The sequence below is a fragment of the Zosterops lateralis genome (genome assembly GCF_965231275.1).
Source record: "Zosterops lateralis genome assembly, chromosome: 1".
In the NCBI taxonomy this organism is placed as follows: Eukaryota; Metazoa; Chordata; class Aves; order Passeriformes; family Zosteropidae; genus Zosterops; species Zosterops lateralis.
The window spans coordinates 17,346,420-17,418,508 of NC_139762.1; the positions used below are offsets into that span (position 1 = coordinate 17,346,420).

Sequence of the window (72,089 nt, forward strand, 5' to 3'; positions counted from 1 at the left end):
CCTGACATTTCCAAATGTTAAAAGGTCAAGAAAAACAGTACGTATGGAAACAATCTCTTGTCATTACATTCTATGGCATGAATTAAATAAACATTTCCTCTTTTTTCTCCCTTCTCCTGTCATTCAGTGTAAAAATCTAAACTGTGCTACACCATCAAAACAGCATGAAGGCAGTAAGAGCTTTAATTAAAGAAGAATTCAATAAAAGCAATCTATTCAGTTTCAGTCAGATCCACTTTTTGTTCACTTACTATGAGGTAACGAAATTACAGCAGTAACCACTGACTTAAATATGAATCTGTCCAGAGAAACTCTTCCTCAAAAGGAAACTTTTAGTAGCAAGAGCCACCTATCCCTAACCAGTACACAGACTGTTAACACACTACGTTAACTGCCTTTGCTTTACACATTGTGCAAGAGCACAGGTCCCAGTAAAGCATTAAAGTTCAGGCACTGCTTTGTGCACACTGACAAGCCCATCAACAATAACTTTTTAACTGCTTTTGCAATCAGAGTTGGATCCAGATGCTCCTAACGTCAGCCTTAATCTCAAAAGGTCACACTTTAACAGACAGCTCAGCATTGGGATGGTCAGCATAGATGGGCAATGCCCATAAAATCCTAGAATCATTTGCTTGGAAAAGACCTCCAGGATCATCAAATCCAACCTGTGACTGAACACCATGTCAACCAAACCAAAGCACTGAGTGCTATGCCCATATTTCTTGAATACCTCCAAGAATAGTTACTCCACCACTCCTCTGGGTGGCCCGTTCCAATGCCTAACCACACTTTCAGTGAAGAAATTCTTCCTGATGTTTTGCTTGAACTTTCCCTGGCACAACATGAGGCCATGTTCTCTTGTCCTGTCACTGGTTGCCTGGGGGAAGAGGCTGACCTCCACTTGGCTACACCCTCCTTTCAGGCAGTTGTAGAGAATAACAAAGTCTTTCCTGAGCCTCCTTTTCTCCAGGCTAAACAACCCCAGCTCCCTCAGCTGCTCCTCAAATTATTCACTCTCCAGACCCTTCACCAGCTCTGTTGCCCACCTCTGGACTTGCTCCAGCATCCCAGTGCCTTTCTTGCAGTGAGAGGCCCAGAAATGGACACCAGACTCAAGCTGAGACCTCACAAGTGCTGAACTTGGAGGGAGCAATGTCACAGTCTGTCTGGTCCAGGAGAGAAATGCAGCTATTTTTGCAGCATGGATCTGGGACAGCAGCTCTGCACAGAAAGCAGAGGTTGCCCTTTCTTAATAGCTTCTTGTATGGCCAGACAGCATGGAAAATGTTTTCAGTGTGTTAAGCTGTAAATACTCTTTCATGTAAAATCTTGGAGGACACGATGACAATCTTCCAGAGCATGACTGGGCTAAAACAGCAACACTGTGTCTTATCTGACCTGATATTGAAGTCCTCAGTCATCTGGTAGGCTGGAACAAGAACAACATGAAATGTTCAATGAAGAGCTGTCAATAAACTTCGAACCAGACTGTTGGCAGCAATGCTTACTATAAAAGCAATAGCACTGTGAAATTCCCTTAAGCTGGGTATAAACAACCCTTTTGCATGATGAGACTGAAAGGCTCCGAAGAGAAGACAAGCACTGCAGTGCAAGAGCAGGAGAGATGTGTGTTGATTAGGGAGAATGAGAGACTGACCTGCTGTACACCCTGGAGACTCTGCTGTGTTTGGAAGCATGCAGTGTAATGTGCAGCAGGTGTGAAGAACTACGATAGCAAGAATGGGTGAGGTAGAACATACTTTCATCAAAGCCCCTCAGTTTGGGCCACTGATACCATTATTTCTTAGGTTTGCTGAAGTTCAGGTTGAAAGAGCCGGTCTTCCTCTGGATAAACTACAGAAGTCACTTAGCTCCTTTATGGATCTATGCAAAGAAACTCATGTCCACCTCTTCTCTATTGTTATGGACTTCCATCACCAACCATTTAATACCTTGCTTTGGTTGTCTCTATCCCAGTTTTCCATTTCTCACTCTTGAGTGACCTCACTTCGTCTGAAAATGGTGACAATATTCAGGCAAATACATCAGGAACACTGGCATTAAGTACAGATACTAAGTCTTCAGGACGAGGAATTCCAACCGATGATTTGTGCTGCCAACAGCGAGACAAGGCCCTGGGACCATCAATCCCATGTTACAATGGCACCTGATGATAACAACCACCCAGAGAAATGTGATTTCCTGATAGAGACAAAGAGCTAATAACAAACCAAAGTTCTGGTCAACGAATCAGTGCTATAAGAGCCCTGATGAAGCATATCTGAAGGAGCAGGCAGTTCTGTCAAAGTCAGTAAGTGAGACCTGGAAATGTCTTCTGTTGCCAATTTGTTTCATTGCTGCAAATGAGTGTCCTGTGCTTTCTCTGCATCTAAATACATTAAAAAAACCCAGATAAACAAGTTGGTCTGCACCAAGGATGTTTCTCACTTCATCACCTGTTTCTTTCTTCTGCAGAAAATAACCTCATAAAGCACAAGGAAGAAGGAAGATTTCTAAATTAGCACCACCACCTCTGTGCTGTCCAAAATGCACCCCCTCAGGCAGTACAACCACACCAAGTTCCATTTCCCCAGAAAATAAGCAGCTGTGTCTGTTGGGGAACACCATATGTTGTTGCTCAGCTTTGATTCTGTTGCAAGGCCAGTTTACTGTAGGCATACTCAATGTTTTTGGTACAGCTCACCAACAACATCTGGAGAACAGCCTGGCATGGTGAGATTCTACTTCGCTCTCATGTTTTGTCTGGGTGTGACAGTATTTTCTCTTGAAAGCCCTCTGCTTTCATAATCGGTGCTGCTTCTCTTGTCCCACATCTGAAACAGGGCCTGAAAACTGTATCTCTCCACAAGAAAAGCTATTTGCCACACTGGTTTTGGCACTTCTTGGCCTTCTAGACATCTGTTATCTTCAAATGATTTGCCACAGACAGAAAATGCACAAATTCATACAGTGGTTGCACTGTGCTTTGTTACTTTGGTCACCCTCTCTGTCCCAGGGTAAGTTTTTCTTCTGGAGGACAAATTACTGCTGCAAACATCTGGAATAAGGCATTCTTACCATTTAGACCCACTGCTTTCAGCTGCACAGTAGCACACACCTAATCTATGTGCAGAGGATGACACTTCACCTTTCACCAGACATGTAGCCTCACATACAAAATGGAAAAAGGAGAGGGTCTGGTAAAGTAACAGTTCAGATCATAAGCTGTGGTTAGATCTTCAAACACACCCCATACCCCTCAGTTTAGAGGAAGACGCATGAGGCTCTGAGGACAGATTAGAGTCAGCTTCAGGAAGTTCCATCCCAAGCTTTCTTTCCAGGACCTGGACCCAGAATGAATACAGTAGGAAAAGCCTTCCTAATAAGTCAAACTCTTTCTTCTTTCACTAAATAAACCAAACATTTTTCTAACCTGTATTGTTTCTGGCTCCGCTCACTGCTCAGCCCCTTATTACAGCTTACTCCAAAATTCCTTACTGGGTGTTTGGCAGAGTGAGTATGATCTATAGCGTGACCTTGCAATTCAGTGCACTGCTGTCATTTTGCATGATGCACTGTAAAGCATAGCTTTTATTGGAAATGAAGCTGCATAAATAAACACTCTTACATTAATGTGAAGTAAAACATTTTGCATTACAAATATGCAGATACATTTTGGGAGAAATTAGTTACTAGAGAGCCAAAAAAACCAAGCAGTGATGTATCTATATTATTTTGATCCTTTAAAAATGTATCCTGTGTCTAATAATTTTTTTTCAGTTTTGTAGTCTTTCATTAGGGGAAAGATTTGTTTGCATACTATAGAAAGCTGAAGGGGATTAAACCTATCTCTAGAGCCCTTTAGTCCATGTGAGCTTCAACCCTCTGCTCCACTACAATGTCTATAGATAGACACAAATTGCATGCAGATAGGAAAAAGCAAAGTGAATCCAGTTTTGCAAACCTGATCAAAGATGAGTTGTGCTTTAGTTATCTAAGTGCAACCTCTTTGTCTCTGCCATAGTAGCTTTACTTTACTTACATATGCTGTCTGACAGCTTGTTGAAAAACCATCTTGCTAATGTATGCACCCTAACATGCTTTAATTTTGTGCTTTTTCAGTCCATTATTAATTGACCCATCACTATTTGCTCAGAATTCAAGGTTGACTGCTTCCAGTGCACTTAAAAAATATATGGGCAAAATTCATAGGCATCAGCTCTGCATACCATACAGCATGAGAGGTGACAGTACCAATTATGTGTCTGGAAGGAGACGCTCCAGCCGGGCTACAGACAGTTAGCTAATATTATTCCAATGTGTCATTTTGAGAGGGAATAAACCTGTCGTGATCATCAGCTATGTAAAATGCTGGGATCATTAGGCTAACTCTGGCAGTATCATGCTGGTTGGGTTGGTTTTTCAGTAACAATGCTCACAGTCACTCAGTCAAATACTTGTGCCAGAACTTTCACCCTGAAAATGCTGCTCCTCCTTTATGAGCACCTTGGTGCTTTGCTTAACAGGTTGCAGTCTCACATCTGGCACCACTGAAGAGCCAGCAATAGGCATTCAACCCAGTCTCTGCAGCAGACCATGCCCCAGAAGGTTGTTTGCTCGAGAAAATATACCCCAAAACAAAAATAAGAGAGCACATAATGAAAAACACAGAGCCAGAGGACAGGAAATACAGCTGCTTTCTCCTGCCTTCATCACTTCAAGGCCATGCCTGCAATATGGGTTTCATTAATGGCTCAGAGACAACACTGCAGAATTACAAGTTCAAGATGCTATTGGAAAAGCCACCCCATGACATTTTATATGGTTCTCAGGGGCGAGGAAGAGGATTTTTTTGTTTCTTTTAAAAAATTATTATTATGTGCATTGTAACACTAGCAGCAATTGGGCTGCAAGTGAAAATATCCATGTACATTTAACCAATAGAAAAACTTTCTGTTCAGCTTTGCTCAAGATAGAAAAATAAAAGGCATAAATATGAGACATAAGCTGGATTTGAGTGGCTGAGTACAACTCTTGAATTTTCTCAGCTGAAAGGCCTTTGGATCCGGGTCAGTCACTTCATCTGTGCTTAGACACAGATTGATGCAGCTCCCACCCCTTATTCATAGTTTTCTACTAACTCACATGAACAGTTACTTCACAGTATCATCATATTTGAAAGCCAGATACTATAACAACAAAGCAACAGGCAGCATGATGTTAGTGAACTATTAAAACACAGTCTTTACATTGAGAAATATATGGATTTCACCTTCAAGTGGGCTTTCAACTTGGTCAGTTACTAAAGATTCAGATATATAAAACAATTATATAAAATCAGAGTGGAAATAAGACAGTACAATTCTGAAACTACTTCTAAGACACTAATTAGTATTTGAGGCTGCTGTACAGCCAGCCCCAGCACTGGCCTTGCAGCCCAAATAACCGCTACACCCATTGCAGCTGAGCCTGGCTGTGGTGGCAGCAGGGCACCAGTGCCAGGCTCAACCCCTTGATCATCCAGCCTCAGCTGTCACTGTGCCGCACCACACAGCCTGTGCTCTAGGACATGCAGATCTCCACCACTTAAACACATGTTTTATTCACGGCTGGCAAAATAGAATAATTTTACAAAGCCTGGATTTGCTAGCCAAGAAGAACCCTTCCCAGTGTGTAGCAGGATACCATGGCTTCAGCTGGGCACAGCCTGACAAAGGCCAGCCACTCTCAATCTTGCTGAGGTTATCACCAGGCATGCAGGAGAGCACAATGGAACTGCCTGCACCTAACAGCCCCCTAAAGAGCTGTTCATAAAGCAATCCTACTGGATACATCGCCTGAAATGGAAAACAACAAGAAATGTTTCAGCTGATGACTTGCTCTGCTGCCATCCAGGACAAAATGACAACTCATGTTCAACCTGCTGAGAGAGGAAAGGACCTGTCCAATGAATGCAGACTTGTCTAGCCTCTTGCATCACATCTACAAAGCTAAAGAAGTCAATTAAGAGGCATCTATTCTAGAGCAGATTTATGCATAAATATTCTAGGCTAGGCAGGCTCTATATGTACTCTATGTATATATGCCATAACAAGTTTCCTTGGGCGTTTGTGGTGAGCTGTCCTGGAAATACTTCTTAAAGAAAACTATGGATACTGAAAGTCTGCTTAGGTCTTCTCACACACTACTGGTGTAAGAATATTAAACTCATCCCTCCAGTCTTCTTTGCCTGATTATTTTTTAATTGTTTTTGTGTGTGTGCACAAATCCCAAGGCATATGTTCAAATTAGGATTCCTGTCCCACGCCAGTCCGGGCACATGATTTGTTTACATGCTCATTTAAAAATGCGAGTCTTGTCATTTCAATCTGCTACAGCAATTTAGCTCTAATGTGGAACTGGTGCCAGGGGTTTGAAGGGTTATTTTTCCTCTCTGTGGACCGTTATATTGTGGTTACATTCCTACTTAGTGGCATGAAGCCACTTAAAAGAGCTAACCTGCTTTATCCAAATGTTAACAATAACAATTTTCTGGTAATACCATTCTACTTAAAATAGAAAATCAACTACTGCTGTTACAGAAATATGCAGGTACTCTGACCCATGGCGTGATGGCAGACAGTACAGAGAATACTCCTCTGCTTGCATCTCTGTCACAGAAAAAAGCTTGACATGAGCTCTGAAACAACTAGATTGCTCTGCATATGTTTGCAAATAAAATGAGCATACTGTTAGCTCGATGTAATTGTCTCTCACAGCATTCCCCATTCTTTTCCTTTCTGAACTATGACAGAGAGCAACACAGGAATCCAGTACTATGCATCATGGTTAAAAGAGCATTAGCAGGAGCCTTGGAGACAGGTAGATGGCTCTGAGGCCAAATCAGAGGCCCAAAGCATACCAAAGGGTAAGACAAGTACTGGCAATTGGGTGCCACATCTGGAAGATGTATAATTTCATCTTGCAGATGCTGAGCTGAGTGGCCAGAGCAGTTGTCTTCAATTATGGTGAGAGCCAAAGGGTGGAGAGAAACAAAGAGGGCAATGAGAACTAGATGCTGTTCTGCCAGTTCCTGAAAGATTATATGTTTATTCATTTAGTTAGTTACCAAAACACCAAGAGTTTTCAAGAGAAATCTAAACTTTGTATATGTCTGGGTGCAATACAAGTGTACAAAGTAATCTTTGCATGCAAGACAGTAGTTAGCTACAGTGGATGGCAATGTTACTGATGTTTATTATTTATAACACTTTCTTGGTAAAAATCCAGGATTCTGGCATATGTACTGAGGCATTATGAAATCCCCCAAAATTATCATCACAAGTAACTCAAAGATTATTGTCTGCAGAACACCAAGAATGTGCTTTGTAGAACACACTGTCCTTGTCTTAAATGCTTATATTCCTGTTTGAAATGTCACTTGTCAGGAGGGAGGACATTTGTCCAGGGAAAATTTAAGGTCAGTAATGGCATGATTTATTGCAGAAACATCATGACTCTGCTCAGGAGACATTGGTAACTCTTCAAGAAATGTTGATTAGATAGCGAAAAGCTTAGCTTTCTTATTTGTGGAACAATACACTCTAACTGGGTTCTTTGTACTGAAATATACTGTATATGAGGTAAATGACATGCAGAGAACATTGGCTCAAATGGAGAAGAGACTTAACTCATGTCCTCATCACCTCCCACTTTCAGCATTGCCTTAAGCCATGCAAAACATCTCTTTGAGATACAGGCAATACAGCTACAAATAAAAAATCAGGCCATTTTTAGCTCTGGCCCTGTGAGTCTCCACAGCTGATGTCATTCACAGCTCCAGTTTCTGCCCTGCCTGAGGTTTAAGTGTAACTTACTCCCAACATTGTGCCTCTTCCCACTGTTAGATCTGCTGTCACAGGGCATCATCCCTCCCTGCCTGCAGTCCATCACTGGGTTTGGGTCTGGGCACCACTGTCCATCACCTTTCTCAGTGCAGCAGTTGCAGAAGGCCAGTTGCTGCTCAAGGCATCCCAAGGAGTCAGACCAAAACCAAGCTCTACCAGCCTGCATGATTTATCTTACCATGCAAGGGCAAGTTTCACTGTTGGCACACTGGCATCTTGTGATTGATGTTTTTCCCTTTGCTCTATCAGGTCTGGTTTGAGTTGTAGATGTTAATAGTTGACATTGCTCTTTTACTTAATCTAAGGCACCTTGAAAACTTTGGGTGGCATTAAATAACAAAGTATGTGCAATAAAATAAATGGATTGTATATACTAGTAGGATAACATTCTTTAAATGGTTGGAATCTCAAATGAAGCATGAATAAGAAGCAGTCTAACACCTTTGCAGTTAAACAAATTTGAACCAGTCAGACTATGGGTACTTGGCTTTTCAGATGTAAGAAATCAATAATTTTATTTGTCAGAACTTACAGTAGGCTTTGAATGTTTTTCTTATTCCTTGACTAAAATAATAAGTCAAAGAAATTAATGGTGTCATATGCAAATGGAGACACTACAAGTTCAAAACAGAAGGAATACAGCTTAAGGCCCAGCTCTCTGAAATCTTAACCTTTTAAATGTAGAAAAAAAATAAGAAAAAGGACTGATATGATTAATTTTGCTACCAGTTCCAGCAAAACGTGGACATAATAAATTACAGCAAAGACAGAACTATGATTCTTGTATCTGGATATCCACCCAACGCTGCAGGCAGCAGCACTATAAACTGTGCCCATAAAACTCATTTTTCTGGTGGATTGAGTGTCTTTTGTTAAGCCTTCAAAGTTTCACAACATGCTGTACTGAAGTCCACAGCCTTTTGAATTGTGGTTTGTGAAAATAATTGACAGCACACAATGGTTTGAGTACTATGGTATATAACACAGTGTACTGGCTGTATCAATCATAGCCTTAGTGTCGAGGACACTGTGTGTTTAATACAAATTGTTTGCCAAAGGAGAATATCACCTGGAAAGACAAAAGGTTACTTAAAGTTTTTCTTTCAGATCAATGAATGCCTTACTCTTGAAGGCTACTTGTACCACCAATTTGTTCACATGTGCAGGGCTATAAAAAATTCCAGCATTGGAGTTCAACAGATATTTAAAAAGTAACAGGCAGAATCCTAGCCAAGGAAGTATTTTATCATTGTAGACAGAACTTGGTAAACTAAGTTTCACATTTTCCTCAATCAATTTCTGCTCCTGATGGAATATGTAGATGATAAACACATCATGCTGTTCAAAAGATGGCTGTCAAAGATTCTTACTTCTGCAAATATAAATATAACCCCTGATTTAGCAAAATGAACACAATGTCTTATGCTTTTTGTGGTTGATTTTTTTAACTCCAACCATGATGAAAACCTTGAACAACCAATTCATAATTTATACCTGCACCATGTATGGGAAATTTGATAAAACTAGAACTGTTAACTAGAAAAAGTATTTATTTCTCCCTCTAGCTCCATCTTATCCTATTTACAATCTGATAATATGGTTTAAAATAGTTTATAGGAGTCATATGTGGTCAAACAAAGAACACACCCTTGAAAATATATATTTGAAGTATTGTCTCAAAATAAGAAACTCTGCTTATTTATCTAGAATCTGTCTCACACTTGCAAAGTGTCAAGAGTCATTTGAAACTTAAAGATCCATAATAAAATTCTGAACAAGGTAAATAAGGCTATGAACATATACTTACAACCACTCTATAATTATCAACAAGGCTTTCTTTATGAAACTCCTTTTTCTCTTAGTTGCTGCTTTAGTTAAATCCACATAGGACCACAGAAAGGGAAACACCTCAGTTCCTGTGTAAAATACAATCTTTTCCCTTGATGGCAAGAGGAAAATCATGCTGCATAAGAATTCTTTAATATATTTGCCTTTAGAGTTTATTGACTTTACTTCTACTGGTATTCTACAAGATAGGAATAACATTTAGTTACTAAAGCAGAATTCTTGCTGATTTAAAAACCTATTCATTCAACAACCGTTTTGAATGAGTTGTATTAATTTAAGCAGTATGAAGCTAGCTGGACAGAGAGTACTAGGTCAACTAACTATATTTTAAAGGTTTTCTTTCTTTAAAATGGGGGAAGAAATCAAGCCTAAAAATGTGCACCATAAATCAGGATTCAGTGACTGAAAGGTGGAGCAAACATCCCTCTGGGAAAATAAATCAAGCTAGTTACTTGAATTTGTATCATCTTAGAAAATCTTTCAACTTTATTTATTAGGTAGCTGAATGATTTTATCTTATCCATGTGTAGTCATCTAGTTCTGCCTGTATCAAGCTGTTCCAGACAGCATCTCTCAGAGCAGTAGTCTGTATTGTGTTGGAGAGAGGCTACCATTGATGAATATGGTTTTGATTTTGGAAAAGTGAGCTGTCTGTCTTTATCATGGATTAAGGTATCATTCGAAGACACACAGTACACTTGGCTCGGAGTGGGACAAGGTAGTCTCCATCCCCAGCAGCCCTCCAGCCAGGCTTCCCATCTGGATCTCATAAGGCTCCCCAGCTACATTTCATCCTGTAAGCTGAAGAGACGATGCTAGATTAAAAGCAGGCCTAGCAGTGATAGGTTTCAGCAGTTGGGGCAGGTATTGTAATTATGTAACACATGTAGTCATTTCTGGTACATAAATTGGCTTCTTACTGGTACTCATTTTATTGGTACCAGTTTTTCTGAGAACAGGCATGGTAAGATAAATGGCATCAACCTGCACCAACTCATCAGGTAAGGAAAATTTTTGTTTGTTTTGCCTCTTTAGTCCATTTTATCTATCTTTTAATCAAATACTATATGACTAGGAAATACAACCTGCTTAAACCCTTGCAGCCCCAAAGATGGCATTTCCCTGGGCAGGAGATGCTAAAAGAGGACTCATATTCTCTCAGCCCCATCTTGTCTCTCCATTTTCAACACTGCAGCCTCCACTTTGTTGCAAAGTTCACCGTGGCACAGATCCTCAAACTCACACAAAGCCCCCCAGAGCTCAGTGGGATTCAAGGGCTGCAGGCTTTCTAACTAGCAGATCCTATTGCAGCACTGGGGACAATTGTACCAGAAAAATGTGATTTAGAGCTGCCATAGGTACTTTTTCAAGAGCAGCATACAAAGCCATGTAGCAAGCATTACACTTGCTCAGCAATATCCTTCTGTGTATTGAGTGAAGTTATTTCCATTGTTTTTGAAGTAAGAATGATTTATTTAGGCCCATATTCAGGAATGCATTCAAGTATAATTTTAAATGCAAGCTATAAATAGAATAAAATAAATCATCTAAAGTACATTGAAATATCTGGCATGGAATTTTTCTGAAACCTTTTTAGTAGGTTTCTGACATAGTTAAAACAAAGCAGAATTAATGAACATCCTAATGCAAGGAATCACATGGTTTGTCTAGTAAATAAAAAGTAAATAGCCTCTCTCAGTTGAATACTGACACTTTTAAAACACAACCTCTCCAAAATCAAAACAAAGTCAGTTTGCTGGAAGTGGTACAAGCCAGAGGTGACTGTGTATGTTATTTCTCTACTTTAATGGAACAAGCATCAACCCTTTATGTGTTTCCCAGATAACTGGGCTTATCAAGCAAAACATTGAATTTCTATTGGTTTTTCTGTAACACAAACCAACACTTTGTGCTAGTGTCATGTCAGGATCTGGTCAGAGAAACAGGTATATTTGCACCAATGGTCAGCTCTGGTGTGTACCACTGAAGGCCAACCTATTTTAAACCTATTGATCAGCTCCATGACTCTTTTGGCCACCCAGCCCATGAACAGACAGTGAAGTAGCAAATTGCTTTGATATACAGCAGACTTGAAAACTGCCCAGAAGTTACCTCCATCTAGAAGAAAGATTTTAACAGATTTATTGGATTTCTCACTCTTACTTAAACTATTGTGCCATTAAACAGAATATCTTCATGCTTGATATCAATCTTACACTTCTCCTGAACTGCACTAGAATCCTGAACTTCCACCTGTCTCACATGAAAGGAGCATTTCACAAAATTTACTGTTTAGTAGTATTTACTCTACAGGATTCCCTTTTTTTCTCTTATTCCACAGGACGTTAAGCCTTCAAGACAGTTGAAAAAGTTCAGCAGGCGATAGCATTATACACACTCTGTGTGCATTGCCGCCCTATATTTAAGAACACATTTAGTTACAATTTATTTCCATGGCCTACTTTCTTTTTCAGCAGCCTGTGTGAATTCTTTTAGGATGACAGTAAATCAACAAGCTGCACCCATTGTGTTGGATTCAATATAGAGCAGACCAAAGAACACATAAGTCCAATGCCACTCTGCCTCTTAGGAATTACATGCTTGCTTAAAGTAAATTATGGTGTATTACAATACAAATACTGTCATGAGTTATTTGTGGCTAAACACCAAAACAAAGTAATATGTGACAACATCTGATACTCAATTGACTTCAAGATACTTGCTCCAAGGAATTAGTTACTAACCAAAATTATTGCCATTAACTGGTTCTGTAACAAAACTTTGCAGGAAAGAAAAGCAAAGGCAGTGTTCGTGGCCACAAAAAGCCCCATCCTTAAGCTAACACTCAGCTACACATTGGGCCAGCCCTCTCAGCCTCATTCACTCCACCTAAACTGAATAAACCAGACATTTTACTTCAAACTTGGTCGTCCCCATCCAGACTCCAGCTCTGTGTTGATCTGTTCCTGTGCTCAGTGCCACAAGCCAACTCTGCATACACTCCAAACTGCTCTCATTACTTTTCACTTCACCCGTTTCCCCAAGCCCTCTGGAGCCATTCTGACCAGAGTCTCTGGATGCTATCACAAGGCAAATAATCTGAGGTGCAAAAGACTCCATTCCAAAACTGGAAGAAAGTGGACTCTTGAAAAGAATGTGAACCTGTCTAGAATAAATACATTTCAAATATTATTCAAATAACTTGCTTTCATCTCTCTTTTATTTCTTTAAAGTTAATTGGAAAGAAAGAAGGAAAGAAGTCACCACGACACACATTCCAAGAGTCTCCTTGGTATAAATCAGGCAACACACACACTGCACACCCGTAACAATGAAATGACCCCTTAAAATACTGCATTTCTTGCCAAGCATAACTTCTTTGAAGACTTTAAACTTCACTGGCCAAAATTTGTGAGTTCAAAGTCCTTTTCCTAGTTCAATGTGGGGCATAATTCAGAGAAAGGAAGAAAGGGCTAAAGCAATTAATCTTCGTTGATGCTTTCAGTACAAAAGCAGGTCCAACAGTAAAGAGAGAGATGCTCTTGGCTTCTAAACACCCAAATTCTCCTTCAGGACTAAAACTATCAGACTCCTGTCATTAGTAATTTGGGCACATCCCTTTCCCAGCACATCTGTGGAAACTGCTCACGCTTGCTGTGCTTGGCCCACTCAGTTCCAGACAAGATCCAGCCCTGGAGTCCTCACCAAGCCACAGCATGAACTTGAGGACAGGGAAGCAATGTCAGAACTGCCTCGTGGTGGACCCCACTTGGGCTGTACTGCAACAGTATATCAACACCAGAAATCAGAATCACAGAACTTAAACAGTTTAATTTAATAATTAACAGAAGGTAAATACCAGAGTCTTGTTCCTTGAGTCTTCAAGTTTACAACTTTGCTACTGTGGCTCCTGCGCTCCTCCTTGATAGATTGGATACTAATGGACCACAGGAAACCAAAACAGATGACTAACATTAGCCAGTAAGTGTAAGCACCAGGGAAAGCAAAAACAGACTGGTTTTTGCTCCTCCCATGTTATCCAGCTACTCAGAATAAACACAAACACTGAGAGGATTGTTCATAATTTGTACTTAAATAAAATCTTCTATTAGTGGGTATTACAGCAGTTTATGACTGTTAAGTATTTGGTACTAACAGGATAAGCGTCTGACGCTCATCTGCAGAGAAAAAAATGCATGAAAGAACGGGAGACAGTCAAACTGCACAACTGTATTGCACACACCACTGAGGGTGTCACTGAAAATGTGGAAAACCTTTAGAAGGAAAAGTGAAATAGCTGAAATATAAAATCCTTTATGTCATAAGACTTCAGAAAATAGTTCTTCCCATATGTTTTTCCTTCCACTGTTTTCTGTTGAGGGGGAGGGGAAATCCCCTCTTTCCACAGTCTCTCTTTTCAAAAGAAAATTACTATCTCGATTCCACTGAAAACAGTTGTGTCACAAAACTGAACTCCAATTATTTGAGGAGAGGAAAATCCCAGCTGTTTTTCTACCTCTTCGATTCATAGAACACAAGTTGTTTTGGGCAATTATTAACAAAATAGTCACACAAAGTGGAAACACTTAGAAAATACCAAAACAGGACAAACGACTCTGTCACTATCCCCACATTTTGCACACTAAATGGTTACAAATGCAAAAGCATCTGGGCCTGAATTTAGAAAAAAAAAATTAAAATTCCCTCTGTGTGAAACAACAGAAAACTGTTTTGCACATAAAGGTTGACAACTGATGTATACCGGGACAGTTATAAGGGATGTGTATCAAGAAAATAGAATTAAAGCCTTAGACTTAATGCCTGTTATGTAGAGCTTTCAGCAAATCAGTCTCCCAAGTCCGGTTCACAAAATAAGTTGCTGCCATCTTATGGAAGAGAACTTGAAAAGCACTTGGTGCAAAACCCATTCTGCCCTTCCTTGGTCTACTCTGTAATAACTTTTTTTTTAAAAGAATTTCCTTGCCTTGCAAAAATCTACCTATTGTGATGAGGTATTCTTTGGGGAAGTTACTTTTTCACTTCTAATTTTACAGTAACTTTCACAGCATCCAGGAAGTCAAATGGAGTAGTTTTCCAAGAAAGGGAACAAACCAGCCAGGCTGTTAATCCTGACACTGCCTCAGACAGAGGTTTCTTGTAAGATAAAACAAAAGCCAGCTGGAGCCATTCAACCACTACAGGATAGAGTCATCAATTTTGCCCAGTTTTCAGGCAGTCATTTAGTGTGTTCCATCTGTGGACTTCTCTACATGGCCAGCTTGAACCAGTTTAACTAAAGGTGTGACTTTTAAAATGCTAAAATAAATGAAAATAAGCCAGTTTAAGCCTGAAGCCAGCACAAAGGTTCAATTTCTCCATCTGTAAATCACAGAGAGATGAATTTGCAGAACACCACAGAGATCTGCTGAGAGATTTTGGTTTTGTTCTGAAATTCCTTCCACAAATTTCCATGTTATGGTTCATAGGAAAGCAAGTTTTTGAGATAAGGAAAGGACTGCCTATGAAAGGAGAGTATTCAGCAAGGCCAAGATACTGCATTTGTATGAACACCAGGCTCATGCAAGTTCAGCTCTCTTGTCATGACCTAGGACACAATATTCAGCTTGAGCATCTAAATCATTAGATTCCAAAAATCATAAATATTTTTGAAAGGAGTATGACCAGTATGAGAGGAGCCAAGTGTCCTCCTTGGCCCTCCCAAAGCAGTTAACCCTGACACTCCACCAGCAAACCTAAGCTTCCCCAGCCTTTCTGGAGCTTGCACCTAGCCATAAAATACAGTCACTGGTAAAACACTTTATTTTATCTGACCTGAGCTCTTCTTTTTCCTCTTCCTTGTCATGAAAGGGTTTTCAACCCACTAGTAACCAGGGAAGACATTAAAAAATTCCTACTGAGAATGAACAGCTACAATCCAGTAACTCCACATTATTAAGTTATACTAGTTAGATTTGGGTAGTATGTAACCAAGACTCCTACAACATAATGGCCATAATCCCTATTTCCCCATATGCACCTAAATGAAGTTTATATAGAGCACCTGTGAACTATTACAGGAAAGCTGCAACTACTGAACTAGGGGGAAATAAGTGGTTGGCACCAAGGACACCAAGTGGGAAATCAGGTATGCTAGTTCAAGCTGCAGATTTCTGTGTCCTTGTAAGATTTTACACAAATAATTTGTGTCCAAATACTCAAAGAACCTAAATGCTTCTACAGCAATCAAGACCCATCTTGCACTGCCTTTGCAAGCCTCTCTCTATGCACTGCAGAGGACTAACAATTATGGAGAACTCAAGCTTTGGAGAGGGCCAACTGCAGGTGCCCAGGACAAATATCTTCTTTCTCTTGTATCAGTCTGGCACATCTCATTTAGCAGTATTTCTCAGTTATGCCTGAAAAGATCTTCTAATATTCACATTGGCCTTTAAATAAAAATTCCAGCACTTTCATGGCCCTTTATTAACTGAGAGACATAAAATTCCAATAAGGAAAGAGACTGTGGTTTCAAGGGTCCACTTAAGTCTCTCATCAGAGCATGAAAGGTCTTTTTAAACATATATATATATAAATACATTGCCTTTTTCTCTTTTCTTAAACTTTTTTACGTTCCTAACAGATTCCTCCAAATGCCTTCATTTAAAACAGTCTTTCCATAGTGCCCAGTGTTTTCTTTGGCAAATTTGGAGAGCTGTGTTTTGGGATAAAAGTAAATTGCACCATAAGATGAAAATGGATTAGGAGATTTGACAGGACTTGATAGAAATCCGTTGTGCACAGGGAAAGGGAAGGTTTTTCAATAGGTCATTTAAAAGATAAAAGCTCTGGAGGAAAGAGTTCTGCATGGTGGCAAACTCATCCAACCCTTGCAAAGCCTACAGTAGAGGCTGCAAGGGATGTGGAAGTTACAGAGCATGAGAACACACACAAACTTTCACATCTGAAAGTTATTTTATACATGATTAAGTACCATTTTTCATACAATGCACACGTGCACTTGAGCAATGGTATAGTCCAGAAAAGGGACCTTTATGTCCATCTGACTTGCACGCAGTTGGAGGTGGAGGAGGCAAAAAGGAGTGGATTCTCTCTTAAACACGTAACACAGGCCATCCCAGTCCATACAGCCCAGCCACCTTCCAAATCCAGCTCAGGATGAAACCTGGATCTCTACCCTCATCTTATAGGAGGGATCCTGGCAGGTAACCCAGAGTGCAGAGCAGGCAGGAGTTAAGGACCACCACTTTAGCTCCTCAGGGGGGCAGTTGGAGCAGTAAGACCCCAGTGTACCCTGTGGGACAGACCTGCCCCACAGCTTTGAGGCACACGGTGTAGTGCTTTACAATACAGCTTAAAATACCACAAGACAGGAAAGGAAAGGAGGAAGCTCACTGTCATACTCCCTGCTAGGAAAGACTATCTACTGCTGCTACTGCGAGCACATTTTTCTCCACCAAACAGTTCCTATCTCAAAAAGAAAGTTGCTTCAATCCCTTCCACGGTTTACATATCTTCCTATGCTTCTGCAGCTCAGTGACAGGAGACACCAGCAATGCTTCCAGCAGCACTCCAAAGCACAGCCCTGCAGAGATTAAGCTTCTTAACTTTCAAAAGCAATTCAACCCTTTTCAAGCCAACATTTTGCTGTATTTCATTCACCAAATGAACAACAAGAGTTCGAATACTAAAAACAGTTTCATTCTGACAGAAAACTAGACAAACAGGTACAGATTCACTAGCTGAGCAGAACTCAGCTCCTGTCATGTATCTCAGTAGTTCATATCCTTTTGTTTCCAGTAATATACAAGGGCACACAGAGCAGGAGGCTCCACCTTCTCCTGGCTGACAACTGACAGTAAAAAATACATATGCCCACTAGCATTGGTAACATCTTGTTTCTTTGCAGCATGAAGGTTAAAAATACAAGCTTTACCATGAAATCTTCCCTGTTCATTAAGACCTGCCCAACAGCTCTCACCTCTAATCCCCAGCTAATTCTCCCAGCTGAGAATTCTGCCGTAAGTTTTATGTCTCACAATCCATGTTCTGAAGCATTTGCATGTTTTGCTTTAATTGCATTAACATACAATTAACAAGCCACATAGGTTTTCAGACTTCTTATAGCTGTAAATTTCCAGAAACAGTGCTGTTAACTTGGAACCACTAGCAAATTGCCTGGCATGACAAGACCCCAAGACCTCCTCTCCCAAGAGGTAAGCAGTGAGGAACAGCTACTTCAAAAGAAAATCTCATTTTTCATTCCCCACAGGAGGTAACAGCATTTCTTCCCCCTGTATTCTGACACAATAGCACGTCAGGCTTGCTGCAGCAGTGTGCCTGCAGTACTGCTGTCATTGTTCAGCACATGCAGACACCACCAGCAGCACTTACTGAGCAGAGTCAAGTATTCAGCTCCTCTGGGAAGTTCAATACATCGGTCTCTGTGGCGCAATCGGTGAGCGCGTTCGGCTGTTAACTGAAAGGTTGGTGGTTCGAGCCCACCCAGGGACGGAGGAGAGATCCCTTTTAAGGGCCAAAAAAAATCTTGCAAAGCCTGGTAAGGGGAAGTGCCAAGTCCTACCCCAAGGAAGGAATACCCACAGGCACCAGTACATGCTGTGGCTGCCCCACTGGACAGCAGCTTCACAGAAATGGACCTGTCACAATGGCACTTTGCTGGCTTGTGTCCGCTCAGTGTCTCCCAGAACCCCCAGGTCCATTTCCAGGGAAAGCTCAATTCCAGCTCGACTGGGGAAAGCTCAACTCCCCAAAGAATATTCTGAGTTGGAAGGCACCCAAAAGGTTCAAAGTCCAACTCCTACTCTGCACAGGGCAGCCCCAAAAATCATACCATGTACCTGAGAGTATTGTCCAAACACCTTAACTCTGTCAGGCCTGGTGCTGAGACCACTGCCCTGGCAGAACCTGTTCCAGTGTCCAGCCACACGCTAGGGGAAGAACGTTTTTTCTAATATCCAACCTAAACATCTCCTGACAACTTTATACCAGTCCCTCAGGTTCCCTCCATCTTGCTTCCAATAAGCATTCTTACTCCTGTTCTGGATGACACCTGCCTACAGGCTTAGGATGCATCTATCTATCTATCTCATACTTAACCTGAACTAAAATAATTATGTCTAAAGCTGAATTTCAAGAGATGATAGATAATTCCTGATATAAAAAGCTTACACATTTATGTATTTTATTAAATTGTATTAATAAAGTACTGTTAGCTATAATAAATCTACTTACAATACCATGCATTATAATAGTTTCTCTTTTGTGTACACAATGTATTAGAAAGTAAAACTGTCTTCGCAGTTTGGGGGGCTGCTACTGCTCTTCCCTGAACCTCAGTTCACAGCTTTGCTCCTAATCCTAAGTAGCTACATCTGGACCTTCTCATTACTGTTAAAGAGCAAGTTTTGCACTGTCAACAACATCTGGATAGCTGCATTCCTCAGAAAGTCCAGCCTGACAAGCATTAAGAACTGGGAACCAAGTGCTCCTATCAAAAGGGTCCAAGCAGACTTATTACCAGATGGTAGTAAATCCAGAGCTGATGATACACAAATAACACTACAAGAGTTTCCTTCCAATTATGATTTGAGACTTCTGTATTAAAACTCTTCTGAGGTTGTTTTAACCTTCTAAAATAAAGAACCAGAGCCCAGAAATTTTAGAAGTTGACTGGGAATTTTGCTATCATTGTACATAAAATGTGCAGAGATGTTACAAAAACTGGGAGCACAAGAAAAAGGAGGTCACTCACTGTGACCATTTTCACTCTAAGAGAAAGGACCAGATGTTACTCAGACACAAGGATAAGGATAAAATTTCCATTGCATTAAATCAATCACAGAACATATGCATGCAGTAGTTTAAAAACACATCTTCACAGTTCTTTTCCCATATAACACTTCATAAATTTTTAATTAAGGTGCCACAAGTACTCCCAAACAAAGGGTGTAGAAACCAAAAAACTTGGAAGCTTTAATGGAGAGCTTCTCCCTTTTTTTCTCCCACTGCTGGACAGTAGCCAGGAAAAACACCTTATATTTTGCCCTTCTAGGCTCAATTAGGTCTGCAATGTATGTAGTGATTTGCCTGGCAACATGAAAAAGTCCTGCTCGTGTTAATATTGCTTATTGATGTTTTCATCAATAAGGCACTACTAAGGTATCAGTAAGGCATGCAGAAGGAGAGCAAGACACAAACCTGCCACAGGGGCTTTGGACATGATGGATGAAGAACCAGGACCACTTGCATCAATCCTCCAGTAGCTAAATAGCAGTAACTTGCATTGATCACAACACAGGCTGCCCAAGTTTTTAAGAGTTTGAAAAATTTTATCAGTTAGGCATCAAATCATAGAATTACTGCACCAAACTACAGGGCAAAATTAGAGGGGTTATTGTAGCTCACTACATATCAGGTTACTGGCAAACAAGGGAACTAAAAAGGAATCATACAGAGTAGTTATCACTGTGGTACACAATGGCAGCAAGACCACCGTGCCCTGAAGTTCTGTCATGGCTGATGAGGCAGTCACTGTTATTGTCCGGAGACTCACTGAACTCTCATTTTCATTTAGTTAAGACTTTGAGCCAGCTGTTGATCTCATTATTGCAGCAGGAGAACAGGAAAAGTGATGCTGTAGTTTGGACAAAAGCCCCACTAGCAATAAAAACCCCAGCATCTTGAAACCTCCATCAGAAGCCTGCCTCACCTCCCTTTTTAAAACAGCAGCAGAAGAAATACAAGACAAAACCGTAACAACACTTAGCAGTATTCTCAAGTGTAAATTTAAGAAGATGCAAGTGCTGTGCCATATTCTTCCAGGCTAGTGTAAAGCCTACAAAAAACACCTGCCAGGCCTGAGTACTAAACTGCTAATCAGTACTTTATTGACTAGAATAAATCAACTGGAAGCAACTTCAGTTTTAACAGCCTTTCACAATCACAGAAGATTTCTTAGTTACCTCACTGTGGTTTAGTGCTTTAGTGTATAAAACAGACATGGACACATTCTCATTACTTGATGAAGAGCAAACAGCTCTCTCCATTATCCCTCTGCTACCTGCTAAGGTTGGCTGAAGGACCTCTTGCACATACTTCTCTGGATGCAATACACCCACTATTCCACAAACAGGCCTGTATCAGTTTTGAGCAGAGATTATTATGGTACAGCTTGAAGTAGTTTCAGATATGCTTGTATTACAAACACAACAGTGGTTGTGCATTTAGAGATAACCTGACCTACAAAGGGAAAAAAACCTGCGAAGCATGGGAACATACTTATTTGAAAGATGGTATTTGAAAAAACTAAAAAATGTAGCAGTTACTATTGCCAAATTTTCTTTAACAAATTCTGCACAGGAATCCAGTATTCCAGTGCAGAGCTTCTTGACAGAGCAATGATGAAAAGAAGTGACACTCTAGAAAAAACATTCCTCAGAGACATAACTAAACATGCTTAAAAGATGAAGACAGAAAAGCTACTTGCTAGTCAATTCAAAAACATCTACTTAAAAAAAACCCCACCTCTAACTGCTTTCAGTTTCACTAATTATGCTGTTTCAGAATATCTCTCTTCCAGAAATGTTTTGCAGTGCAATAAGGAATAAATGATTCAATTCTTTCACAGAACAATACCCACTATTCAGAGTGCCCTGCCATTCCCTCCCTCCGACAAAAGCTGTCAGATCTGGCAAAGGCAGAATAAAAGATGAATCCAGGTCCTGTGACAAAAGGACCTTCTGTGACAAACCAAAAGTTAAGTCTCTTCTAAGTATAGGGATGCACCAAACTAGGGGAGAAACAAATATGGAAATAGATTACAAGCATCTGCCAGCATTATGATACTTGCCAACTATATAAGTTATTCAGAGTTTTAATTCACCTACAACCTTCCTCGACTACAAAAGCCAAAATTCTTTGACCTCAATGCCAGCAAGCATGATTTGCTCAGTCCACATACTTTGCATGCAACAGTAATGCAAATCTAAGATTTTAATATAATGTTTATGCACATTTAATATTAATTACATTTACATATTTAATTTATCCTACTACATTAACAATACTAGATACAATATTTAGAAAAAACAACTAGCATGGTTAAGTCTTCAAATTTTGGTAGTTTTCTATCAAGTATAAAACAGAACAGAAAACAAAGTTTTCATGTGAAGAGGAAAGTATTTTAACAGAAGCAGCCAAGACCTGTTGCAAAACACAGATCACGTATGCTGAGATTTAGATAAAACCTTGCAGTAATAAAAGGTGCTGTCATTCACTATGTTTACAAGAAACTGCCTAATAGTTCATTTACTGGCTGCACTATAGTGATTATTTAAAAAAGCCCACACAGCACAGCATCTTGTCCTTTAGAAATAATTTGTACGTACGAAATGACCTTGTTTAAACCATATGTGATAGAAAATATAGAACTCTGCAATAGAAAGAGGTTAAAAAAGTTGAATACTGTGGAAAAAAATTTATTAAGTCTATACAAGTCTTCTGAAACAAACCATTGGCTTTGATACAGTAAACTCAAGTGAATACTCATTGCAATAGTATTTTTTCATACAGAGATCAAGAAGCCCTATAGCTTCCCATGTAGTGTCTGTGACAGAAGTTTTATTTCTGAATAAGTAGCTGCACAAAGCAGACGTGATAAGAGATCTCACAGTCACAGTGAGCTACAGTTGAGATAAACTTATATTACAAACATTTCAGAAAATTAGGAATCCATACTGAAGTGTGGCAAAATGATTCACAATGAAAGAACAATGACATCACTCAGACCCCTTGCCAATTATGAAGACTTTCTGCAGCAAGTCTAGAGCAGACCATCATAAAAACCTAGAGTGCAAGAGTACCACAAATTTAGTATATAAATATCACAGGATTAAAACTCCAGTTAAGCCATCAACTGAAGTGATGATTAAAAGGAAAACATGGCGTCTCCCAGCTTTGCAAAGGAAGCTTTCAAAGCATCTCTTCAAGGAAGTGCTGATGCCAACTAGCGCCTGTGCCAATTCGTGTTTTAGACTGCACTGACAAAATTTTAGCAGATTTGTCTAAGAACTGTATAATCCTGCTGCTTTTAATACCTTAAAAAAAGCATTTACTAGAAGAGATGAAATGTAACATTTATAGCTCATACTGTTTCCAAGATTTGTGCACACTATATAGTTCTATAATTTCAACAGAATTTAAAAATAAGACAAAGAGCAGACAATGCAGTATTTGTAAGATGGATTTGTTTAGAATAGTTACACAATTAATTATACAGTTGTAAAATTTTTAGTGCATTTGTTTTTGCACATTATTTATGCTACTTATAAAAACCTGAAGATTGCAAATTGGGCATGCTTACCATAACATTTTCAAACTGGGAAAGCTGCAGAACATTTTTTCTACAAGTGTTCACTGCCATGATACAAAACAAATATGTGCAAACTGCAAGGTCCCTAAAAATAGCATTTAATGACTTTATGTACAGAAAGATGTAACTATCTGTTTAAATATGCAAAGAATAAGCTTCCCAAAGTTTATAACATAGAACAATATCCACCACATGCTCCTCCTCCTCCATATCCTTCTTCCTTGTTTGATAACTTTACACCTCTGTTTTGGCTTTCACTCTCCCACAGTCCAGGCGTCTGAATGATTTTTTCAACAAGTTCTTCAAAGGCACACTGCACACCATCACATGTTTTTGCACTTGCCTCTGGAGAAGGGACACAAAAAGTCAAGTATTAGCATAACTTCTGGTAATTTGTTTAATATTTCTCCTTCAGTTAAGTTTCAATCTACAACAGTCTTAAAACTTCTACAATCTATCCTTTAAAAATATAGCAGTACCAAAATTGGCAACTATGTGGATTTGTCACCACATGGGCAGAACCTCAAAATATTTTTAATAGAAGAGCTTTCAAGTTGAACTTCACCAGAACATATGGAGACAGCTATAGCTTAGCTTTATTTTTTCTGTGGACAGCACTCCAGTAAGAAAAATTAGGATTCTTGTCTGAAAAACCTGGCTGCTGTTCTGTATTTCAGTTCCGTACATTAATCATAACTGTAGTACCACCAGAACATATGAATCAAGGATCCATACTGCAGGATTCTGGGTCAGTCTCCACGATAAAACTCATCTGATAAAAAGCAGTAAGGGATCTCATTCCTTTTGCAGTTAGCAGAATTCTAGGTAATTTCACTCAGGATCCTTACTTTGCCCCATAGGTTATGTTATAAGAACGACACCATCAGAAATTGTTCACTTTCACAAGGGCTTGCCCTGCTCATCTACACAGCCATGCAGATACTTAATATATGTAGCATGCATACATATATATGCACACTTATAGTCTAATTTTCACTTTTGTTTTCATCTTCCATGCACTTAGTAGCTTGTGCTTCAACTTCGAGCTTTTACTTCCACATCTGACACTGTAGCTAAAAAGAAATACAGCAGGACACTAAAAAATAAGTCTTCAGTCAGAGATAAAGAATATAAGTCTAAGTACAAGAATGAATGAATGCATGTCAATGAACTGCTTTGCTACTGGAATAATCCTGTAAAATAATCCCTTCTGATCCTTAGGTGAAAAATATAATAAACATATGCATAAAGAGTCACTTCAATACCCATTTTTTAATTTACCATATGAAACCCATTTCATTTCACAGCAAGATGAGGCCAATGTATTTGCTCCAATCATAATTATGTCATTATTCGATCCTATTCATTACATTTCGTCTAACAAGATGAAGTTTAATGACTCCAGGTGTCAAGCGCTCCACTTTGGCCACAATAACCCCCTGCAGCATTATAGGCTGAGAATGGTGTGGCTGGACAGTGCCCAGGAGGAAAGGGACCTGGGGGTTCTGGTCAGCAGCCAGATGAACATGAGCCAGCAGTGTGCCCAGGTGGCCAAGAGGGCCAATGGCATCCTGGCCTGTATCAGGAATGGTGTGTCCAGCAGGAGCAGGGAGGTCATTCTTCCCCTGTACTTGGCACTGGTGAGGCCACACCTTGAGTATTGTGTCCAGTTCTGGGCCCCTCAGTTTAGGAAGGACATTGAGGTGCTTGAATGTGTCCAGAGGAGGGCAACAAAGCTGGTGAAGGGCTTGGAAAACAAGCCATATGAGGAATGACAGAGGGAACTGGGGTTGTTTAGCCTGAAGAAAAGGAGACTCAGAGGTGACCTTATCACTCTCTACAGCCTCCTGAAGGGTAGTTGTAGACAACTGGGGGTTGGTCTCTTTCTCCAGGCAGCAACTGACAGAACGAGAGGGCACAGTCTTAAGCTGAGTCGAGGGAAATATAGGTTGGATATTAGGAAGAAGTTTTTCTTGGAAAGAGTGATTAAATATTGGAATAGCCTGCATGGGGAGGTGGTGGAGTCACCACCCCTGGATGTGTTTAAAAAGAGACTAGATGTGGCACTCGATGCCATGATCTAGTTGAGGTGTTAGGGCCAGGTTGGATTCAATGATCTTGAAGGTCTCTTCCAACCTACACATTCTGTGATACCCACCATTTATAAGTTAATTATATACCCACTTATTTTCACATCCCAGTTCTAATACAGAGTCCTCTCAGGTACCAGCTATTTTGCTATACTGAAGGCTGGCCACTAGCATCAGTTTTTCCTCTTTCATTTTGCTTCTGTTATTAACTTAGCAAGTCAGCTGGGAAATGAAACCAGACAAAACCCCAAACGCAAAACAGGTTTCATCAGGCTAGAGAGAATTTGTACTCTGTCCTTCCTCCTTATGAATTTTCTACATAATCAACCACAGTTAGAACAGATATCTGGACATAACCATAATCTTAAAAAACAGGAATACCTATTATCTTTGTGCCCAGTGCAGGTGAGAAATATCATTAATTGGACTGTACACATAAAGAGCCTCAATCCTACAGAAGGGGTACTTTTCCTTATGTAACAAAAATCAAGAAAGATCTCTGCAAGTATCTATAACATACCTATGAACAACATGGAATGTTTTCTTGCAAATTTGAGGCCTTCATTTCTGTCAACTTCACGATTTTCCTATAATAAAACAAAGCATTAATATTCCTTATTAACAAGATACAGCAGCAGATTACATACTGCAATTGAATTTGGTTTACCTTATCAATCTTGTTTCCAACTAACATTTGCACTATGTCATTCCTTGTGCAGTATGTTTCCAATTCATTTAACCAGTTATCCAGCTTGAGAAAAGTATCTCTTCTCGTGACATCATAAACTGAAAGATATTAGTGATATTATTCCACAATATTTTTCCAAGAATTACAGCTTACATCACAAAAGGAGCAAAAATTATGGCTTTTTGAATCAAAAAACTGAAGGAGTTCTAAGGATTCAAATTTACCTTCTATACAAACAATTGGAAAAAAAGTAGGACATCCACCAGCTCAATTCACTGATGCAGAACAAATCCAAGCTTCAGTCACCTATGGTTCTCAGGCTAATATTCCTTGATACACCGTATCTTACAGGCTAGAGATTGCTGTTCTCCAAGGAATTCTACACTAGCTGATCCCTCATTTAAGATACCTAAAATCACTACAAAACAGCTATGCAAAGACTATGGCATGACCTTCAGTACTGAAGCTACAAAAGCGGTTTTTTCTTTTGTTTTCACATCCCATGTGCAGACAGGCATAAATAGCTTCTTTCAATCAAATCTATAACTTGGCTCGCGAGAACAACCTTATTTTTTTGGAAAACAAGTACCAAAGAAATAGTCAGGAGATACTGAATTAAATGGGAGAGCAAATCTCAACAGCAGAGCCTTCTATCTCCCAAACAGTGTTTGTTTACAGCTTTCCCCAGTGAGCGGCAGGCTCAGTGCAACTAAGGGACTTGATATGACATGTTCCGACAGCACCTTCCTATACCGGGAAGATAACGCAACTCTCGACTTGGGAAACCTACCAGGAGGTCACATGACACGCCATTCCACATCAAACAATTTAACTAGACACAAGAGCTTAGCAGGATTCTCTAAAGTCAGAAGCAACTTCAAGAAAATTAAATGTACATCCCTGCCCTTAGTTTAGACAGCTCTTCACTCCTAGCAGTGGAGAAGCAGAACTTCAGAGCTCAGAGCCTAGCAAACAATGTTCCATACGCCAAAAAAAAGCACAAATGAGACTTCATGGTAAAGCTGAAATTATGGGTTTTGCTTGGGTTTCTCACACACAGATTGGTCCTTTCTTCATGCCCAGCTGGTCTTTTCTAAGTGATTCTGACTGCGTAACATTCCATCAGGTTGGAGACAAATAACAAAAAACCTCAGCCAGATTCCACACAGTTTATGTTATTAATTTCATGAGGAAAAAAACAGCAGGGATAAAATAAAGAAAAAGCTGTATCACACTGATACAGAGAGACTACACTGAGGAGAATCTTTTTACTCTGCACTTAGCAAGCACAGGCAAAACCAAAAAGCAATAAATAAAAGACAAATTCATGATAGCATAAGGACAATCGTGCCAAGCTATCCATTCAGATAGCAGTAGCTTTTATTCTCATGCAAAAATCAGAGGTTCTCAAGCCACCAGACTGACCACATGAGAAAGAGGCTGAGACACTAAGATGCCTTGATATGAGTTGTTCAACATAGATACAAAGATTTTTAATATCAGTTAGACATTATATAAAGGCTATATGAGTTTGTGTACCTCCAATGCATGAGGAAACCACAAACATTTAAACTAGCATGCAAAGAGATACTTACCTAGGATGACACCTTGTGCACCTCTGTAGTAACTGGGGGTTAATGTTCTGAACCGCTCCTGACCTGCAGTATCCTAGTAAGCCATTCAAAAAATTCCATTATTCAGAATTTGAGTAGAATGTAATTTAGCTTTCAGGCATTCTACTTCTAATGAACATACAAAGCACAATTTAAACTATATTCAACTAGTAGATCAGCTGAGTTTATTCCATCCCCTGCTGTTTTAATACACATAGAGATTTTATGTAGCCTGTCCTGGGAAACACCTTTGAACTATTAGATATAGTATGTAACTGTATTATATAAAAGTAAGATGGCCATTTCTGCAAAGGCATTTGATCTGCAGCTAGTACTGCAGCAACCAGCAAGAAAGCAGCACAGCTGCACTACTAAGATTTTCTAACAAGCATCACAGCCCATGACAAAACCAGTGAAGGAATAAACCCAGTTCCTTCACTTCAATCACTTGGTCCAACTAAATTTGACTGAGTATCTGGGTAAATGCATTAACATGCTATAACACAACACAAACAGGAATAAGTCAGTTTCTCTTGTTTTAAGCGAAGTTGAGTTTACATCCCAAGATTTAAAGAGTCAATAGCTCTGGGGGAAAAAAAAAAGAAAACCCACTAAAATTAGAATGCTGTTTTCTTATCAGAGATTAAGTTACAGTGCACACTCATTGAAGACTTTATGCATAGAATATTTAAACAACTTTATTCAATTTACCCGGGTTAGAAGTGACACATGAAACACTCTGGATTCCCTGACAAAGAGCCTGGATAAACAATCTGCACTTCAACATTCTACATGCCACTCAGTCAATGTCACACATCTAAAACTGGTTTTGTGTCATGATGCACCTTCACAAGCTTTTCTTTTCCAGTTTGCCTCAGGCTTATTTCTTTCTGTTTACCAAAATAGAAGAAAATAAACCCTAACTTATCATTCCTTGTTCTGCTATCAGTCTGGTTTTCCTCCTGTACGCCTTTTTTATTTTCTGTCAAGCTATTGCATTTATTTTCCTTATCAAACCCATTTATTTCACTGATGATTAATACTGTAACTAAGACATAAGTCCAAGCTACAGAAACACTGCAATATACATTTCATGTTGTACTACCACTTCCCAAGAAAACAAAGGTCTGATATCTTGCTTATACGAGAAACAAAGTTTTAATCTTGCTTGGTACAAGACAACACAACTGGGTCTGACTCTTCAAAAATGTGCTTCAAGTCACCTAAGTGTAGAGGCTGATTTACACAATGGAAAATATTTTTTTAAAGCTTGGAAGTACTTTTTCTTTACTTGCTGTAATGGAAGTTCTACTTTTAATTAGAGCAGAAGTTGAACATACTAAAGCTATGATTACAAACACTGCTCCTTCTCTCTCTGAAATGCATCTGCTACAAATAATTTTGACACTGAGCGTATAAAAGCCTTTATATGAAGGCTGTGAAGTTTAGACAAAAAATGGGTTTAAAGAGGTAACATATGCGCATGCAACTGTAATTCTTAACCTATCAATACACAATCTCAGTGTTATAGGCAAAATTTAGTAAAGAAGTGCACCCTTCTATAGATTTAATACCATTTAGTTCTGGCTTTTCTCTACTTCTGTCCCAACTAGACCTGGAATTAGTACTGCAGAAGCTCACAGGCAGCAGAACTACCCCATCAGTCCATTGTCTCACAGTTCACTGCACCTTCTGAATGCTGCAGTATGAACCTCCCACTTCTTCAAATCACCTTCATATTAACAGAAAAGCATTCTTTACGAACTATACACTATAGAAACCCTAGCTATTCCTAAAGCAAAGCATGAAAAACTTAGGAGAGACTTACCCATATTGCCAGTTTAGCTTTGTTTCCATCAACAGAAATAGTTTTCACCTTGAAGTCCACACCTACAGGAGGAAAAATATTTCAGTTCTTCAAACATATTACAGCTATCTTAGAAAAAAAAAATAAAGAGAAATGGCAAAAATAAAATCAAATACCAAAACACCCCATGTTCTGACACGAGCAGGAAGAATAAGTCCCATTAACTATTTATGAACTTTGCTCAAAATGCAGGATTTTCTTGCTGACAGGGCATTTTAGGCCATTGACTAAAAATATTTTATGGAAGTGAGGCAAATACTACATCTCTTGTACTAAAGTACATATCCCAGGACAAAATTTCAAGTTCATAATTCAAATGGATTAACTTTGTATTCATTACTCACAAACATTCTCCAAACAGACAACAAGGTAATAATGGTTCTGCTGCTCAGTCATCTACTCCAACATGTAACAATTCTTCCCCCTTCAAGCATCCTCCATCCCCAGGAACTACCAGCCTACCAATTGCTCAAGGACAAGATGCACAAAACTCAAGCCAAGGAGAACAACATGTTAGTGACTGGGAATTTAAAGGATATAGCGACACACATCTGTTTGAGAGGCTCAGGACAGTTACGATCCATTACGCTTTAATTTAACCTTTAGGTTACTAATAGCAAGTAACTAACTAGTATTTTGGAGCTTCCCACGAGGCAGCAGCTCTAAAATGAAGTAGCAGTATGGAAAGCTGATACTTCTATAAGAACAACTTGCACTGAACTTTAAAAGAGCTTTGTTTCAAAAAAGATAAATAAAATTTTTATTCCACTGTTTCACAGCTTCAGCTCATTGAAGTGTTCCCTGAAGTGTCAGGTGTTTTTCAGACAACATTTTGCACTGGAAGAAGCCCATACTCTCTCCCAAGCAAAATTTTCCCAAAGTACATCAATTCCTGTAGTAACGGAACAGAACTTAGTTTTTTTCAGGTACTAGGACTCCTAGTCCCTAACTCAGCAGTAATATACTGCTCAGTATTATGCACAAGAATGGTGCATTATTCTACAGTTATGCTCACAGAAAAGAATAGTTGTTATTAACTTTAAACATAACATCAGTTCTTAGAACTTCACCTAGTTCACAGAAGACTGCTATGCTAGCAATTTGACTCAATTTAATCCTAGAGAACATTCTGTTCTGTCTGCTTTTCAGCACTCCACAGTAACTTACAGACTAAAATAATCTCTTTCTTCCACTGTAATTGCATGTTTCTTCCCCTGAACTCCAAAAATCCCCATCTGCACTTCAGTCAGCATGTCCAATAGTTCACAGTGCCTTCTTTAATCCATTAGTCTGGCACCAAAATCTGTAACTGCAGATACTACAAGTCTATGGGATACTTACCATGACAAACTAAAATACATCATAATAAGTTCAAGAAAGAAAACTTTCTTCCTTAAGATAAACATATTATATGTATTCTGAAGCCACAGTATCCTTCTTCCATTCAGTAAACAGATTCAGCATCTTGTGCTTGCACAGTTCAGCAATCTTCATTTAATGGAAAGGGATATATACCTTTATGTGAGCCTTCCACTGGTTTAAAATTCCCTTTAAATTTTGCAAGAGCAATGCAAATACAATAAGAAACTAAAATAGTGACTAAACTGCACGTGTTAAACTGACTGTTGAAAAGCGAAAGTGTGAAAATTAACTAATAACACACCAAAATACACCCTTTAAAGTGATAGAGGCATGTAAAATAGAATTCTAACAAACAAAGGAGCTCAACACATATAAAAGGCAACTAACAAAAAAGAAAACTTTAAAATACTTGAGTTTTTGGTTGCCAATCTGTCATAAGGAAAGACAAATAGAAAAAATTTAAGGCTCAAGAAAATCTTGTTGAATTGAACAAACAGGGTACTTAAATTTCCTAAAATCAATAGTGAAGTACAGACACGTTTGTGTGCCAGGTATCAGCTCTGACCTTGCAAGAGTGATGTGTCTACCCTTAACAGCAGAAAGCTGACAGTGCTTTCCACCACGCCTTGGAAGACAGCCAGAAACAAGGCAGCACTACTAGACTGTACTCCTGTGAGTTAACACCTCCTGCCTCAGCACTACACACTAACATACTATGGACTTACAATCTGCAAGAAGCAGCTCTGTCACTGATACTGCTCTCACATTCAGGCCAGTAATGCCATCCTGTATTTATAGAAGGTGCACAATTAGCTATTAGCTAGTGTAGTATCTGTGTTGCAGGTAAGTGACAAATTGGACAACTTAGGAGTTGGAGGACTCCATATGCAAGTAAAGCTAAAAAGTTAAGAAACATCAGATCTGTGCAATACATCACTTCATTTGTGAAATACGATTGCACTGAACACTTATCTAGAATCTCTCGTACAAAGAGCAAGCAAGTGAAGACAAGCATGAGCAGCAAGGACAACAGAAAATACTGGGGTACATGTAGTCTGGTAAGACCCATGTGATGAAGCCCAACAAACAAGCCAGCCTCAAGAGAATACAAGGACAGGTAATCTGCTAGGTTAAATACATGTTTAATACAACTGAAGGTACTAAAGCTGAACTATTTGCCAAAAGCAATTTGATATTGTGAAGAATATCACAGGATTTTTACTAAGTTCTGAAGAATAATGCACACGAAACAACCATTTAGGGTTTCTTTCAAATTGCAATAGGTTTGTGTAATCTATGAAGGTAAAATATGTCTCAACAGGTCATCACAGGAGACCAGCTGTGCTGCTGTGATGGCTTTCCTCAGTATTGTGTGCAGTTTTTCTTGCTAGATCTTAAAGAAACCAAACAAACCAAAGTTCTCCTCACTTTCTAATCCAAATAAAAAAAATAAAGTCATGTTAGCCAGTTCAGCAGTCAGTATGTAGATGACATTGAAAGAAGACATTATTTATATTCCATTCATTTTGAAAAGGCACCATACTCTTCAGTTTCAACAGGAAAAGGCTTTAAAGCCTCTTGCGTCCTTCTGTTCCCTAACTCAAAACAAAATAGTGTTTAATTAGCACAAAAAGAACTCCAAGCCAAGACTCACAAAGTGTTTTGACACTTCACCACCTTGTAAGTACCTGAAATTGGCATCTAGGGTCTGTCTTCAAGCAGCAGAATAGTTACCTCTAGGAACTCACTCCAATTGCTTTATCTATATGAACAAGAAATCATCCCCTGAATTTAAAGCCGACATTTTCCTTCTTAGAAATACATTCACCAGAAAAACGGCAATGCCACTGGATAGTAGCTTAAGAAGAAAAACAAGAAAACAAATAAGAACCCAGATTCTGTCCTCTTCCAGTTAAGTGGACAAAAAATGAATCTGCTATCCCCTAGGAGTGCCCCACACACCATGCTGTAGGACTCACAGTAGCTCTACTGCACAGCACCACCTCAAACATCAGCTACATGGGCCTAACAGTGTGATCTACACACGGACTTTTCCTGCCAAATGATCACACTCATTCCAAATTAGTATTTTTGTTTCAGAACTCAAACTCTATCTGAAGCAATGCTTACATTGAGCATTCTTCCTCCTTTTCCACATTAGAAATAGAGCAGAGTAGGATCTGCCAGCTAGGATCTGCCAGCAGTAAACCTTGAATTGTTGCTATTTAATAACCAGTGATTAGCTGCCACACATGCTGTCGTGCATTTTGACAAACCCAAAGAAGAATTACTTCAGGAAATAATTCCCGTGTTTCTCAAACAGCACACTGATGCCGGCTTTTGACACAGATATAAACAGCAAAAGGAAAAAAAAAAGAAGAAACCTCACCATTAACAAACACAAGAAAACCCCAAACAATAAAGATGCCCACTCAGAGACTGAACTACTCTTTTGGTATCCAAAACTTCATGAAAGGTGAAGTAGCTATTCTGCACTAACTTCCTGGCTCTCATGGTTGACATATCAAGAAATTAACAGAAACAGAAGTATATACAGTGTCAAAACTATTAGATTAGAATCCAAGATTGCCATCTTCACCACCTGATCTATTTCATTCCTGTTTCCCTACATGCTATCCTCCCTCATAAACTGAGGTGGGGCTACTTGAACAACTTCATTTTTTTCTAAGCAATGGAATGAACAAAAATAGGCCACATTCTTCCCCTTGGCTTGTCAGTGCTTTATAGGAAATAGAACTCCTGAATCTTACTTACATTAATAAAAAAGATACATTTCTTTAATTCTTAATAAATTAGACAGAGCTGGTTTTGCTTACCAACAGCTAACTCAAAAAAAAATTCTATATAAGCTCTTAGACAGAACTCTTCCTATAGAGAAAGTAAAAAAATGCAACTGAAATTATGGCATAAAAAAGTATCTCCATTTTCCATAATTTCAGTTATTACTTTGGCACAGAGTTGCATGATACTCTTAAAAGTTCCATTTTTCTTCCTTTGAGAACCAATCTTCTTAGTGTGTCCTGCATTCTGGGTCACTCTCCCCCAGCATAACTGACCCATGCTGGTAGGTATAATACCAGCACAGCAGTGACACGTCACTGCCTTTTTCCCCAGCAGCTCAAGATTCTTGGCTCTCTTCCACTTTTCTCAGGAGTCTAGCTGCCAAGGAACTGATTGCTAAGCAGAAGAAAAAAGCCACATTGCAATTTCTTCCCTACAGAGGAAAATCAGAAGCCAGGCAGAGCCCAGAGCACTAAAGTACTGTCAGAAGTTGGAAGAGTTAACACTACCTGCTACAGAGTCTTAATATAGCTACAAAATATCATATTACATAGACACAAGGATAGCAATATTACTAGTCAAAAACTCGACAGCTATTTTGCACAGATAAATCAGACAGAGAGTAATAGTTCTTACAGAAAGGCAAACATGTCTGAACTTCACTACATGTTAGACAAGTCTGAACAAACCACAATTTTACACTGAAAACGTTATCAGTTTTTCTAAGGTAGTATCAGTGCATACTTACCAATTGTTGCTGCAAGTTCTGGGTCAAACGTATCATCTGTGAACCGCAGCAGAAGGCTGATAAGGAAAAATAAAAATAAGAGATACTATTATTGCAGCATATCCATACCTTGCTGGAAGCCTGTAAATTGCAAGTCTGAAAGGAACAGCAAGGTCACATAGCTAAATTAAAAAAAAATAAAATAAATCAGATGTGAGGGGTTTTTTTTGGTAGGAGATAATATATGGAAAAAGATATGGAAAAAGAAAAGAACATGGAAAAAACAGACCAGACACACTGCTCAGCCTGAGCCTTCTCTGCATGTATTACCAAGAATGTCTCTTTAAAAACAAAGTACCACACAAGCTGTCGAATCTTTTACCTGAAAAGTCATGTTATCTGCTTTGCAAAGCATTTTACTTTAACCTTATTCTACTTTTCTTTTTCCAGAATCCAGTACAAAAGTAGTATTTTTTTGTTTTGTTTCAATATTGCTTCACACAGTATTTCAGTAAGCTTGAGAAATAAATTCCAAGTCAGCTTTTCATCCCAGAAATAATTCCTTGAATTGGGCACACAGGGGAACAGCAAGGACAACACCCATTAGAAATAAAGACACAGAAGCTGAAGAATAGAAGTAGCTCCCCAACGTTTTATGATTCTGTATTTCTTTGTATATAACACACACATAACATTTCCCCCATCTTGATGGACGTGTTTGCTACCAGTAGAAAAAGTTACAACTAAGATTTAACAGCACATCACACCACAGCACTGCAGGGTCCCTTACAGAAGTGCCCATAATCCTACCAGTGTCAAATGTAAATACTTTTGTGAGAGACAAAGATTCTCAGCGTGCAGCTTCTAAAATCAACAGTCTTATGCATCTGTGGCAAGCGCATGTAGCAGGCAGCTGTTTGCTATGACCACAGCTTCTACTAGAAAATTTCCAGGATGGAGAAACAAAACAAAGCCTTATTTACTCTTTGGTCTTCCCCACCATCCTGTTCTTTTCTCCTCTTTTTGCATGTGAATTTAGAAGCCAAGTAGTTTTTAGCATTTGGACACAGTCCTGCATTGACAAAAACAACAACCACCAAAATTCCTTTATTTCAATGAGGATGACAACTCCAAGTCAATCACAGACCAACCTTTTTTCTCTCCTTACTCCGGACTCCCAAAACCAAATGGTAGTTTATTTATCAAAGAACAAATAAAATAATAATAATAATAAAAAAAAAAAAAAAAAAAAAAAAAAAAAAAAAAAAAAAAAAAAAAAAAAAACACAAAAAACAAAAAAAACAAAAAAAAAAAAACACGGCATACAGGTTTTTACCAGTATGTTCAGACAGTTGTATAAGGATGCTGTTTAAGAGCAGCTATTTTTAGTTACAACCACTACTAGTTTCATTCAGAACAGAGAAATTATGAAACCCTTATACTGCTACTAGAATAAAACTGTCAGTTTACCTGTTCTGCATGCCAAGCCCAGCCAACTTCTACCTTTTTCTTCATATGTAGCTACTATCTTCTACAAAGCATAGCACCATCACAAGGGCCATGTTTAAGACAGCATTTGTTCACAAGTCAGGACTCCAACCACTTACCACTTACTCCACCATGACAATACCTGTCTAACATCTGACCTTTCCTAGTCAACCAATAGGTGAGAGACACAAGTTTGGAAATAATTCAATATTAAGTTTCTGTACCTGAACAACTGCACTGTTATCATGTAATAGCATTTTTATTTCCTCCACATAATTCCTCTTAACAAGCTTCCTGATGTAAAGAAACATGTATATAAATAGGTATGCAAAACCACTGAGTGCTTTATCTGCCCCAGGAAAAATTCTTCTATATGGCCACTCATACATAAGAGATGACCTCAACTAAAAGAAATTTGCTCAGATCATGTCTGTCACCAGAGGCCTACTGTACTAATTATCAACTTAGTAGCTAACTCGAGTCAGTAACTAACAAACTTTTAAAAAATACAAGCACTTTTTTTTTTCCCCAAATTAGCAACTTGTATGTAATTTAGGATCATGGCAGAGGACATGTTATTGCCATAAAAATGTCAAATATAAAACTATCTGTGTGGTACATTTCCAGATGCCCTCCTACACTTATACTCGACATCCTATAGTAAGAACTATGCTACTATCAAAAAAAAAAGTTAAAAACACCACACAAATAAAATCCCAACTCCTTAGGGTTGGGATCTACAGCTTAGCTAAGGCCACGAATACGGCAGAGAGGAAGAAAGCAAACTCAAAATACTTGATAAAGCCTGTAATTAGCAAAAAAAAAAAAAAAAAAAAAAAAACAAAAAACAAAAAACAAACAAACAAAACTGTGTTAGAACTACTTTGCTGCGTCCCCGTGCTCCCCCGCACACACCCAACGCTGGGTCACTTGTGACTCTGCATATCCGTATTATGGACTAGACATTAACCCCAAAGCGCTGCGCGGTTGTACGAGGGCGCCTATCTCCCCACGACGCAACGCTGCCCCGGGCACAGGGCGGCGCAGGTGACCCTGGGCAGCCCGACAGAACCCCCGCTTCATCTGCCCGCAGCTGAGCCTGGCAGACACCAGCTCGGGGCCAGCGGCTGCGGAGAAGGAGGAGTGGGGCGGGGGAATCCCTCGCCCGCCGGAGGGCTGGCCGGGAAGGGGCGAGGGAGCTCCCCCCGCGGGCCCGGCCCTGCGGGGCGCAGGCCGCGCCCAGACGGCGTTGTGGGACAAGAGACCTAGGCCGGCGGCGGGCGGCCAGGAGAGGCTGTGGAAGGCTGGCGGGCGCCCCCTCACCTGGACTTGCCGACGCCGCTCTCGCCGATGATGAGGATCTTCAGGGTGGTCAGCACGTCCTCGTCCATCCCGGCAGCGCCCCCGGACCGGCCCCGACCGCCCGACGCTCCGTGCGCAGCTGCGGCGGCGGCACTGCGCCTGCGCGGGACCGCCCGCGGTTTGTTTACAGCGGGCGGGGTGGGCCGGGCGGGGCGCGCATGCGCGGAGCCCGCGGCGGGGGAAGCGCTGCGCGCCCGGGCCGTGACCTGAGGGGGCGGGGGGGTCCGGCGGCGTTTGCGGCCGCTGCCCGTGTCAGAATCCAGCGCCTTGGGGAGAAAAGAGACCTGAGAAAATGTCAGCGGGTTATTACACACCGGAATGGGCTGCCCGGGGAGGTGGTGGAGTCCCCGCCCCTGGAGCTGTTTGAGGAAAGACTGGACGTGGAGTGCTGCGGTGTGATTGGCAGTGGTGATCGGTCACCGGCTGGACTCGATGAGCTCAGAGGTCTTTTCCAGCCTCGCTGACTCTGTTGGTGCCTGCGCCGCACGAAGGCGCCCGGTCAGTGCCCGGTGCGGGGGCAGGGCCGGCCCGGAGCCTGCCACCAAAACACGGGCTCGTCTGGGACAAACCAGCGCTGCAGGCCAGCTGGGACGTGACACCGCGTGATTTTCTACCAGCATCTTCTCCATTAAAAGCCAAAAACGTTTGGTTTATTTTTAAACCGATTCCTATGAGAACGTCTCTTTATAACCAATTCAGCTAACCTGCTATTATGGCTTGAAACCTACCTCAGGCCATGTGTAAACAAGTGCAACTCTTCTAAAATTAACAGAGTACATGTCAGATGTGAGCCTGAGATTCCTCGACCCGTGCTGTAGTCCTCTGGGACTGGGCAGCCTTTGGGCACGCCAGAGACTGACTCCATCAAAAATAAACAAGTTCAGGCACTCCCATACTCACGTCACACAACCAGTCACTCTAAAGGCAGAGATCAGGCCATGTCAGCAGCTTGCACAAGGCAGGTGCACTTGTGAGTCCATCGTGGTTTCTGTCAGAACGACGGCTGGGGAGGGCACAGCTCTTCCAGCACAGTCCTGACTCTGCTGAGCAGTTGCCTTCACCTGAGTTCCAGAGTCAACACAGAAACTGTTCTCTTGTGTTTTGTGGTAAACCTCTCTGTTGCCTGGCTTCTTCCACTTTCAGGATCTGGTCTCCTGGCTTTTACCTTAGAAAAATAAGTCACAGGATGAGTACAATAACAGTAATTATCCTATTAAACTATGGAAACATATTCTATAATTAAATGTGCAAGCAGCTGGCTGTGTTTACAACAGCGCTGTGCCTGTTTGTAATTAATAATCTAAAAATTGTTGATTTGAATTAATAATCTAAAATTTGAAGTGACATTTTTTGTAGTTTGGAATGGGCTTTGCCATCATACAAGTAAGCAGAATGTCTATACTCTCTAGTTTTTGTTGAAGTGTATAGGAACTGTGGGGTCTTAGCATGGATCAGGATAACAATTTGAATTTGGAAGGTATACCTCCAAAGAGCAAAGTATTCCACTAAGGCTACTGAGTCTCTTGAAGTCAGAGAGTGTTTGTATTCCAGGATTTGTTGTTTTGGTTTTTTGTTTTTTTGGTTTTTTTTTTTTTTTTTTTTTTTTTTTTTTCCCCACTGCAGCCACAGAATTAAACTATTTAATGTGGATATTAGTCCTGTTTCAGATCATAATCCTATACCTCACTCAGAATGAAGGGTTGGTCAGGATGGCATTCAGATCTTTGACTTTGATGATAAGCATATGCAAGAAAATAGGGGAAACCTGGCCTAAATGAACAATTCCATAACTCATATTTATGGATGTGATGTTTTAGACCTTCTTAGATATGCCCTTTGAGAACAGTTATTTCTCCAGGCTGTTCTCCTTCAGGTGGAACTGTGTAGTCTCTCACTTTGAGATTGGATCTGAGTACTGCAGTCAGCCTGTTTGCTGTCTGCACATCTAATTTAATTCTGGAAAACCAGGCCTATTGCAGGAACCAGCTCTTGGATAATCAAGGTGTCTCAGTCCTTCAAAACAAGAATATTATTTATTCCTTGAAAGATGTGCAATGATCAGAACATCTTTCAACGAATTTTTGTATAGTTTCTTCACTGAAGCCATCTCTAAACTGGGAGAGACATCTAATGTGCTCTAATTCACAAGTGCCTGTCTTTTTCCTTGCCTACTTTTCTGAACTTATCAGGAGTCCTTGCTTATTCCTAACAATTAGCCCAGTCCCTTGAATAAGTCTGGGAAGGTTTCTCTTTTTATTGTTTATTGTCCTGTTTGATCCCAACCTCAGATGTGGAAGGGTCAAACCATAGCAGTGTGGTTAGCCCTTCCCTGATAATGTCTTCCTAGAAAAACACTGGAGATTTGGTTTTGTTTGTTTGTTTATGCTATGCAGTTTCCTCTTGATTTCTTCTCAGTGATCTCTGACAGAATGGCACAGAGCAGATAATTTTGTCTGCAGATAATATTTATAAATTATTTTGCATGTATAGTTTCCTTATTCTAGATGGACTGCTAAGGGAAGCAGTCTGATGGTGGAAAACCAGCATAACTGATTCCAAGGCAGGTCACTGCTCAGGGGAGACACAGACAGATATCAACTTTGTACTTCAGAGTTTCACCTCATGTTTTACAGTCTTGCATGAAGTCTGCCTGGTTCCTGGTTTGATACAGGGCTCAGACAAGTAGAAAAATGCCAGGTCCCTCTCAGCTTGTGCAAATGTATGTGATCAGTGCTTCTGAGCTTTTGATTACTTCAGGGATGTGACAAAGAAGGAAAGACATCTTGACAATTATATTGTGTACTCTCACCCTTAAAATTCCCTGTCCACTGTGTTACAGACTTGCCTATATCTTTGACCATGGAAACAGGTAGGAACTATTTATAGTCACTCCCTCAGGGCTGGGATCAGTAATGAAAGAACACTTCATGTATCCTCAAGGGACTGTAGAGCAGTGGCATAGTGCAGTGCCCTTATGCAGGCACTGAGAGCAAGTAAAGGTGAGAAGGACGTCCATCCAGTTTGTTCCTGCTGAACCAGCTGCAGGGTAACCTTAGCAACAGAGATGAGTGTGTCAGAAACAATCAGTCATTACCATGAGAGACAATCTGCAATAAAAACCAAAGAGCTCCCTCAGTTGCATTCTGTGTCTGAAAGATACTTGGGAGCCTTTGGTAAGTTCACTTGAACCATCTGCCTTACTTCCCCAGCTTAAATATGGGGATAATGGTATTTGCTATAGCAGACTGCAGAAACAGCAATGGGTCAAGGGAGCTAAGCCGCCAGCACTGCTTTGTTTAGCATGAGCTCTGAAATTCATGATGGGAGAGTGTCCCCTAAACTACATGGCTGTCCTCCTGTCTCTCTATGCCATCACAAGTGAAAACAGGCCTTGAAATGTATAGGTTCTGTTTAGGCTGCCTAGGTACACACAGGTCTCAGGAGCATGCACCTTTCTAGGTGTCAAAGTCACCTTTTATTGACACTCTCAAAGATTTTCTCAGTTAGGCTAATCATGCACACTGTGCAGCAGAAGCTGAGAAGCTCAGCCACTTCAGAGAGAAGTCAAAAGCAATCTAGTGCTGCAAAGACTAATCCTGCTGTCCCATTTCCACATGGTGAGGCTGACCCATATGTTGTTGTGGCAATGAGTCAAGAGTTATGATTCACAGTGAAACAAGCATGATTACTAAACTCAGTCCCTCCCTGTAGAGATGACACACATACACATGCTCATTCTTTTTTGCTGCTTCATGAAGTAATTTGCAAGTTTGTAAAACTGGCACTATATGTGTCATATTAAGGAGGTTCCATTTCTGTGTGACATCCCTAAACACACTCAGCATATCTATATGATTTCACATTCAATGAATAAAAGCAAGGAGTGAAAGTGCTGCAGCAGTTCCAGAACTCTGGGCAGGATTCCTCTGGAGACCACAGTGCAATGTAAATGACTCTGCTATGTCTGGCCACTCCTTTTCTAAAGAATCAGCCTATTTTTTTTTTTAAGAAACTACATAATAGTCTCCCCGCTTCCAACAGCAGCCAGAGCTGGGCACTCCCATGTGTTGATCTTCTATGTCTGTTTGGTTTCTGTGAACAGTAAGGGGGATTTAAGACTATAAGCACATTAGCTCTGGGCAATTAAAATACACTGCTTATAGTCAACACGGTTTAAAAAAGCGTTGGGGCTGTGACAGGAATCAGCAAATCAGCTGTTCGAAAGAATTCTTCCTGCTTTCAAAGAGGGTGTACTTCAAATTATCATTTCAAAGGGGGGAATATAGAATGGAGTGAGTTTGCATTTAATAAAGAACTTATTTCTCCTTCTCCAGTTGTTTTCAGTACTTAATATGGTTAATGTTAAGGAGGAAGGGGAGGAATAACTCCTTCCCTGCTGTGAGACCATCTTATCCATAATCCCCTCAGAAGGGATAACATACCTCATCCAGCATTAGATTGCACGCGCCTGCAGGGTTAGCTGTGAGAATGGGACAGAGTGGATTTACTAACCACTGCCATCAGTATCTTGCTCTTTGCACAACATTGTGTGAAGCAATTCCGGTAAATCAGAAAATCTGGTGGGCAAAGTGCAGAGACACTCTGTCAAGGCAGGGATTGCCAAATAAGCTGAAAAAGAATTCGTGTTAAATCTATAATGGTCATTGTAGGAAATGCACACAGAAGTGTAAATTCATATGGGGGCAAATCAGGGCTTACTATGGCAACAGTTTTATCAAGTCAGAGCAAAGTCCCTCTGTTACCAGTGATAGTAACTTTGCTTAAGCAACAGCATACAGACAGCACAAGCATGGAATAGCACTTGCCAAGAATGTCACTGCAGACTGGAGCAGCTTGTGACCCAGGCCTTTTTGAGCCCATTGTAACAGTGTCTTCATTTATAATAGCTATATTTCTCTTAAAGAATAGCAGTATTTCTGTTCCTAGAAGGTAATTTGTCAACCATCTACTTTTAACCTAAAAGAACACATAGAGCCTCCTGCAGACGAGTTGTACAAATTAATTACATATACATGTTTATTTTTGTTTGATTCTTTCTGCCTATCACCTTCATTTGATTTCCCTTCTCAGATAAGGCACAACTGTGAGCAAGTGTTAGTCTATACCACACATGATTTTGTAGATCTCCAGCATACTCTCCATAGTTCCAATTTTTCAACCAGAGGAATAGAGATCTGTTTAACCATTCTTTATATGGAAGCCATTAAAACTTTAATTATCATCTTTTCTGTACTTTGCTGTACAGTTGCTTTCCTGATGTATCATTTTTCAGATGACAAGACTAAACTATAGAAAGTGCAGAAAAAATTTGTGTCCTTAGGCCTGAAAATAAGATGTTTGTGGTTTATTCTTTGAGGGTTTTTTAATATTCTAACAGTCTGTTGGTTTTAATGGTTACCAATTAGCTCTGAGCTAACATTTTCATAGATCTGTACATTATAATGTTTCCTAAATCCTTCCTTTGCCTATTTATTCCCGTCCTTTTACTCCTACAGTAAAAACAGTATTTGTCTGAAATCCTGCCCTGCCATTCATTCTGGGGTGGTAACAGTCTGGTCAGTGCTCTTCATTACAAATGTACTTTAAGGATATTTTTAAAAGAGGATCACAGAGCAGAAGGAGAGAATTTCTTGCATTTTAATTTGTGCTCATTGCCACTTGTCACTGGATACTACTGAGGGGAGTCTGGCTCTATCTTCTTTAGTCCACTCCCATCAGGTGTCAGTCCACATTGACAAGATCCACCCTGAGCTATCTATTCTCCAGGCTAAACAGCCATGAGGAATGCCATGAGGGACTCAAAGTTCTCCTTTATCTTGCTCTTTACACAAGAACATTATTATTGGCCTTTCCAATAATTCAAAAGCTGCTACTGACAGGTGGCTTACTGATACTCTGAACTTCAAGTATGGTGTCCTTAATATATTTTACATTTCACCTCCATTCTACTCTTTAGTCATCTTTAAAGTGCGCTTCATTGGAGCTTTTTAGGGTTTTTTTTAGATGGAGGATTTCCTCCTTTTGCTATTTCTACAAGACTACTGAATATAATTGTTACTCTAAGACTTTTTCATAGTTACATTTTAACTGTGTTTCCCTTTCAAATCAGGAATTTATTCTGTGATTCCGTTCCCCTCATCCAGGCCAGTATCAATAGTTGCTTTTCCTCTTGTGCTATTTGTTTAGAGATGTGGTGGTGCATTCCCTTTCTCCCTCCTTGGGGCCACTCAACGATCTCAGGAATTCTCATTAGGCCTCAGCTTTTGTATAATGAGTTATGAGAAGTGTCCATTGACCGCAGCAGGAACTCTCACACGGCTAAGGTGGGGGCAGCACTGATCATAGCAGGTACTTCTGTTGCCTGACCACAGTGGGGAAAAAGAGCTAATCCATCACCCCATGACAGCCTTGGCTCATTCCATACCCAGTTTGTAGCCTGAGTGGAATGGTACCATCGTGACTGGACTTTTGAATATTACAGCAATTATTGACCTGTATTGAGGCCAGGATGGAAATTTACTGATATCTAAAGCAAAATTTTTGGGGACCCTATAAGCAGTGGTTCTAGGAGATACCTTTTGAGCTTTCCTGAAGGACAGTGGGCTGTTACCAGCATCTCCCTTGGAGTGGGACACATCTCTGAGCTCACCAACTCTCATGTTTACAATACTCAAAGGACTGCCACTGAAAGCCAAGGAAGGTCCTGGGCTGATGCTCCCAACTACTCCTCAAGGCTCAACCCTTGCCCAGTGAGAAATAACAATGCACTTGATGTGAGTATTTCAAAAGGAATATCCTCATATATTTATGTATATATATATTTGTGCCTGGGTGCATGTGTGTGTGAATTTATTTAAATATCCTATAGCAAGTATAGTATGAATATTGGCATCTCAGATCTGTAATAAAGTCACTGTTGTGGTTGTAGTAAATCCTGTTGAGTCACTTTGTAAACGTTCAATTAATCCTTGATTAAGTGCTGCTAAATCCTTTATATATAAACCACTTACCCAATCTGAGACTAAGATTGGACCTAGCTGTACTTAGACTCCAGCAGAAGTTTAGGAAGCAAGGGGTCCCCTCTGAACCTCATGATTTAGTGGGAATGATTCCTTTATCCTTTTGCATCTCTGGTCTCCACATAAACCATTCTAAATTGATTATAATCTGATTTTCTTTGTATGTTTCATCCATGGAGCAAGTAATAGAGTAAACCTTGCCACTGAACTTTATTAAGTCATGCTTTCATTAAATTTATATTAAACCTGCTTTTTCTGATTCCTTTGATGGTGGTTCTTTAAGTGATCTAAACCAGTCATTCCCAACAAGTGAAGAAATTATTTTTTTAAATGCAGACCTTTATTCCTAGAACTATGTCCAGACATTATATTTTAGAGCTAACTGAAGTTTTCATTATTATTTGAGTTTCTTGTCCTCTCCACATGGCTGAGAAGGTCATCACTTCAGTGTCCCTGCGGTTCCCTTGGTCAGGCAATATGTTGCACACTCCTAATTCTACATGGTTGTTGTCTGTTTTCTGTTGTTTTAAGTAATCTGTTTCCAATCAGGAAAAGTCTTAATATTCATAATAACCATGTGGCTCAAAGGTTGCTCTACCACCCAAGACAGCTGATAAAATAGGAACTTACAAACCTAGGAGAGAAGCCATGTAACAATTCCTTTATGGTACATGGAGAATGTGACAAAGGGAGGCAGTGGGAATGGCCATTTGGAAGAGGTTGGGCTGTCTGTCTCTGGAAATATCTCCAGCAGATGGAGTACCTTCTAAGTTTGGGCTTCACTGTGAATGCATGGGTCTTAGAAAGAAATTCAGCATGAAGAATATGACATTCTTTTTTCCTTCATGAGCACAGTTTATTTCATCCACCAACATACTTGGCAAAGGACTCTTGGTTTTTTTTGTCCAACAGAGGGTTAATGCCAAGTTTTGTGTAATTTGACTGGTTGAAGCATGTTCCTTACTAGGTGGCCATGGCAGCATGATAACAAACATTGTGCATCATTAGGTCTTCCCTTATACAAACTGCACCATTGAAGTTTGGGAAGGATTTGATAGTGTTTTTGAGTAGCTCTTTTGCACTTTGATCAGGTTTCTCTTATACTTAGAGTATCCTAATATTTTGAAACATTCTGTTTGAGACATGCTGATAATCTAATCTATTGCACCTCCCTTTCAAGAAGAGATGCAGTAGTCAGTTCTTACTGGCATCAAGCCTATAATACAAAATTACAGTGATTAGATATTTGTATGTTCCCTTTCTCCTAAGTGTTATCTGTAAAATTTGTAGGAGGATCTTTGATATCCACTGAAGTAAAGCTCTTTGAGGTGGAAGCCAGAATCTCTGGGACACATCAACCCTGAAGACCAGTTTAGAAGACAAAGCAAGGCAAAATAGAATCTCCACTTGAAACTGCCAAGCCAAAACAGAGGTGGACACAGTCAAAACGTAGTGATGCTAATAGTACCCTTCTACTATTACAAAAAATTGCAATAGGAATCTACAGCTCATGCTCATAATCTTTTTCCCTATTTCTCATCTGATACAAAACAGTGCCAGTAAATGAGCAAATCTCCTTAATATCAAGCTGAAGTACTGATTTCCTGTTATTCCTGTATTTCCACTGCATGAATGCCTGGAGACTTTCATTAGAACAGAGCCCAACTGTATTCATTTCTGCAAAATCACAGACTTCTGAAATTGTTGAAAGAGAAAACTATCCCTACTTATCCAGGCAGGAATTTTTCCTATAACATAACAGTTTTTTGTAATGATATCTGTCTCATGATAGTGATCAGGCTACATGTCCTGCATAGCAACATTAAGTATAATCTGCTGTCCTCTCCTCATGACAACATGTAAGCTAAAACACTTGCAAATAAACCAAAATATTTTCTTCTGGATCAGGAGTTTGAATTAGATGACTGCATTTTCCTGGCATGAGAGGATTATTCCTTGTCCTTCTCCTAATCCTCCTCTGTTATATAATATATATAGTTACACATAGGTGGTTTTTTTTTCTTTCCCCGTGAGTTTGAAAAGATTACTTTTCCACTGGGTTTCCTGCATCACTGTAATACTTCCCCTTGATTCTCTGGTTTCGTCTGCTCAACTCTGTTTATGGAGTGTCCGGTAACCTGAATGAAGTTACAGTTTTTAGATCTGTCATAGAGTCTTTGGATAGACTACTAGAGGCCCCAAGGGCTTGTATTCAACCCTTAAGATCTTTTGTTACATCATCTGCCATCCATTGTGTCAAAGTAGTTTTTCCTACAGACATTTCAATTATGAAGTGATACTTAGTATTTGCTAAGGATTTTAAAGCCTTTGGTTTCCATTTGTCACTTGAGCTTTCCACCTCAGGTCCTAGAAGGGCACTGAACTTTGGAACCACTTTTGCAGATCTTGTATATATTTGATCCTTTGATCTTAAGAATCCTTTGCATTCACAGTTGTTTTGACAGGATAATACAGGTTTAAATCACCTCCATTACTATTTGACTTGGTGAGGCATGGTACGTTCACCTCTATTCTGAAGTCTCATGACAGCAATAATTTCCTGTTTTCCGTGGCCATTGAGTAATCTGTACACCTTCTAACAAAATCATTTTTCATGATACAATACCTGTGTCCTTGTCTTGACTAATATTTGGCAATGCACAAATACCTAATACTATTGCATTTCAGCAAATGTTTATTTGGCATTTCCATGGGCAGTCAGGGATCTGGACCTCCATGAACTTTTGAGGTTTTTTGGCTGTTGTTTTTTCAAGGAGTATCATGTCGACAGAGCTATTAGTTAATAGTAGACAATTCAGGGGTGCTTTTTCATCTTTATTGCTGAGTATAAACACTTACAATCACTTCGTATTTTAGCTTTTTCTCAGCTCCTGTTAAGACCAGTGAAATTAATTTCATCTTCACTGAAATGTCAGCACCATAAAGTTCATATAGATTTTTTTTTACTTGCAGATCATTTCTGATCTTTACAGTCTGTTTCAATACATTTATAGGCAAATGTAGTTTGTGATATTAGAGAAATTCCTCATATGGTGCTATGGAACTATTAGATTTTTTTTTCCCTATAGGGGCAAACAACCTTTGATGTTAAATTGCCTTCCAGGAACCTGACAACTTTTTATAGAGCTATTTAACCATGAGCTTTTGTTATTTTGAATTTATACATGTCACAATATCTGAATGCAGACATTGAGCATGAGAGAATATAAACTGCCACCAGTTCGGTACCAGACCTCTTGTTTTCATCCACTACCCACTTATGTAGGGTTTGGTCTTGCTCCTGCAAACTACAATGTCTTGCTATATTTTCTGTAAATTTTTACTAATTTGATCAGATTTGGTGTGTTTTGTTGAGTGGACAGGGCTATACAAAATATGTTGTGTTTAGGGCTATACAAAAGGAAGTATTTTTGTGTAATGTTTTGCTATTCAGAATGTGTTCATGGACTTGTATAGGCAGAAATGGCTGGAAACAAATTTATTAAGGACAACCAACAGTCAGCATCTTGAGCTATTTGAGATACTCCAATATTTCCCTGTACTCTTCTAGGAAGGATGATGTAATTTATCGGAAAATGTCAGCTTCTTAGTACAAACAAATATGCACATGGTAAAGAATTAGTGTAGAGCTGTTCTCAGGGACAGAGTTCACCTCGATGAAGGGATCTTGGAAAAAGGGGAGAGCTGTGACCTGAAGTCAGGATACAAGAGTGACTGTGGAGATTAATTTGTGGAGGAGAGACAGAACAGAAGAGGCTAGTCAGGAAACCAGAGGATGCTTTTCAGTCACACAGAAAGGTCTGAACAGATCAGAAACTCGTCCTGCTGTGAAATCTCAGCAACAGCCTAATTTTTGACCAAAGAGAAGCACATGTTCTATACTAGTACCTTTTATATACATGTACAAGCCAACAGCTCTTAAAATTGCTTAAAGCTTATTATATTACCCTTTGTGTTAAATGTAAACAATCTCTCCCCGAGCATGGCTGCAGGAAGTTTCATGATATATGACTTCCCATACAAACAACAGGTGTACCACTCTGGCTGAGTACACACAGGCAAAGCTCTATTATGTAGTTAGATCACACCATAGTGACTTGGTGACGAGGGTGCAATTTTGAGGCAGTTAGTTGGATGACTTATAAAAATTAAAATATGTATTATGTTATTGTCACCTTCCTTTCTTCATAAGTATATTCAGTACAAGAAAATAAACTCCTTTACAGAACATTTCTAGTGATGGAAAGCATCATGAAAAAGATAGACATTGCTATAGAACCATACTGTGAGGCAGAAATAGTGTGAAACTTTAGCTCTGTGTGCTGCATTGTGTCTTACAAGGATTACAAAAGCAAAGAGTGATTATATTAGAAGACTTCCTTTTGACCTTTAGATGCCTTAAGAGAGGGCACATCCACTGGCTGACATGGGAAAGGCAATTCCGTATTACAAACATTAGCAGTACTGTCCACAGCTTCATAGCTTCCTTTTTTTCTAAAGCTGCATTGCCTGCTAAGATCATATTCCAGTCAGGTTCTACCTCTTCCTTAATCCAAGATGAAAGCATAGTTCTGCCATGCTGCCTGTAACATCTAAGAAACAGCAAAAGGAGATTGTACATGGTCCCTGTGCTTTGGGAGCAGACAGTGCAGGGGCACACTGCTAGATGTCATTATACTATGGAGAACAGGGCAGCCCCAGCCTGCCATCCATTCCCTCATTAATTCCATGGAGTTGCAATAGATTACCTGCACAAGCCAATGTAATCCTGAGACTGTACTAGCAACACAGAAGAGGTTCATTTTTTTTCCCCCACATCTTCCATGAAAACGTCCTCCCACCAGGATGAGGGATCAAGCTGAATGCAGGTTTCAGGATTTGTCCTTTCAGTAAGTAAAATTAGAGGAGTTTTTCTTTGTCTCATAAATATGTGCTAAAGTAATATGTGTGGCTATCAGCAAAAATATCCTATTGATTCAACTGGTATAAACAAAAGCCTGCTGCTTTGTCATTCAGATATTCATATATACCATTAAAAGAGCTGGCATGTTCTGCCTGGATATTAGAGGGAACTACAGGCTTTAAAGGGTTATAGACTCTAAAGCCAAAACTAAATTAATTATTAATTTGTAACAGAGATTGATTAGGTCCAGGGCAAAAGTTCAGATTATAATAATCTATAATTTAGGAAGCATGTAATATTATTATTCTCTCACCTCTCAAAATGAAGGCCTCCTTCCTAATCCATTAATACTCAGCAGCACTTTTTCAGGATAGAAATATACTTGTCAAAACAAAAAAATTAGTATCTGACTGAGGGGCTGCAACATGATTAAAAGAGTTTGCATAGCTTCTACAATCTCGTTTTGATTAAAGCTAAAGGGTGGCTTTATCAGCTGCTCAAACACAGACAGGCACCCAAGGAGCATGCCACAGGCTGCAGAAGCCTCTCTGAGATTGCACTGCCATCAAAGGCAGGTATTTTTTTTTTCCCCCCATTCACAGCTACATGCCCCCACTGCCTGTTGACCATGAGCAGAGGGAAAGCTCCAACTCCCGATTGAAAACAAACTGTGCAGAAGCAAGGTTTCATATCACCAAGTTGCTCTCTCTTCCCTGTGACTGCATTACATGGGTAGAGCTGGCACAGGTGCAGGGGCAGGAGCACGAGACCAAAGGGTGTGAGAGAGTCTTCCCACAGTTTTAGGTCCACTTGAGTCACTCCTGCAGTCCCTGCTCAGTATGAATTTAGACTATTTCAGATTATCCAAACAACAGAAAATTGATAAGCTTTATGTCTATAAGAAAATACCTTCATTTTTATAGCAATCTACTATTAAAGTAGCTTGGACTTCTCCATGTTAATTATGTCAATGAAGCAGAAACAAAAAGGCTTTTTATCTCTACCAATTTTCTTTCATTTTTGTTTAGCTTTATTTTGGAGAAAACTCATGAAAATATTTATACAAGCAAATAGGTACCATCAAGACCTATCTTGATTCATAAACAGAACCTCTTAGTCAGGATCTGGCTTGTAACAAAGAATATAGCCATCTGCTTCAAGTACCACTATTATAGATTCTGCAGACAACTGGTGAAACCAACCTTTTTTTAATGAGAGATATTAATTTCAAGGGTAATTTCAGTCTAGGAATTCCACCCACCAACACTGTGGAAACAGGATACAAAATTGCAAACATTACATCATCAAAATTATATTGCCTAATTATACCCTTGTGTACATGAAACAGGAACTCGCAGCTTTGGATAGTGGTTGACATCTTCTCCAGACATCACATACACTACTGGGCTCACTGCAGTGTCCTGGGAGTTCATAACAACCAGATCATATATTCACAGGTGATACAATCTTCCCTTGTTTTCAAATTACTTGGGGGTTATATACAACTCTAAGCTTGTTTTCTCTTTTAATTTTTCCTGAGTGGTGGTGTGGAGATTGATACAATTCAAATTGAAACAGGATTGTGAAAGAAAGAAAGAAAGAAAGGAAAGAAAGAAAGGAAAGAAAGAAAAGAAAGAAAGAAAAGAAAAGAAAGAAAAGAAAAGAAAGAAAAGAAAGCAAAAGATTTTTATATTTTTATTTATAATTTTTTAATAAAAACTGTTCTAGGACTGATAAAATCTGATTACTTGGTAAGAACACATACTTCTCACCATTGTGAACTAGATCATTAACCACTGTTTTGCTAAAAGATGTCAGAAGAAGAATTTCACATTGAATATTTAAATACTTTAAGTTTAGGAGGCACACAGAATTCAGAAAGTCTGAACTAATAAACCTCTGTAAAGGATCACAGATTATTTTCTGCTACAGCAGGACTACAAAAGTATTGAAAGTATAGAATTTGCTTGGACTTTTTGAACTCTTGAGGGAAAATTTGAGGAATGGATAACAAGTAAAATAAGCATTATCATCTTCTGGTAATGTCATGTTTTATTTATTGTTTTTAGAACTTTCAGACTTTGCACTTTTCTTCCAAAGCTGGTTCAACATGCAGGTTGATCATGACACAGATAAGATGTCTGAGATGAGACATGGCCTGTATATAAATTCTTAGTAAGCAATTAAGGGCTGAATGGCCTTTTTTCCATAGTTCATTTTGTTTCCTTACAGATTAAATGCAACACAAGATATTTCAGTGAAAAAACATGAGATTTTCCTCTTAATTCTGTAAAATCTGTGCTACATCCTTTTATCAAAAACATTATAATATAGTTTTTTGCTATCCTATTTTTAAAAGAGCAACTTTTAGTCCTAGTTCATGAACCTTTCACTGTGTAAACAGTATCATCCTTTTTTTTTTTTTTTTTTTTTTTTTTTTTTTTTTTTTTTTTGTTTGAAACCCAGCTGCCCAGCACATCCCCTTCCATCACAGCAAGGGGTGTGTGTACGTGCGTTGGTGAAGAAACCTGACCATGGACTGTCTGTGTACTCAGCATTGTCTAGTGAAAAACAGAACATGATAGGTTCATAAATTGTTTCCTATGACCTAAACTGAGCTGTCTAAAGTCTGCTCTTTGGGATTGTGTTATAATTGCTGTCTAGAAACTTCTTTCCTGGTTGCTTCCTCTCAGCCCTGGCAAAAACCCCATCTCTTGACAAGTGTCCTTCCAGCAGAGAAATACTTAAGAGTCTTTCACCTTTTGTTCTCAACTTCATGCTGAGCACAGGAGGTTGCTGAGGGGCAATAAGAAGTCTTTCTTCTCCCTGACTATGTCCTTGTCCCTGCCGTTCTCCCACTGGCTGGCATCTGGGAAAAATCAGTGTCTGCAGTGCATCATGACACACTGGTGCAATACTGAAATGCAGTTATGTAAGTCTAACTCTGTGTAATGTAGTTCATCTCCTTTTGTCTGCAAATCGAGGTAGACTCCTGCAGACATGGCATATTCACAGTGTGTGTACAGATAACCACTGAACTCATTTGCCAGGACATGTGCCTGGTTGCACACTGGCCGAGGCGTAGAGTCAATTTACTGATGCTAAGGAGTTACTAAACAGCAGCTGAAGAGGCTACTGGAGCAGCCACAGGACCTTTCTGCTCCCATGTGGAGGTCACACTTTTCTGCACTGCATTGGGGCTTACCAGAAAACCTGTAATTCTGGAGTCCAGATGGCTAATTGTCCCCTGCTACAATCTAAGCCTGTTATTTCCATAGATCAAATCTTCTCTCTTTATTAAGCATTCAACCCTATGGGCAAAAATTCCAAACGTTCTTTATGCTCATGCTGGGCCTTCTGCCTTATGGAAATTCATGATGCATTATGGAATTACTATCAGAAACCATCCAGAATCAACAGGAATGACAGGTGAAACTCACAGTTTCCCTTGTTTTACTGCTCTCCTATGATCTCTGCTTGCTTTGATAATTAGCATTGCTATTGATCTCTTGCTGGCTAGCACTGAGAAAATACTCTTGGAGCTGTCAGTTTCTAGCAATATATTTGACAGTCTGCCAAAAGTTTTGCAAATAGAGCAAACCTACCAGGTTTGAGGTTTGTAATGTTTTTTTAGTGTTACTCGTCCATACCCACCAGCAGCAGGAATAGTAGGAAAATAGTAATGAAAATACTAGGAAAGTGCACTCTGACTGGACACTAGTATGGAAATAATTTTTAGTTCACTTGCCTTTTCTGTAATCCTACTTCTGAGGTCCTCAGCTGGCAGCAAATGGCTCTGCTGCTGACCTGGCAGGAGCAGCATGGCTGATGACAGTGAAGCACTGGCACTCTGCTGCAGTGGGTGCCAAATTCACCTCTGCAGCACCCACTGGTGCTCATTGCTCTGGTAATTCTGGTTACCAGATAAACTTTGCCAGGTTCTTCTCCCTACAGAAAGGAACCAGCCAATTTGACGTTTGTGCACTGAGTACTTTTACTCCAGGTTTTCCTTCCTGCTATCTGTCTGGAAACTCAAAAAGTCAGATGACAAGGCATAAGACCTTTTATAGGATTGGAAATTCAGAGGCCTGTCCTTAGGAGCCTCTGTTCTCCAAACTTCATAATTGGTGTGGGAAGAATCTGATCACAGCACCTACATTCTGCGGGCTGTAAAGCAAGTGCCATGAATGCAGGGAAGTGCTGTCTGAGCACGTTTTCAGTCAAGGCTGTTTGTATCCTCACGAGTCCAGGACCTTGCTCAGTATCTCCCATTTATTTCCTACATTGGCTTGGGCCACAGATGCCATCTGTAAGATTATTTGAGGATAAAGCTTTTTACACTCAATTCCCTGTGCTTTTCTGTTGAGTTGCACACTAGTCCAACTATTAAACAAGCAAGCTGAAAATGTCTCATTACCACAACCCTTAATATAATTCCATTATAAGGTAATATTATTGAAGTTGGTGCACTGAAGAGAAGAGAAATATATGTGCCATTTTGTGTCATCCATTACAAACTAAGAGAGGAAACACATGGCTGGATCATTGAGGACTTTTGTTTTCTTTGAGTATCAGTGTCCTAAACAGCTCCTTCCTGCACAATCTCCTCTGAACCACCTCCCCAGCTACATTTTGGTGGCAAGAGTTCACTATGGCTGACACCTGACTGAAAGAAATGAGGGGAGTCTGTGGAAAATAAAAGCCAGACAGCATTTTCATAGCCCTTTTTAAAGTGATACCTCCATTACATACTTTCAACATTGGAAAGGACATTTAGTGGCTGGCTCAAATCTGCTCAAAACATCAACATCCAGGTAGCACCAAAAAAAAAAAAAAAAAAAAAAAAAGTTTTAACCATAAACAGCAGTCATATATTATAATATTTACCATCACATATCATCAGGTTATCTCTTAAGATCAAATTAATAGAAAAGTCTAGGAAAAGTCCTAGAAATCCTTTTCCCACATTACCAGGAAAACTGCTACTACCTGTATTCTCCAGAAGGGTCTACAGACTATCTGCTGCAGTATGTGATACACACACAGGACTTACCAGAGGAGGCTTCTCCGTCAGAGTGCCCAGCTGAGGGGTTAGGGCTGATTTTGCCTTCTGCTGTAGACTTTGTGTCAAAGATGTTCTGGTAAAGGAATGAGTTCCTGCTGTTACCAGTCTGTCCCAGTGCCCTTGACAGCTTTGACAGCGCACTGATGGCAGCTTTCAAATGTGACATGAGGATGATTCTGCGAATTCTCCAGCCTGTTCCGATGCAAACAGGTGCCTTCATAGTACCCAGAGGTCTGGTTTTGTCTTGCCTTTTTCTCAGCATGAGAGAGCCCTCATGTGGCTTGGATTTGTGTAGCCATTCCTTTCATGACTTCGTGGTTCTTCCTGACATCCTGAATATCCACTTTTTGCAGAAGGCACAATATGCCAGGCCCCTACACTGCTGTCGGTAGAAATAAGAGGCATGGCAGTCCTTAACAGCTTACTGAGAGGTTCAAGTGTGCTCTGATACCAAGAGTGCCACTGCAAACAGACTGATCCTAACCAGGCACCAGCATTTAAGTGGGAGCTGTCATCTGGCCAGCCTCACCTCAGTGATCCTTGTGGGCCCCTTCCAACTCAGAATATTCTGTGTGATTCTGTGATCATACCTTGGTCCAGTGTTGGACTCAGAGGGTGAACACATGGGCAGTCCTTGCCCAGTATTGGCAGGGTAAAGCAGCAGCTGGAAATGCATCTCCTAAGCCAGGAAAGTTGCAGTGGCCTTAATGTGCTTTGAAAGAGCACCACTAAACACCTATTGCCTTGCCAGCTAATGGCATACTAGGACTTCAGGGTCATTCAACAGAGCAAAACTGAGCTGAAATCCTCTGCCACCCACCAAGGAGAGGTGAGAGGGTTGTTTTTTGAGATATGCCCCAAAGAAGTTGTAAAATAATGCATCTGTGGAAAGGTATAACGGATTTACTCATTGTCAACCTGTCTTGATGCAGCAACAATTTGCATGAGTTTTTGATTGTAGCAGATACTAATCAAGCCTTCACACTCCCAATTTCTTGCAGACTTTGTAATCAGCTTATAGAAATAGCCAGCTCTGTACCCTTGGTTTTCTCAGGCAACATATAGAATTACAAAAAAGAGAACAGTGCTAAGGCATGATGAACTTGGAACATTCTATGTTTTTAGATAAAAAGATATTGATGTGCAGCAGGAAAAAATTGCTTTGTACTGCATAATTATTTTTTTAAAAATACTAATAAAAGCAGCATTGATACACAAAGGAAAATTACACGTTTTGGGTTTTTTTAAAAAATACATCACCATGTTTATCCTTTAAATAGTTTTTGATATCAAACCAGAGAAGACCAAGAGATCAAGCTATTGAATCTATTCTTTACGGACAGACTTTCTTTAATCCTTAAACATAGTTAATCTGCTTTTCATAGGAACTACTTATATCTGTCTTTCAAAGGTTTTGTTTGTTGTTGGTTTTTTTTCACTATTTCAGCTTCCCTATAAGTCAATTTCATTTAACCAGTATCACTGGTAATCTGCTAGTTCCACAGCAGGCCATGGTGTTTTTCAGAAACAGCAGGACACTACACAATTCTCTTTTGGATGTACCACTGTGAAGAAAAGGTCTAAACCCAATGAAGCCCTTGTGTATTTTAGTGTCTGGCCATAGCTCCTACAGCTATCATAAATTTTTGATCTTGCAAGAAATAGCTGGGGCAATAACGTTTAAATAAGTTATTTATTGCAAATAAATATTGATGCAGTCTGACTCCTACAAAAGAAGATGTAAAATTTTTCCTGGAATTGTATACAGTGCCAGGGTATTTGTTGTTTTCCAAGTGGGAACCAAACGAAAGATGCAATGTTCTTCCAGTCTCTGATGGAATCTGAATTTTGTCAGTAACAATTGAACAGATGCCTTTTGGGATGTCTATAGAAGAATAACTCAATTTTCTGACACTGTAAGACAATATTCACAAGCCTTTGGGATTATAGGAATATATTAGTTTCAAGCAGGACTTTTTGAATCCTAGAAGTTCAGAGAGCCTTGAAGCAGAAAGAAGTAGGCACCAGAGCAGAATTTGCCCTGTCAGTACAGTCAATTAATCCAGTGCCATAAAAGCTCATTTCTTTACACTGACTTCAGAGGATGACTAGCACAAATTTTGGCACCTACACCAGAGATGTTACATCAAATCCATCCCCACTGCATTCACTGCTTGGCCAAATAGGGCAGGTAGGGCCAAACACGGCCGCGTGGTGTGAACAGTGCCGAACCAGCACCCAGGCCAGCCACTCCCAAGCTGTGTCTGTGACCCAAACAGGGGCTGTGGCAGCCTTTGAGTGGAGTCACAAGACTGACAGAAAGACAGTGGTTCTGCTGATATTTTGTGATTCTGAACCTGACACTGCAAATGGAGAAGTTGAGTACTGCAGCTCTGGTCCTGGAGTAGTTGGTTACCTCATCAAACACACTTGCTTCATCTAGAATGGAAATTTCATGGCTATCTCAGGAAACAAAGCACCCTGAGATTTCATTGTTTTCCACTTCCTTCCTGAATGCTTTTGTGATATGTATTAAATGGAAAGAAGAAAACAGTAACACCAAAATGTGGAAGGAAGCTGCTGTAAAAAGGAAAATGTCTCTCAGTTTAAATGTTCACACAAAGAAAGAGGAGGGAGGCACTTGAAAGCACCCAGGACGCACTAGATGTAGAATAATGGGACATAAATGGAAGAAAGAAAAGCCAAAACTATTAAATTATGTTTTGTCTGTCCTTGATGTTGAAAATGGTTATTATTCAGCACAGCCCAGTCCATGTTTGTTTTGTTTTAATGTCTGGAATACTTTGCATTTCACCCTAATAATCCACTCTGTTCTAAATGTTTATACAGCATGATTTACTACAATGTGGATGTGTAATTATAGTGATGATTAGACAAAACATCTTTGACAAGAAAGGAAAACAGTAGTTAATAATGTTTTCCATCTGTTTGGTAAAACCTCACTTAAAAAGAAAGAGCCCCTTAGCATATAGCAGGGTCCAAGGCAACACCTATGTGAGTACATGACAGCGGTATAAATGCCTAATGAATTCATTCTGATCATTGCTCACACATTTTTGAAAGCACTACCATCTGTTTTATACATAAATATTACAGTAATTAATGTCAGCACATGTTTATATTATATAATTTCCAGAGTCTTATTTTAGAGTTAAGATCTTTTTTCTTTTCAGGCAGAGTAACAGCATATTTTAAGTTATTGGCAGGAAATGCAATGCTATTAGGATAAAATGAGTGAATTTCAGTAATGGCTCGCATCTTTATTGGAAAACTTTAGAGCATTTAATGCTTCTGTTCCTCATTAAAGGATAAATACTGGGTCAGTGCCTACTCATGGAAAGCCCAAAAGAAACTTAAGCACTGCTGAATGAGGTAAAACTATAGTGGAAAATACCATGAAACCTCTGAGCTCTTGAAATTGGTATTTTAAGTCCCTGTGGCAACCTCCTGATGACTGGGCATTGAGTGTTTATTAATGCCTGGCATTGGGCACTCTGGCTCCAAATTAGCAAATGATCCAGGTTTAAATCAAATGGATGGGTTAGCTCTGGTAGGGTTACATGCCTCCAGAGCCCTATTGTTGCTTGCTCTTTAAAAGGTTCTGGTGTTGGTATTGTCACCAATGCCTCATGAACATTGCAAGAAGGCAAAATACTTGAATAAAAATATTTCTACTCCCCCATCCAGAATGATAGCAATGGTGCTATCACACTGCAAGGCAAAAGTATCCATCTGATTTTCATTTATGGCTTCTGCTTACATGGTGTGCAAGTCACAGATGTCCTGAAAAATGAACTGAAGTCAATTTAAAGAATTCTGTTGAGTTCTTTGAGCTTCAAATGAGGATTTATCTTTACCTGTGTTCCAAGAAAAATATGTTCCAGATGCACAAAAAAAATTTGAATGACAGTCTTGAAACATAACTGTTTTCACTACGTTCATTATATCAATAACTTTCTCTCCTTTCCAGTGAAATTAGGTCACAGCTGAACTCTTTTTGTTCCGTTGCCAATACCTCATGCACCTGTACAGGGACCTGCTATTTGAAAATCTTTGCCGAGTGACTGATATTGGTGAAATTTATTTTTGATATACTTTCAGTAACATCTCTTTTTTTAGAATCTGTGCTGCTAGTTTCACCTTTCATTTGAGTATTGATATTGGACTTTAGCATGGCTTATTAGTACCTTAACTTTATTTGACTTTTATCTTATTTTATTCTTTATTTTATTTTAACAAGAACTGCAGCAGATGCTGCAGTTGTTGAATCTAGTTGAGATTTAAGCATCTCTGGAGAGACTTAAATCTTCTAACACTATTCAGTACAATCTGAGCCGCCAATAGATTTTCCTGGATGTCTTCCATCCTGGATTCCACTTAAGCAAGGTTCCTAAGTATCCATCTAAATTTCCAACCAAGTAATTGCTGCTAAGGATTGCTACTTCTTGCAAAGAAAGCTACTCCATGTTTATTTCCATTACAAATAAATAACTGGACATGGCAAATAATTAGAGACTAAAAAGGGAATGAGAAATAAATAGCAGCCCTATCTACCTGCAGAATGAAAGTGTTTTACCCCAGTATCAGTCACCTGACAGCTAAAACTTCAGAGAATCATAGGATATCCTGAGTTGGAAGGGACCTATCAGGATCACCAAGCCCAGCTCCTGGCTTTCTGCAGGACACCCCAAGAATCACACCACGTGCCTGACAGCATTGTCCAAAGGTTTCTGGAACTCTGTCAAGCTTGGTGCTGGGGAGTCTGTTCCAGTGCCCAGCAACCCTCTGGGTGAAGAAACTTTTTCCAGATATCCAGGCTAAGCCTCCCCTGACTCAGCTTTGTGCCTTTCCCTCAGGTCCTGTCACTGGTCACAAGAGTGAGATCAGTGCCTGCTCTGCTTCCCCTTGTGAGGATGTTGAAGGTCACAAGGAGATCTCCCCTCAGTCTCCTCCAGGCTGAACATATCAAGTGACCTCAGCCACTCCTCACACAGTTTCCACTCCAGACCCTTCACCATCCTCGGGGCCTTCTTTGGACACCCTCTCACACCTCAATGTCTTTTTATATTGCGGCTCCCAGAACTGCCCCCAGCATTCGAGGTGAGGTCACCCCAGCTCAGAGCAGAGTGGGATAACCCCCTCCCTTGCCTGGCTGTGCCTGTTCCCCCCCAGGACAGGGTTGGCCTTCCTGGCTGCCAGGGCACTGCTGGCTCATGTTCGATTTGCCATGGACAAGGACCCCTGGGTCCCTTTCTGTAGCACAAGTCTCCAGCCTCTCATTGTCCAGTCTCTAACACAACCAGGGTTGCCCCATGCCAGGTGAAGAGTGCCCCATGCCACTTTCCCCTGTTAGAGTTTCATAAAATTTGCTTGTATCACAACTGTGAGTCTCCTGCAAAGTTCTTCTCAAGATTTAAACTGCTGCCAGTTATGAGAGGCATTCACCTCTGGAGTTATGAAACAAGCTTTTAAACACATTCATGTACTTCTTGTCTTGGTTTTCTATGTCTCCTACTTTCAGAGGATGCTGAAGGATGAAATAATAAATGTTGTACAGTAGCCCCGAGAGTTAGGGGTCCCACCCTGAGAAGGAGCACAGTAGCTGCCTAACAATTAAGGATTTTGAATGTGAGCTGAGAGTTGGAAATCGAGAAGGGTCTCATATACCACTGAAACAACTGGGAGGTTTGATTGGGTGGAAGGCAATGATATGTGTGGCTCTTGGCCACTGTATTAGTGTTGACACCACCACAGTAGTTTAAGCTCTCTGATGACCATGAGCAGTGAGAGTCTCAGTTTAATGTCTTATCTAAAATACAGTGAGTGCCTTCCTCAGAAAAGGCCTCTCAGTATAGAAATGGGATGCTCATTCAGTCTGCTCTGTTGGTGGAGCCAAATCTATCACAAAACCCATGCCACTGCCTAAGCTTATTCTCTAGAGATTTTTCCAGTCACGCAGTAATTTGGATTAATTCTGCCTATTCTGCCTACAAAGAGACTGCATGTAATGTCCCTTGGTTACAAAGGCAGTGTATTCTGCTGCTGATATCAAACAGTGTGCATGCAAAATGTATTACAGTGATCAAAGAAAATGTTATGGCTACGTTCTGCAAACACTAGTATGTGCAAATGGAAAAATTGGTATAGCCTTTGGCTCTCCTGTTACACACATAAAACATAAAACAGACTAGCTTTTCTGACTGTATAATTTTGAGCATCTCTAATATATGAAAAAAGATAAAAAGAAGACAAAACAATGGATGTACTCAAATTGTACAGAATAATGGATTATTTCTATACGTATTTACATATGTTATATTTTGATAACTAAATACAAACATATTAGTCAGGAAAGCAGAGTCTAGAGGAGAAAATCCAACATCACACTTACCTGTCTGCTTCTACTTCAACATTTTATTTCACTCTCTGTCTAATAAAGTAAAGATGTGGGATTGGGCTCCTAAGTCAAAACTCTCATTAAACAGAAAAGTCTTAATTAGGAAAACCACAAAATTCAGCCCAAAGGAGTTGTTGTTCAGTTAGTTCATTTCTCAAGTTAAAGAATGACAAAAGAATGATCCAGTAGCTTCAGGTTAGCATTACCAGCTCTTCCTGTATCACAGCTGCTCTCTGCTATTTTCTGGGTAGGGTATGGCTGTGGGCCTGTTGCTGGTGTATTTCTGCATAACTTGGTTGATTTAATGTAACAGCACGCTGGAAGAATAAACAGGACATATGACAGTGGCTGAAGACAGCAAATCCACAGGACTACTGATAGAAGGAGTATTCACTTGAGTGTTTTACCCTTAAGCCCCTGCTGAACTCACTGAAATAGGTTTTCTTGTGAACACAGCAGAAAGAGCCCAGCAAATTGATGAGCACAGCAAATTACGAGGACATGCTGTAAGCAGGTGAGAGGCTGTTAAAAGCAAGGCAGGCAGTGGGGTGATTTGGAGCAGGGCAACAGCCTACAGTCTTCAGGGAATTGAAGTCTGCTTGACATCAGGATAGCAGGTGCACACATATGTGATATAAAACTCTGCTATTCAAAATCCTTTCCTCTCAGGTATTATTGTGCTGCTATTGTCAATATAAAACAATGCTTCAATTAAAGAAATCTGTCTGCTCCCTCAGTTCCTGCCCAGCTGAAGGGAAAAAGAGGACTGAAACCAAAGGCACTGCACCATAAACAAAGAGTGAGAGTAGAGCAGAAATCCCTCCAGCTGGAGGGAGCGGAATTCCCTCCCCAGTAAATGGTCACCTGAGCCCAGGCTGCCTGGTGGTTCCCAGGCACAGATATTGGCAGGGTGATCTGGAGCAAATGAGGAGGCTTTTCAGGCAAGGAAAGGCAGGCACAGAGTAGGGATTACTTAACCTTTAACCTCATAGACTGAGTTCAAGTCCCTTGAACTCTGTAATGTTAAAAAAAACTTACCAAAGGATGGCTGAAGAGACACAGAAGACAATAGAATTGCTTCTGAACATGTGGAAGCATGTTGCACTTATTTCTCAAAAAATGTATGTCCTACTAAATTCATGCTCTCCCTATTTGGGTACCACTGACTTAGTATTGGCTACAAAAGTTGATAAATTTACTCAATCTCTTCACCCTCATCTTCCCTGATGCAAGAGGAAACTCAATATTCAGCAAGTTAGTATGGATCTAGTATTTGAACTGGTCAAAATGGTATGTGCAACACCCACCTCAAAAACTATCAGTGTTTTTTTGTCAGCAGTTTCATCCAAAGGATAAGAAGGCAAGAAAATTATCCAAACCTCCTCCTCCTCCTCCTCTCCCCACTCCAAAAAAAAACCCAAAAAACAAAAACAAACAAACAAACAAAAAACCCAAACCAAAATAAACCCAAAAAAACCCACAAAAACACAAAACAAAACAAAACAAAAAAAAAACCACAACCAAAAATCAAACCAACCAAACAAAAGAAAAACAACTAAAAAAACCAAACCAACCAACCAAAAACCACACAACAAACAAACAAAGAAGCAAACTAACTAATTAACTAACTCCCCCCGCCCAAAAAAAAAAAAAAAAAAAAACAAAACCAATGCCCAAAAACCCCCAAGCAAACCCAAAACCTTCTTTAGAGCAGGCATGTCCTAGAGGTTGGAATGAGTGTTCCTGGAGCCTTTTCTTCTCAGAAGGATGGATAGTAAATAATTAAAGCCATCAAGGGAAGAGGGCAACTAAATCAGTCTGGATGGTAATACTCGTATTAGAAAGCAGCCCAAAAACTATATAAGATTGTGATTAAGGACTTGATGAGTAATTTTGTATCCTTCATTGTAAAAACAGACTTTGAAATAGTGCTTTTCAAAAGTTGTTTTTTTGATAAAATATTTTTAGACTGTACCGTATACATTTTCATACATTTTCAGGCTGTTCCTTCTCCATCAGTGAAGACACCTCATCAGCAGAATGCACATTTTCTTAGTTCTCAGAATTAGAGCATCTGAAAGATTTAGATTGCAGTTGTTAGCAGTTCATGTATTTTTTCCTCTTATAGATTTTCCAGTTTTTCATATGAAGAGATAGTATTCTACACAGATCAATGTCTTCTGCTAGGAGGATAAGTATTAAGATAAAAGAGCTCAGTATATTTTCATTTTCTGCAAATCACTTTGTTAAAAAGACTTGACTCTGACACATGTCTTTAAACTGCACAGAAATATTCAAGTAATTTGTAGGAATTATAATCAGAGATACACATGAATTTTGAGAAGAAAATGTGCATTACTCAGTTTTGGTTCAGTGGTGCTCTGAGCATCCAGAAATAGCAAAGAGATCTTTGTACCCTGTGAGTTATGCAAACACCATGTACCTGCTCTGACCTCAGACACAACATAGAATACCTTATTTAAAAAGTGACAATATTATTTAATATAAAAATATGGCTTTTGAACAGATTAAGACTATTAATGCTACAAATTTTTAACTAACAGTTGCTTTGTTTGATTTTCCATTATTTTTACAGGCATCCTGCCAATATATCACTAGAAATACAGAAGAGGCACACTAGAAACTGTACTACTATGCATCTATTTTGCCACTGTGTAGCAAATAGGTATAATCCATCATCTACAATACCCCTTTCAATAGTATCCTTCATATTTCAAATAATTTAATAGTCCAGCGACAGTCTAATTCTTTCCTTTGATAGTCAAGATGTTTTCAAAGGTAAGCTGTCCTCCCCCAGTAGCCCTTTCTGGATTCTCTACTAAAATAGCCTTTAGATGCAAAATGCCTTCCCTTTTTTGGCCAACTTGAGGAATGTTGGAAATATTTGGAAAAGACATTTTCACTTTTCAGGCCTGTCCCAAAAATCTTCACAATCTTCCTGTCATTTCCTTTTTCAATCCATCTGACACTGGATCCTCATCAAATGCCTGAAAAATTTTAGGTAAAATGTTTTGTCGATAGCAACCTCAAGACAGTAGATTGTGGGCTGAGTCTTGTCTTTCCTCCTGCCAGGTTCTATTAATGAAAAAAAAAAAAAAAAAAAAAAAAAAAAAGAGTATTTTTACTAGCAATGGGCCATGTATGGCTTATTTGATGGAGCTGGGTGCCATCATCCTTAGTGGGAAGAGCATGGAATAATCTCAACATATTAATGGATGTTGGAATAATGTCAGTACTTCTGTATTGCAAAGTCTCATACTAGTTTGTATGAATAATGCAAACCTCACTGCTTAGTACTAGGATAAACAAAGAGGGAAGGGCAAAAACAATTTAACAATAAAATATAATTTAATCATTCAACAACATAGTCCATTTCACCACTTCAGCTCTCTCAGAGGCCAGTAAATTAACCTACTTGAAGCCTTTTGAGCAGGTCTATGCCAAGAAGAAAAGCTGAGCCTGAATCTATTGTTTTAAACCTCTTTTCATAGTGTAGGATGGTTTAATCAAGTGTGTTTGTAACTGTGCCAGCGGTACGACTGCTTTGAAATGTTATATGTGTCTAACACTCATGATTCAACACCAATACCCAGGGGACATATAATGCTAAATACTTGTCATTCTCTAAAGGAAAAGCAGACAAATTCAGGACAGTATGTGCTTCCCATCTGTGCCTTGGAGTGAAGCTGCTTTTCTCTATCAGCCATCAGCTTTTCTATGCTTAATAATGCAATACATTTTGCTGTTCTTCACTTAGGCATGGTGATGATTACAACAAGCAAGAATTCAGTAAAAAAGGAAGAGATTCACATTTGCTGCTGTGCTATTTCATGTAGCCTGCCTGCATATTTGTCATGCTCCTGTCTAATGGGGATGTCACAAGGCAGCTCCTTCTAAATACTGGCCTGGAAACATCCCATGTATCCTACTTGTCGAGACCATTTCCTTTCTGCATCTGTATAGCGTCAGTGACCCAACTGCAGCAATTGATGTTGATAGGGCAGCACAGTGTACAGTATTTATATAATATCCACTCAGTCAAAGAATCCATATGCTTCTCACAAAGAGGCAGGGGAAGGAAAGCACTAGGAATTAGTTTTGAAGTTACATAAGTAGTCTGACAAAAGCTTTACTGAGTAAATAGCCCCTTTCAAGAAGGATGAGCTTGCAGTGCTTCTAGTATCAGAAAGCAAAGCATTCAAGAGGGCAAAAAGTTCAGCAGCACCAGAAAAAAACATTTGAAAAGAAAAACAGGAATGGAAAATACTGCTGGTTGCCATGTGGAATAGTATTACTTTGAAAACTGACACATTTTTACCTCTCACTTGTAAGCTAGAAGCTTTAGATTTAATCTTAGATTTTCCATTTTGAATTCCATACTGTCTGTTAAAAAAATAAAAAGGAAGAAAGAAAACAACAACAAAAAAGCCAAAAGCCAACAAACCGAACCTTTCTCCTAAAATAAAACTTAATGCTATAGGAATTCATAATAGGGTACTCATAATTCCTCCAAAGCTATTACAGTATTCTTCCTAATATGTGTGTGCTATCATCCATTCCCTCATGTCATCTCTAACCAGGCTCTTAACTATTAAATTATAGCACTTAAAAGAAGTCACTATAAATATGTGTTTTACATTAACCAAGCACTTTACACACTGCCTGAGCAAGAGCTTCCCAGCAGGATCTGCTCAAGGTTTTATACCACCCTTGGAAAGCCAAAAACCGGTGACCTTTTAACCAGCCATAGCTGGTTCCCCAGGGCCCAGTTTTTTCCCCAAATCCACCCTCGGTATGGCAGGTGCCCGTGATGCAGCCCTTGAAACAGCCGCTCCGGCTTTCAGTGCTGCGGAATCACGGCATCATTTCGGCTGGGAGAGACTGCTAAGATCAGCAGGCCCAACGAAAAGCTGACAGGTCTCCTGAGCGGCAGCAAAACGTGCTCCCAACACCATCGGCGGTGATTACGACCCTCAGCGCGGCCGCCACCGAGCCCGGGAACGAGCCCCGGAACGAGCCGCCGCCTCCGTGCCCGGCCCCTCCCACCGCCGCTTCCCGCCGGGACCGGGACCGCGGCCTGCGCGCGCCCCCTGCCGGGCACCGCTGGTACTGCAGGGTCCCGCCCGGCCCGCGGGAGCGCCGGGAAGGCGAGCGCGGATTTAGTCTTTTGTCTTTGGGTGGACAAACTCACTGAAAAGGACCCTATATACAGGATATTTATAAATATTTTCATGTCCAGGGAAGGGAAACGAGGGCGGGGAAGGGTTTGGGGCACAAATCTGATGAGAAACAGCTGATGGAGCTGAGGGGGGTGAGCCTGGAGAAAAGGAGGCTCGGGGGGACCTTATCGCCCTCTACACCTGCCTGAAAGGAGAGTGCGGCACCTGCGGATCGGCCTCTTTTCCCCGGTAAACAAGCTCTCTTTCCTTTGGAGACCAGCAAAGAAAAACTGCTCCTGGTAGATTAGTAAATATTATTTGCTGCATTTCTCCAGAATTTTTGCCGTCTTTAGAGTAAAAGTTGGAATGTCTTTTTTTCTGTGTAAAAGGATGAGCAGCCAATGGGCTGAAAAATACCAGCTGTCTGTGTACAGGAGTAGGTAGCAGAGAGAGCAAAATACCTTACCTGATGTGCCTTTACAGGTACTTTGTAAGTATCACCAACATGACTTTGATAATTTTTTCTGATGAACTGTAATGGCAGGAAGCCAGGCATTGCCATTACTGGTGCCCAAACTGTGAATTCTCCCTGATCCCAGGAAAAACTCCTGTGGATTTGGGTCAAGTCCTGTGATGAGATTTCTGCCTGAAGTTAAACTAGCCATTTTCTAGTATAATCACAGGCCATGGCAAGCTGTTTATGGATTCTGTCATCCAACCATGTTACTGTGGCTTAGGCCTTGAAGTGTTTTGCTGCTTGTGACTGCTGATGAGAAATTTATTGCAAAATCCCCAGATGATCAGTTCACAGGAGCATTTCCTCATCACACACACTGGTACTGAACTGACTACATCTGGTCTAATTTATGCTTCCAGCAACCTTGCTACAAAGCTACATGAGGACAAAAATAAGACCCTTGACTTAATTTAAGGAGATTTATTTTTTCAAGTAACTTTAATTAAGTCAAGATAGGAAATTCTTACTCCTAAGTGAATATTCATGCCTAAACTTGCACTGAAGTATGTGCAGCTGTGGAGGAAAACAGATCCAGTTACTACTGGAAAACAGCTCATGACAGTGTCAGAAGCCCACTTCTTGCACCATTGCTAACAATCTCCATTCCTAGTGTAGCAGCATACTGGGGGGACCTCAGGCACTGTGGCATGGAATGGGAAGAGACATTTGAATACAGTGAAGCTGAGCTGTTTCTCTGGCTGCTGTTCTCAGCATCCCCCCTGCACCAGCTGCCCCTCTCTGTGTCGGCCCTGGGGCATCAGCTCTATGGGGCTATTAACTCACAGTGTGGCTCTGATGGTGCTGATTTGCCCTGTCTCAGCTGCCACTTGGAGCTCATGCAAGTTCCCGTGCTGAATCCGCTGGAATGCCTTTGGGAAACAATTCTTGAGAGATACTGTCCCGCCAGTAGAGTGGATTATCTGAGAAGTATCTTCTTAGTTGGCAGGAAAGTGCATTTATTTCATTGGCTTAGTACGATCAGGATCTGTCAGTTTTGAGAGATCTGCTCTGCAAATAAATTACTTAGGCACAGGAACTTGGCAGGGAAAAGCCAGAAGTCATTGTCCCATAACATTTGCTCTTCTCACTGTAAATCTCACAAAGAATTAGTGTTCCTGTCAGGGAGAGATGGATATATGCATGTATTTCTAATGCTATTCTTGATGCCTGACTACCCCCATGTATGCAAAGTAACTCAGCAGCATGCTAAAAGAAGGATGAACTGAAAGCCTTGCAAGGATGTATTTCCTTGTCTCTTGCCCTTTGGCATGTAGAAGCACAGACAGACACTCAGTGAGGCTGAATGAAGGAATAAATGTTTTTGCCAGTATAAACATACTGGCAAAAGTCCTTTCTGGCTTAGAGCCCAAGTCATTTTGGCATGACTGAAAACATTACTTAAAAATTTACCACTGTGTTTGGAAAGCTGAGAGTTGTAGCTTTTGAGAGGTATTGGCACAGTGCTTAATAACAGCAGAATCCTTAACAATATGGCAGGATTAGGACTGACAATAACAAGAAGCCAAAAGAATACTCAACCCACAGGCTTATGTGATGAAAATTTTAAGTAGCAACTGGTTAAAAGTGTTGCTTACATAGTCATTTTAAAGCCTGAAGGATGAGGGGGGGGGAAAGGCTGTTTCTTCTCTTTGCTGGACCCAGCAGCTTCTAGCAGACATCAGCATGTTCATTCCTTGAGGAACTGATGTGGAAAGTCCTCTGATTTCAGTTTAACTTGGCAGTGATTTAGGTCCTTTCCTTCAAAGCAGAAGAATCAAAGCCATTAATTGTACATCTAAGGTCATTATGCACTCCTCTTTTTATCTGAAACTAGATTTCTGTCCTCACCAAAAGCAATTTCCAAGTATTTCCATGATCATCAGAAAGTAGGATATTTAGAAGTTTTCCATGCACGTCTTCTGTTTTACTTTGTGACCTGACTGCAGGGAAGAGAACCAGTGGTCTCTCTTTTTTTCCTCATGTATTGCCACAGGGAGTGTTTTGCTATGCTTTTCACTAAATGAGGAAATTCTGAAAAATTCATCTTGTCATTAAGTAAAAGAAGACAGATCCTCTCCCACTTCTTTTTTTCTACTGTACAGTTAAAAAATATAGATCTCTGTCACTTTTGCTAATTGTGCAGTAAGTGTATTTGCTACTTTTTTGAAATATCAGAATGAACATCTGGTTTTGGTGCTCATTATTTGCTGAATTTGGGAAGCTCTGAATATTTTGCCAAAACATTAACCCAGGTCTGAATTTATAACTAATATCAGGAAATCACTAGGGGAAAGTGTAAGCATGTGCAGACTGCGTAACAGCCAAGGTCAATTCTTACATGATAGTTTTTACTGAATTAATTTTATCAATGTGGTTCACAGACAGCTGCTTCCATTTCATAGGAGAATATTTATATCAATGAGCAGCTTTAAAAATATGCAACCCAAATAGTTTCATAATGAATGTGCATCAGTGAAATAATACTGGGAAATAGAAACGTATTTTGGAACTGAATCATGAGCAAGTGATAAATATGAAACAGACCAAGTTGCCTCAAAGTTTTAAGAAACCAAAAAACATCTTCAGACCTTCAAAAGAGCCACATAAAGAAAGAACCAAAATATTCCATTGGAACAGACAGAAATACAGCAAAGAGGGAAGTATCAAGAAGCAGTGCAGTGCATCCGGAAAAGCTTTCTTTACACTAAGTGTAACAAAGCACTGAAGCAGGTTATTTAAGGGTGCTGTGGAATTGTCATTGCTGGAATATTTCAAGGATCAGGCTAAACAGCGTTTGCCAACAAAGGTTTTGGGAGACTACATCCTGCCTTGGATTATCTCTTAGCATGTTTTCTTTGAGTTTGATCAATATGGTGAACAGAAATAAAAATCCTTGAACAAATCTCTTCTAGCTTCCTACACACTGTCCAGAGCTAACTGCTTTCTCTTAGAGGTTGCATAGTTGTAAGCCTTTGTCAGGTTCCAGTATTGGTTTTGCTTCCTTGGTTTTGATAATTCTGACCCAAGCCAGTATTTCAGTATTCACTTTTCATCTGGCTGCTGTGGTCATGACTGTTACCACAAACTTAAGCCAGCAGATAAAGGGCTGCCAAGGCTTCAGCAACTAATAAACATGGCAATTAAAACCAGCAAATGAGCCTTATGGAAAGAAAAAAGGGAAAAAGAGAAACTGAACAGGCTGCTGGCTGCTGAAATTTTTCAGGAACTCCGTTTCCTGGAGCTGGCATCTCATCATCCTCCTGTCCAGCTGACAGGCTCCCAGCATGGTGCTGGTGCAAGGGAGGGCTGCAGAACTGTCAGGCCATGGCAGGAGCCATGCAGGGAATGTGGCAGGGACAGCTTACCCAGCATGGCCTGGCCTCTGCGGGAAGGGAAGGGAAGGGAAGGGAAGGGAAGGGAAGGGAAGGGAAGGGAAGGGAAGGGAAGGGAAGGGAAGGGAAGGGAAGGGAAGGGAAGGGAAGGGAAGGGAAGGGAAGGGAAGGGAAGGGAAGGGAAGGGAAGGGCATCTGCATGACTAAATATGTTTTATGTGGTATCTGTCTCCTGCAGCTCATTGCTCAGCTCCGAGGGAGAAAGGAGGAACACGTGAGGTGAACTGGGGAACAGGGTGAGATTGAGGACACTCATGGGGCCAGAATTGAAGACTTTGAGGGTTCAAAGACTTTAAGCCGCTGCAGTACTGCAGGGACCTCCTGTGGCCAGAGGAAACAAGGCACTGCACCCAGCCCCGGAGATGAGGCACGATGGGCAGAGGGCTTCCCGCTACACTTGGCCCTGTCCAGCTGCGGCGCAGGGGTGTCAGCCTTGGGAATTGCTCACAGGCAGGAGGCACCATCGCTGAGAAATGGCTCTGGGGCTGGGAGCTCCCCACTGAAAAGAATGGAGAAGCTTGATGCAAGCAAAGCCCACTTCCTTGTCCCACCCTTTCACAGAAATGCCTCAAATACAAAGATACAGTTCACAGCTCATTGCACTGATAAAGAGAAGTGATGCTCCCACTGCTTTCAGCTTTGCTGCATCTTATGTGAACACTGTAAAAATTGCGGAGGGAAGTAAAATTTTCAAGATTTTACTTGATTTTCAAGATCACCCACATGATCTACAATTAGTGATGCTATAATTAGTGGCAGTAGTCAAAATTTTCATGTTCCTTCTCTGTTCCATAAAAGCAATTTTATTCGTTTTATTTTAATGCTTGGAGCTTGTGGTGTTTTGTCTGGGATAATTTCTTCACAGTAGCTGGTATGGGGCTGTTTCGAATTTGTGCTGGAAACTGTTGATAGGTGAGGAGTGTTTTAGCTATGGCTGAGCAGTGCTTACACAGTGTCAAGGCCTTTTCTGCTCCTTACCCCACCAGGGAGGAGGCTGGGGGTGCGCAAGAAGTTGGGAGGGGACACAGCCAGGACACCCAACCGTAGCCAGCCCATGGGATATCACAGATCATATGTGTCATGCTCAGTATACAATGCTGGGGGAAGAAGAAGTAAAGAAGGAAAGGGTGGTGATGTTTGTCTTCCCAAGTCACCATTGCACACATGATGGAGCTCTGCTGTCCTAGAGATGGCTGAACACCTCCCTGCAATGGTAAGTAGTGACTTCATCCCTTATTTTACTTTGGTTGTGCATGCAGCTTTTGCCTTTACCTGTTAAACTGTCTTTATCTCAACCCACAAGTTTTCTGACTTTTACCTTTCCAATTCACTCCCTCATCCCCTGGGGAGTGTGTGAGTGGCTGTGTGTGGCTTAGTAACCAGCTGGGATTAAACCACGACAGATGTTCTGCATCTGACCTTTCTCTTTATTTGACAAATGTAGTAATAGAATTTAAGTTCAGGAAAATGCCAGGTCTATTCAGTTTTTGTATTTTTGCCCCTGTGTCCTCTGAGTAGTCCAGATATGGCAATGAAAGAGCCTTTGACAGTTCCAGGTTCAGAATTACCCAAACAGGCCGTGGATATCTTGTATTCAAATGGGTTCTGTGGACTCAGAGAAATTATTCAGGTAAAGAGCAAATGATGTATAGAGGGGCTGCCAGTCTGTTGTACATCCCAGATCAAACAGGTTTGTGATATCCAGTGTTAGTGTGCCAAGTGTCTACGTATCACTTTACCTCTCTTTGAGAACGTTTCTACAAACACTTGGGGTTTTATCCTATTTCTGTGCTATTGCTTGCCTAAAAACAAGGCAGCATCAAGTTTCTGTGCATTGCTCGGTGGCCTCCTCTGAAGAAGCAGCAATCCCAGGCAATGTTGAATCTATTTCTGCTGGTTTAAATTCAATACTATTTTTTCCTTAGTTTCTAGTAGAGTATTCAAGCTGTGAAGCACAACTGGGACATCTAAAAGATAAGGACAAACATTTTTTTTCTTTTGCATGCTTGTTCTGGTTTCAGCTGAGATAGTTAATTTTCTTTGTACTAGCTAGTACAGTGCTGTGTTTTGGATGTAGTAGGAGAACAAAGTTGATAACAAATTGATGGTTTCTTTGCTGCTTTTAGTTCTAACTCTAAATCAGGGACTTTTTAATTTTCCATGCTCTGCCAGTGAGCAGGTGCAAAAGAAGCTGGGAGGGAGTATGGCCAGAAGAGCTGATCTAAAATAATCAAAGGGTTGTTTCATAGCCTAAAACATCATGCTCCATATGTGAACAGGGGAGATTGGCCTGGAGCCATTGAGCTTGGGGCTGGGATGGGTCAGTGGGTGGTGAAGAATTGTATTAAGTGTGCTTTGTTTTTCTTGGGTTTTATTCCTTTCTCTCTCTTCCCTTTTCATTACTAT

At 40.1% G+C, this 72,089-nt stretch overlaps 1 protein-coding gene across 1 annotated transcript; it reads right to left on the reverse strand.

Moving 5' to 3' along the window:
- Positions 1-21,808: 21,808 nt before the first annotated feature.
- RAB18 (RAB18, member RAS oncogene family) lies at positions 21,809-37,228 on the reverse strand. Its single transcript, XM_083868240.1, has 7 exons — positions 37,109-37,228; positions 34,319-34,374; positions 29,368-29,429; positions 27,522-27,594; positions 25,906-26,024; positions 25,759-25,825; positions 21,809-23,493 (listed from the first exon to the last, which is right to left on the reverse strand). Exons 1-7 carry the CDS (start codon positions 37,174-37,176, stop codon positions 23,315-23,317), a joined length of 624 nt encoding a protein of 207 aa, XP_083724366.1. The 5' UTR covers positions 37,177-37,228; the 3' UTR covers positions 21,809-23,314.
- Positions 37,229-72,089: the final 34,861 nt, after the last annotated feature.

What these genes read in the sequence shown, in the direction of transcription:
- RAB18 (XM_083868240.1), bottom strand. Translation starts at nt 37,176, where the DNA reads ATGGACGAGGACGTGCTGACCACCCTGAAGATCCTCATCATCGGCGAG. An exon ending in TGCACAAGGTGTCATCCTAG is followed by an intron (nt 26,025 to 27,521) that starts GTAAGTATCTCT and finishes AATATCTTTCAG; the next exon opens with TTTATGATGTCACGAGAAGA. An exon ending in ACATTCCATGTTGTTCATAG is followed by an intron (nt 23,494 to 25,758) that starts GTATGTTATAGA and finishes TCCCTTCTCCAG; the next exon opens with AGGCAAGTGCAAAAACATGT.